We start from the raw sequence: 62,935 nt of genomic DNA, 5'->3' as shown, positions 1-62,935 counted from the left end.
GGGGGGGGGGGCGGAAGCTGAGCTGACAAGCCCTCAGGCACTTGGCTGGCGTCTGAAGGGAGGCACAGATGGGAGCCGCCCCTGCCCGGCTGGCTGTGGGAGGTGGAGGGCCTGTTGGCTGGGGCTCTCCTGCTCTGGCTTCTCCCGGAGGAATGAAGACTCGGGGCTGGGGCTCAGGGTTCTGGCCTCAGTGCCTCCCTTCTCCCAGCGGGCCTCCCCACCTGACCCCTCTCCTCCCAGGGACCCCTTCCTGCCGGCCCTGCCCGTGGGGAGGCTGAGAGGCAGATCCAGCTCTCCTGCCCTTGTTAATGGAGAGATCCGGGCTGCAGACCTGCCTGACAGGCTGTGGGTGTGTGCGCAATGGGTGTGGGCTGGCCCTGGGGACCCTGCAGGCTGCCTTCCCCTCCCCCGGCCTCCCCAGGCCTTCTCTGTGCCCCTCAGACTGGCGCCTCCATCAGTGAGGCTGCAGGGACTTGGGGCGCCCCGCGTGGGCACCCACGTGTCCACTCGTGCCCCTGCCAGCACACATGGACACACGCGCCTCCTGCAGAATGTACAGGCTCCCAGCAGCCTCCCGTGACACATACACACACATACAGGCTTCCTGCACTGTGCACGCCTGGGGTCTGTCTATGCCCACATGCACAGGATACACGGATGTGTTTGTACATGGATGTACACATTTCCACACGTATGTGCCTCCCACAAAGAACATGCTACAGCCACGCACCCCACATACACGAGCCTGTTTGGGAGCCCCTCACATATATGCATTTCTAATGTTCTGTGGGAGCGACACGCAGGAACTGGGCGTTGAGGGCATCTGAAAAGGCTGCGGCCTCCTGAAGGAAAAGATGGCGTGGAGATGGAGGTGAGGACCCGCCCGTGCAAAGGCAGGGGGAGGAGAGATGGAGCCTTTGGGGTACAGAACAGAGAGGAGGCCAGTCTGGCTGGGCTGCTGCGGGCAGTGAGGCTTCTAGAGGAGGGTGGGAGGGGCTGGAAAGGGCCTGGAGGGCTGCCCAGCATTTCTATTTGATTGGAGGCTCCATCGGGCGCCACCACCAGGGCGGCAGAGTTGGAGTGGAACATGGTTTGGTCCCCACTTAAGGGAAAGCCCTTTGCCAGCTGGGAGAGCCAGAGAAGAGAGTGGGGAGAGCTCTGGGGCGGGGGAACACGGGAGGCCATCGGTTAGCCCGGCGAGAGGTGCCGAGGGGTTTTCACTGGGCTGCTGGCTGGGTGCCACGCTGGGGGGGAAGGGGGTGGTCAGCCACGGCCACTGGTGGGGTACGTGGAAGGGGCTCGGCGCCTGGGAAGACGCTCCTGCCCCGCCAGACGCTGGGAGGCTCCAGAGAGGGCTGGCTCTGGTGGCCGGGAAGGTTCTCTTTTGGGCTGGCCGAGGCGTGTCCCAGACGTCCAGACTGAAATGGGGAGGAAGGGCTGAGGCTCAGGGGAGAGCCAGGGGCTGCTGCAGCCATGGGGAGACCCCTCTGGGGAGGAGATCATGAAATCCCAGGGAGCCTAGGGCCAAGGGTTGCTGGGGGCAGGCGATGGGCGAACCCGGAGGAGAAGGAGGAGGGAAGGCAATGAAGAGGGATGCAGGGACGGGATGCAGGCACAGGAGGGGCCCTGAAACCCAGAACGGAGAGAGCATCCTGGGAGGGGGCAGTCCGCAGTGTCAGCCACAGCAGAGATGCCCAAGAGGAGTGAGGCTAAGAAAAGATCATCAGAGGGGCCACTGGGGGGCTCAGGGGACCGAGGGCGGGTCTACACCCAGGGAGGTCCTGAGTTAAATTCAGACACTTCCTGGCTGCGTGACCCTGGGCAAGTCACTTAACCGCCATTGCCTAGCCCTTACCACGCCAGAAGGTAAGGGGGAGCTCGCTGGTCATTTGGGGAGGCGTTTCCATAGAGTGTGGAGGTCGGAAGCCAGACGCAAAGCCCACTTTTCCAAGTTTGGTTGAGAAAGGGGGGGAGACATGGGGCGCCAGCTTGGCAGCACAGCGGGGTCGAGAGGAGGCTTTGGAAGGTTGGGGGTCTGAGACAGCAGAGAAGGAGGCTAAAGATCGGAGAGAAGGGAGCAGGGCCCGATGGACGTCCCCAGTTCTGCTCAGTGGCAGAAGAGTCGCCACGGTTGGGCCTCAGAGGGTGTCCTGGGCACAGCCGGGCGCTGGCCTCTCGCCCTTCTGGGGTACGGAGTGCCTGAGAACTGAGGGGGCGCAGCCCGGGGCTGCAGGCTTTCCCGGGGATGGACACAGGGCAGGGGAGCCGGCCTGCTGCTCTCCGGTTCTCGGTCCTGGCCACACGCTCCGTTCTCCGGCCAGTTGGGAGCCCCAGCCTGGACCCCCGGCTCTGGGGCCGGGCGGTGAGGCTCCTGGATGTCTGACGCATGCCGCGTGTGCTCGCGTGGCTCGTAGTTTACACGGCGCTTGGCCGATATTATCGTATTTACCCTCAAAACAACCCCATGCAGGAGGGAGGCGCTGCTGTGAACCTCCTTTTACAGATGAGAAAACGGAGGCGGGCGGCGGGTAAGTGACTTGTTCAGAGTCCCACTGCAGGTCGAGTGTGAGGCCAGACTTGACCTCGACGTCCTTCCCTCAGGCCGGGCGTCCCGCAGCCCTGTGTGTCTGTCTGCGTGGGGCGGCGCCCTTGGCTGGAGCTCAGCCGCCCCGTTTCCTTCTGGCCCCCGCAGGACAGGCGCCGGCTCTCGGCCCCTTCTCGACCTCCTCGTCGCCCAGCCCTTGGCGCCCGGCCGCTCCCCCAGCATGGCGTGGGGGCTTCCCAGTGCCGCCAGCCTGGCCCGTCTCTGCCAGAAGCTCAACCGCCTGAAGCCCCTGGAAGATGCCATGATGGAGACGTCCCTGAGGCGCTGCCTGTCCACCCTGGACTTGGCGCTGCTGGGCATCGGGGGCATGGTGGGCTCGGGCCTCTACGTGCTCACGGGCACGGTGGCCAAGGAGATGGCGGGCCCGGCGGTGCTCGTGTCCTTCGCTGTGGCCGCCGTGGCCTCGCTGCTGGCCGCCCTGTGCTACGCGGAGTTCGGGGCCCGGGTTCCGCGCACGGGCTCGGCCTACATGTTCACGTACGTGTCCATGGGCGAGCTCTGGGCCTTCCTCATCGGCTGGAACGTCCTCCTGGAGTACATGATCGGGGGCGCCGCCGTGGCCCGCGCCTGGAGCGGCTACCTGGATTCCATCTTCAGTCACCACATCCGGAACTTCACGGAGACCCACGTGGGCGTGTGGCGGGTGCCCTTCCTCGCCCGCTACCCGGACTTCCTGGCGGCGGGCATCCTGCTGATCGCGGCCGCCTTTGTTTCCTGCGGGGCCCGCGTCTCCTCCTGGCTCAACCACATCTTCTCTGCCCTCAGCCTGGGTGTCATCGTCTTCATCGTCGTCCTGGGCTTCGTCCTGGCGCAGCCCAAGAACTGGGGCGCCCAGGAGGGCGGCTTCGCCCCCTTCGGCTTCTCGGGCATCCTGGCGGGCACGGCCACCTGCTTCTACGCCTTCGTGGGCTTCGACGTCATCGCTGCCTCCAGCGAAGAGGCCAGGAACCCCAAGCGGGCAGTGCCCGTGGCCATCGCCATCTCCCTGAGCCTGGTGGCCGGGGCCTACATCCTGGTGTCCATGGTCCTGACCCTCATGGTGCCCTGGTACAGCCTGGACCCGGAGTCGGCGCTGGCCGATGCTTTCTACCGGCGTGGCTACGGCTGGGCCGGCTTCATTGTGGCTGCGGGATCCATCTGCGGTGAGTGCGGGAGGCAGGAGGGAGGCAGCTGGGGGCCCGGGGTGGGGGGGGCTGCCTCTGGCCCTGGGTGCCCGGGGGGGGGGCCGCCAGCCTGGCCGTGGTTTTTCAGGGAGGTTCCCTTCACCCCGCGCTCCTCCTCTGGGGCCAGCCGACCAACATGTCCGGGCCTGGCCGTGTTGGGGCCTTCTAGGGCGGTCTGGTGACAGGACCAAGTCAGGGACTAGCCGTGCCACAATGACCGCCCAATAGAGGACCTGAGAGGGAAACGGTCAAGCCCCAAAGGGGGCCACCACAGGCGCAGTGGATCGGAGTCAGGAAGGCCTGAGTTCAAATCCTACCTCAGACACTGGCTCGCTGTGAGACCCTGGGCAAAACACGGAGCCTCTCTGGGCCTCTGTTGCCTCATCTGTCAAATGGGATAATAACAGCACCCACCTCCCACGGCCTCATCAAAGCCTGTCACGGGATGGTGGAGTTCGGGGTGTCAGAGAACTCCTCGTCCGACCCCCTGATTTGGCAGGTGGGGATGCCAAATCCAGGCAGGTTAAGGGGGGCTCTCCTGGGGTACCCACCTAACTGCAGATCCAGACAGCCAGCTGGGGGAGCCAGAGTCAGACAATCAACTAGCTGGGTGGGTGGCCCTGGGCAAGCTGCTGACCCGTCAGCCTCAGTTTCCTCCTCTCTAAAATGGGTTCTTGTGAAGACTGAATGAGCAAACATGGCAATAAATGTTGATGTTAGATGTTATTGTTTGCCTTAGGTCTGCTCTGACCTGGGCCATGAGGGGTTGGGGGGGGAACAGATGCAGATGGACCCCCTCCGCCCTCCCAGACACCCCGAGATGATCAGCTGGGCCCACCCCTGAGCTCCCCTCCTTTCCCCGGCCCCTGCTCTGAGCTGACCCGGCTCCTGGGCCTCTCCCACAGCCATGAACACCGTCCTGCTCAGTAATCTCTTCTCCCTGCCGAGAATCGTCTACGCCATGGCTACCGACGGACTCTTCTTCCAGGCGTTTGCCCACGTGCACCCCAAGACCCAGGTGCCGGTCGTGGCCATCGTGGTGTTTGGAGGCCTCATGGCGCTGCTGGCCTTGGTCTTAGACCTGGAGGCCCTGGTCCAGTTCCTGTCCATTGGGACGCTGCTGGCCTACACTTTTGTGGCAGCCAGTATCATCGTCCTGCGCTTCCAGAGAGCCCCGGCCCCCAGCTCGCCGCCGGCCCCAGCCAGTCCAGAACCACCCTCCAAGGAGTATGAGTCCTTCTGTGACCGGCTGCAGCTGGTGGGGGCCACCCAGGCCGAGGCCCCCGAGCCGGGCCAGCTCAAGCTGGCCTGGCGGCCTTACCTGCCCTTTCTGGGCACCCGCTGCAGCCCAGGGGCTGCTGTGACCTGGGCCCTGGCGGGGCTCATGGTGTCTGCCATTGGCCTCAGCTGCGTGCTCATCTTTGGAGATTCCCCCCTGCATCTGCCCCGCTGGTGCACCGCCTTCCTGCTGGTTCTCTGCAGCCTGGCCTTCCTGTTCAGCCTGTTCCTCCTCAGTGCCCATCAGCAGCAGCCAAGCCAGGACACTTTCCAGGTAACTCTCCACCCCCTCCTCTCCTCCGTCCCCAGCCCCAGCCGCCCTCCCTCCTAATTTCCCTTCTTCCCAGAGTCAGAGAAGAGCAGAATTTAAAGGAACCCCCTGAAGAGCAACAAAGCTACAAACACAAAAGTCGCTCAGTTAAATGTTTATTTATTAAGGATGCAAAGAAAGGCAAGAGAGAGTCCTTCCCCCAAGGGGCTGCCATTCTAGCAGGGGAGCCAAGGGTAAATGCTAAAGGGGAAGGCCTGCCGCTGAAGGTTGTAAGATCTTCATGGATGGAGAGCTCACTACCTTAGGAGATACCCCATTAGCCTTTTCAGTGGTTTGGATGGTTAGACAATGTTTTTCTTTCCCTTTTGCTCCCTTCTCCTCTCTTCCTCCAGGCCAGGCCATCCCAAGAGGGTCTGTGAGAGATCTCTGGGGCCCTTTTTTGCCTCCTGGCCCTGGAGGGGTCTCAGCTTGGTGGCTCCGGTTTCTCTTGGTGCACTACTAAGCAAAGTTGCTTTCTGAGCCCGAGGATGACTCTTCTCACCCTGGTCAAGGCTCAAGGGGTCATTTTGAGACTAGGGAGGAGAGAGGGAATGAGGAGCCAGCGAAGGCAAAGGGGAGAGGCCTTGCTCAAGCCGATATTCATCCTGCTACTCCAGCATCCACACGTGAACTGCTGTAGCCTGGGGAGGGGTCGGAGTGGGTCACCCCCCCTTCCTGCTCAGGTCCCCACTCCCACCCCCTCCCCCACTCCTGAGCTTTGCCTTCCCCTGTCCTCTAGATCCCTTGGGTGCCCCTGACTCCGGCCCTCAGCATCCTTCTGAACATCTGTCTCATGCTGAAGCTGAGTTATATGACCTGGCTGCGCTTTGCCATCTGGTTGCTAGTAGGTGAGTGCCCAGTGAGCTCCGGCCCAATGGGGTATCCTCAGGGCTGGGGACTGCACACTCCTGCCCCTCAATGCAACAGCCCTCCATGGTGTACCTGCAGAGACAAGAGGGAAGGGGCTCTCCCTCCAGGGACTTCCAGACCACATTCTGTCCTTGCCCTGGAGGGGTCTTATGTCTTTCCCATCTGGCTGGGGGTTCACTTTGGGGTCTCAGGATGGGGTGCGGGAAGGAGTAGAGACTTGTTGTTCAGTCATGTCCAATTCCCCCATTTGGAATTTTCTAGGCAGAGATCCCAGAGCGATTGGCCATTTTCTTCTCCAGCTTAATTTTATAGATGAGGAAACTGAGGCAAATGGAGTTTGGGGTTTTCTTGGCAGACATCCTGGAGCAGTTGGCCATTTCCTTCTCCAGTTTGTTTTACAGATGAGGAAACTGAGGCAAACAGGGTGAAGCGACTTGCCCAGGATCACGCAGTTAGTGTCCAAGGCTAGATTTGAACACAGGGCCGAGTGCTCTATCTTCTGAGGCTTTGAGCTGCCCAGAGTAGAGCGTAGAAGCCCTCCGTAATCCTTCCAGGTTTCCGTGGTGTGGCCTGGCCCATGGCCTCCTGCCCCAGCCTCCCTCGCAGAAGCACAGACCCTCCATTAGAGGGAGGGCCTCAGTGGTCGAGCCCTGGGGATCTGACCAGGTTGTTTGTGTCCTGAGATATTTTGGGGGGTTTTCTCTAAACCGTCACCTTTTGCCTCCGAATCCGTCCAAGGCAGAAGAGTGGGAAGGGCCAAGCGATGAACAAGGGTTAAGTGACTTGCCCAGGGTCACACAGCTGGGAAGTGTCTATCAAAACATTTTTAAAAACAAGTTCTTAACCCCATTAGAACCCCTCTTTCCCCTGAGTGCCTGACCGGGAGCACCCGAAGTAGTGGGAAGTTGACCTGGGGGCAGCCCCGTGCCCTCTGGGGGCAGTGGCATCATCTCCTTCCATGAAGCTGGAGCATCCCTCCCTGCCACCCTGTCTCCTCGGGGAGGGTTCTGGCCGCCAGGACACAGCAGAGCAGATGGGTACCTCTGTCCCAGGACAGGCTGGCAGATGGGGGCCCAGAAAACCTTTCTAACCATTCAAATGGGCTTCTTCCAAAGGGAGTGAGTTCCCCGTCTGTCCCTAGAGGTGTCCAGTCTCAAGATCTCTTTATCATCTCTGATAATCTGATAAGGACAGTTTAGTTGATAAGGAAATAACTGACACTGAACATCTTTTAGCTCATGCTTCCAGCTCTGTCTCCAGGAGCATGGAGTTTATTAAATAGATTTCAAAACTCATTTCACACAAAAGAACCCCCCCCAAAAACTTTGCAGATGTGCAGAAGTTACAAATTATGTCATATCAAAATACAAAAGGTCTCATTGGTTTCAGAACAGACTAAGGCCAAGGCTGATTTTTGACTGGGTTCTTATCAGAAAGCCAAGTTGGGGAATATTTTTCTGAGGGTTGAATTGCCCCTGCTAAGGTTTTGGCCTTGGCTATACCAGGCAGCTGCATTCCTGGCCAAAGGGGGAGAGTGTTAACCTTTTAAATGCTGGCCCGCTAGGAACCTAAAGCTCTTCAATAAGGCCATAATACTTTTCAACAAGAAATCACAAGGATCAAAAAAGGGGTCAAAAGAGGAGTCTCAGATTTTTATCTATTCTCTTATTGGCTTCCCACAGTCCAGGAAGAGGCTTGTTTAGGGAGAGGATTCTGAATCACACGGTGTTTGGACCAGAAGCCTCTCACATCCCTGCTGGCTCAGAGTTTTGGGGTTCCGTGTCCCCCTAAGGCTTCCATCCCTCTGGGTACTCCTGGGTCTCCCCCAGGTTAGGGGGCCTAACCTGCTTCTTTCCCTGCAGGGCTTGGGGTCTACTTTGGCTATGGAATCAGACACAGTAAGGAGAACATCCAGGACCCTCCGGGGTCGGGCAGCACCCGCTACGTGGTGTTTCCCAGTGGGAGCCTGGAGGAGACGGTGGAGACGGTGCAGCCCCCGGGCCAGGCCCCCCAGGGGCCTCCCACGAGCACAGACAGCCCGGGGAGCAGCGGCTAACACCCTGAGACTCGGTTCAGAACAGCCCTCACTGCCAGGGGTGGGCAGGCCCAGCCCCTTTCCCCCGTCCTCACAGCTGCCTCCCAGAATCCTCGGAGCCTCCCCACAAAGAGCCGCTCTGGGGTGGGGACGGGGGCAGAGGGCTCACAAGCAGTTCTCCACTCGCCTTGGCTGGGCCATGAGCCCTCTAGACAGGTGACACAGCAGCATGTGGGCCCAGTGAATAACACGAATGACAGAACCCACAAGCCCCTGCGGCAGCTTCCCGTGTCTTTGGTCACCACAGAGGGGACAAGGTGGCCCCCAAAGGGCAGGGATGAAGCCCCCGAGGGGGGAGCTGGCAGCTCCTGGGCCTACCCTGTCTGTGGGGACCAGCCACGACGTCGTTCTCACTGGTGGCTCCCTCCGCCTGGCCCAGGCCCAGTTCCTTGGCGGCCCCTCGAGCGGCACCGGCCATCAATGAACCTTTATTAAAGGGCCTCCTTTGGGCCAGGCTCTGGGGATCCAGAGGAAGCAAAGCCCCAGGCCCTGCCCTGGAGGGCCTCCCACTTATTGGGGGGGGGTTTACAGGCGAATAACTGGGGGTGTGCATGATGTCCCCAGAGCAGAAGCAAGCTAAGCTCAGAGCATATGTGTGTGTGTGTGTGTGTGTGTGTGTGTGTGTGTGTGTGCTCGCGCGCGTGTGTGAGGGGGAGCAGGAAGGCCTCTACAGAAGGTAGGAGAAGAGCTGAGTTCCAGTCCCGCTCCACACTGTTTTACACATCGGTTTCTTCCTCTGTAAAATGGGATCATGATCCCCCCCCAGCTCCTTCTCAGGGCTGTCCATCCCGGTTCTCGTGTTTCATTCCCCAGCTCTAAATGCGGCCGTGTGTGCTCCTTCTTAAAACCTGTCACCCTGGTTGGTGGGGTGGAGGGACTCGGCCAGTCACCCAGCGAGGAAGTATCTGAGGCCACATTGGAACTCGGGACCTCCCATCTCCGGCCGACTCTATCCTCGGAGCCCCCAGCTGCCTCCCGTTAGACATTGAACAAGATGCCTTGCAGACGCCAAACACACCCACTCCTCCTACTGCCCATTCCCAGGGAGAAGACCATTGCTTCCCTCGAACTCAGGCCCGGACCCAGGCAGGGGCGCAGCTCATCACCTGCTTCCGAGCCGCTGCAGTCTCTACCCACACTGGCCCATCTGCTGCCTCACCTCCCCCCCCATCACCCTTTTGGCCTCTAAAGTTCCCATCACCCAGCGCTTGCCTGGCTTCCCTGAAAGGCGGCTCTCCCTGCTGCCACTCTCATAGAACACACACACACACACACACACACACACACACACACACACACACACACACAGCTCCTTGTCTCCCGCCCCCCAGACTGTGAGCTCCCCCCCAGCAGGGCCTTTGCCTTTCTCTGTGCTCCCCGGGCTCGGCCTGCTGCCTGGCGTGGAGGACGTGTTTAATAAATGGTCACTGACGACCGACTGAGGGAGAAGCCAGAATCCCTTGGGGGGGCGAGGGGGAGGAGGGACCTCAAGGCCCCCCCCACGCGGGCCTTCGCCCTCTGCAGCTCCCAAGGGGGCCCCCAGGGATGGGGTGAATGACACTTTGCTCCAGCCCCCGCCTCTTCCCAATGCTGGCTTTTGACCCCAGGTGGGGAGGAGGGGAAGGGCAGAGCTGGGGGGGAGGGGAGGGCCCTGAAGTTCCTCACTATAAGTGTGTCACCAGTCCTGGAAAGGGGACTAACCTTTGTGACAAACCAGGGTTTGGCCACAGACCCAGATTCGTCCCTGCAGGGGAAAGGGCGCTGGAATCAGAAGAGCCAGGTGCGACCTGCACCTCCCCGGGCCTCAGTTTCCCCATCTACAAATTGGAGGTGGGGAGGGTCTAAGATGATCTCAAAGCGTGGTCTGGAGACTCTTCCGGGGGTCCCCAGAGGTCCCCGCTATTTCCATCTAATATGAAGCTATTTTCATTTTTAATGGGGTAAACATCGTCAGATGCATCGAGCGAGGGGATTGGCTGCTGGGCTGTGCCTATGAAGAGAGCTGGGTTCAGAGCCTGAACTCCTGGGTTTGAATCCCAGTATTGCTACGTTCTGCCCCGGACCTGGGACAGGTGTGACTCAGTTTCCCCGTCCCAACAAGGAAATCGCAAGAGATGGGCTCTAACGTCCAGGTCCCTAAGATCCGATTTCGTAGGACCCTAATATTTTTACAAAGGGGAATCTACAGCCCACAACGAGCAAGTGACCTCTCCCAAGGCGCATGCTCCGTGACAAGTTGCTTATGGGGGAGGCAGCGCTGGACTACATTTCCCGGCATACCTAACATCCCGGTTGGCTCGCCGGAAGTTCCTGAAGGCTGGCCGGAAGTTCCGTTGGGCATCCCGGAAGCGGCGCTGCGCGGGCAGTCCGTACGGAGCTACGAAGAGGTGGTGCCGGAGGAGGCGGGGAGGGACCCTGGGCTCGGGGCAGACCCCTGCCCCGTCCCCGCCGCCACCATGGGGAAGCGGCAGCACCAGAAGGATAAGATGTGAGGGCATGCTCAGCATCTCTGAGTGCCCCGCGGGGCTCGGAGGTCTCCAGAGGAGGCGGGGACGGTCCTTAGAGATACCTAGGCGGGCAGCGTGGGCGGGCAGGCTTCTCTTGGGGTCAGGGGTCAGAGGTCAAAGCTCTTGGCTTTCTCCGGGACTCAGACCTAGAGGACCGGACCCTTAGGACTCCTCTCGACCCCGCTCGGGCCCCATTCCAGGTTTCAGGCTCCTCAGCTGGAACGTAGAGACTGCTCTAGACCCGAGATTCCCGGCCGTAGATTGGGGGAGGGGGTCTGTGATCTCGGAGAGGGAAAGAGCTTTGGCTGAAATGTAGCATTTCCTAGCGGGGTCTCCAGCAGCCCAGAGGGGCCGGGATCCTAGAAGGGATGAGCGGGACTCTTTAGACCTTAGGATGCCTCAGGGCACCCGGCCTGTGGAGTCCCTTCTTTTAGCCCCAGCCCAGGCCCCCCTGCCCCACCCTAATGCCATGCTCCAGCCCTTCCTGTCGGGGTCTTTTTCTGGCCACAGCTGTTTCCAGTGGTCTCCCCCCGGAATGCGCCTCCTGTAGGCCACGACTGAAACCCCGCCCTTCCCCCTCCCACCCCTTTAGCTGTCATCCTAACCAGACCAGAGAGAGGAAGAGACTTGACCCGGGTTTTAGGTCAGGGCCAGATGTGGAACTGAGACCATTGGATCCTCTACTTAGAACTGCCTGACTAGGGGCTTCAGTCTGGGAACATGCCTCCCTGGGGCCCAAGAGAATCAGGGCAAACCAAGGTGTGGGGAGGGGATTGGGGTGGCTTAGCCAAGGCATGGGGCTGATCCATGCCTTCTGTTGTAGGTACATAACCTGCGCTGAGTACACGCACTTCTATGGTGGCAAGAAGCCTGGTGAGTATCCAGGGTACTCCCTTCTTTCCTGGCACTTGAGTTTCAAGGAGGCTTGGCTCAGAAGCCTTCCCTGGAGTCATGGGGAGATGAGCTCCTCAGGCTCTGTATTCCTGGTGATGCCCAGGTGGAGGCCAGGCTCTAGGGAGAGTGGGGTGGGGGGTGCCCAAAGGTAAGACTTCCACTATATTGAGTCTCCCCCCATCACTTGTCAGTCATCAGTCACCGGGCCTTTACTAAGTGCTCACTATGGACCAGATGCTCCTTAAGCCCTGGGATTACATGTACAAGGGGCAAAGAGGGCATGATGGAGAAGTCCTGGTGGGAAATGCAGAGATAGCTGGCCTGGCTGCCCCCCTTCAATAGAGATGGTCTCTACTTAGTCCTCCAGATAGGGGCAGAGGGCACTTCCAAGGGGGGAAGCTCCAGGGCTGAAAATCAGGTCCTTACCACCTGTCACCCGGCCTTCCCACCTTCACACAGTTATCAAAATGATTTTCGCTCAGATATGATCATGGCAGTCCCGCCTCACTAGACCACAGTGGCTCCCTATTGCCTTTTTGAAAGCCCATTTCAACCTGGTCCTCACCTACCTTGCCTGCTTCACACATCATTTCCTTAGCTCTGCTGACCAACCAGACTGACCCGTTTGCTATTTAGGCCACTAGATGCCTCGTCTCCCACCTCTGTGCCTTTCAGATCCAGTCTTAGCTGCTCATGCCTGCCTGCCCATTCTGTCTTTATTCTGTTGGTGCTTATGCATAGACACTTTGTCTCCTCTGAGAAAATGTACATTCCTTAAGGCAGGATCTATTCTATTTTTGCCTTCTTACTACTGGAGCCTGGCAGCCAGTGATTAATAGTTGCTTGTTTTTTTGTATGTTTGTTTTTTAAACCCTCACCTTCCATCTTGGAGTCAATACTGTGTATTGGCTCCAAGGCAGAAGAGTGGTAAGGGCTAGGCAATGGGGGTCAAGTGACTTGCCCAGGGTCACACAGCTGGGAAGTTTCTGAGGCCAGATTTGAACTTAGGACCTCCCATCTCTAGGCCTGGCTCTCAATCCACTGAGCTACCCAGCTGTCCCCAATAATTGCTTGTTGATCACTGAGATCCAAAGGTTAAGTCGCTGACTCAGACTCCTGTAGGGAGTAAATAACCATTGGAGGATTTGAAGCTTGGGCTCCTGGCTTCCAGGCCTGGGTTCCCCTATGGGTCTTTACTGACCCATCCTTTATCTAGAGAGCTGCCAAGATGAGGCCTTGTGCAGACAGGCATACTTTCATTTTGTCTGTTTCTTCAGTGCCTAGTAAACGCAGTAGGTGCTTAATTTATTCTCGCTGAAGGCTAAAATATAAGGATGGCTCCTAGATGAAGGTTGGCAGGAAACTAAGGCCATTTGGGCCAACCTCCTTGTTTTACAGAAAGAGGAAACGGGCCCAGTAAGTGGCAAACAGCAGAGCCAGGATTCCAATGGAGACTGATTCCCCATCCTGCTATCTTGTGTGGCCAGATCCTTGTCATTGATATAGTGTTCAGGTGGAGTTTAGAACTGCCCCATAGATGTTGGGGAGACATCATCCTGGCTGTTTGGACAGGCTGAGGCCTGAGGTTGGATCTGGGTCCAGGATTCTATGAAAGTCAAGTTCCAGTGGGCTGAGGACTGGGAGGTCTCACTGAATGGGAGATGGATCTCTGTTTCTGTTTTTCTGTCTCTTTCCCCTCTCTCCCTCCCTCCTTCCCTCTTTCTCTTTCCCTCCCTCTTTCACTCATACTTGCATTCATTTTCCTCTCCGATTGGGGATGGTAGAATTTTCAGGAGGTGCCCTGGTAGGAGGGGTGGAAGATATCAGGTGAGCTTTTGCTTCCAGAATTCCTTTCTCCCCCAGAGCAACACCTGACACAGTCTCCCCTTTGATTTCCCATAGATCTCCCACAAGCAAATTTTCGTCGTTTACCTTTTGATCACTGCAGGTAAGATCTTTGGGCCCATACTGACTGCTGAATGCATCCATCTGAGCTGCTTTCCATTCTGGTTCTCTCCACTTAAGAACATGGTCCAAATGACTGGGTCAGTGACATTCATTCAGCATCAGTGTTCCTGGCCCTTAGGGGTTCTGTAGGGAGCTTAGAGACTGCAGGAGGAAGTCAGTTATACAGCGAATAAATATATGAAAAGGCATTTATTTATAAGATGCTCACTCTGGGCTGGACACTACTAATGCCAGGGACACAAATGTAAAAATGTGGCAGTCACTGTCCTTAAGGAGCTCAAATCTTAATGGAAGAGACTAGGGGGCCAAGGAAGGGAGAGAGAGAGGGCCACCCACTACCTCTGGCAGCAGTGGTGCTAGGGATCTCATTACACTCCTGGAACAAGATGTATAAGGAGTGGTGGTAGGAAGATCATTATGAAAGAGACAGCCCGGGGCCATATTGTGGAGGGCCTTGAATGCCAAGCTGAGGATTCAGTGGGCTGGCACTGAAGGGTCCTGAATAGAGGACTCAGGTAATGAGAGCCAGCCACTAGGAAGGTCTCATCATGTTTGAAGGATATGAAGTGGAAAGAGAATTGAGGCAGAGAGAGAGTAGCAGAGGAAAGATGCCTTGAAGGCCTGATAGAGAGACTGCAAAGGAGATTGGGAAGGGTCAGAGAGGCCACCCACTCCTCTGTTGCAGATGAGGAAACTGAGGGCTTGGGAAGGTACTTGTCTTATCAAGGTTACACAGGCAGTAAGCATCAGAGGCGAGTCCTGTGATTCCAGAGCTCAAGCTCTTCACACTGTACTGAGCTAGCCACTTACTCAACTACTGATTGGATGGACAGGGTGAAGTAGAAGGAGATTGAAAACTGGACTCAAATTGCAAGCCTGGGGGCTGCCTTAGGCATCTAGTGGGCTGTTGACTGGCATTGTGTTATGGGCATTAAGCAGGCTGCTGGCTATTAGGAGGGGTCACAGTGTGGGCCTCTGGCTCATTGCCTTGACTGACTGAAATGTGTTTCTGTGTCCCAGTCTATCACTGCAGCCATTTGAGTACCCGGTGTGCACCCTTGATGGAGTCGTCTTTGACTTACTGTAAGTGTTTTCCCTTTTTGAGAACTTTTTTGAAGCTAGTGATAATGGCTTGGTCATGCATTGCTGACCCCCACCCCAGGACCTTTGGCCTCTGGGATGGTAGCAGCCACAACTTGGCTTAGGTTCCAGGGGGCTTCGGGCACCTTAGCCCTAATAGGCGTGGGATGCACTGCCCAGGCACCTTTGTTCCAGTTGCCTTTTATTTTATTTTAACATAAACCTAACATACTCCTTGCCAAACGTAGATGAGCTGGTGCTAAATCATACTGGGAGACTCAGCGGTTTACATTTTAACTAAGCAATAAGGGGATGGCAGTGGTACCAGCTCCCTCACCTCACTCTGGACAGTTGGAATTGGGTTTTGGAATGAGGATCAGATGAGCCCAGGTACCAAGTGCCCTACGACAGGAATAGCAATGGTTCTGACTATTCTCATTATTGCTACTGCCCTCCCCTGGCCCTTCTGTATTTGGGGCCCTGAGCACTAGGCACCATCCTGCTGGCACAGCCCTGGTGCTTAATGAGTGTTTGTTGACTGGCAACACCAGACTTCCCATTTTACAGTTGACGAAGTAGAGGCCCAGAGAGGTTCAGCTGATGTAGACAGTGTTCTCCATCCTGAGATCCTCTTAGAGGTTGGGAGCATCAGGGCTCCCTTCTAAGGAGGGCTTCTGCAGTGACAGGCCCAGGGAATGATTTCAAGGAAAGAATTATTCATGGATATCCAAACCAAAGTAAAGGCCTTTTTAGGATATTGGACTCCAGGAGAAGCCAGCCCATGGGCCTGTGGAGAAAGATTATAGGCCTGCCCTTGGAGACAGTGCTGAGGGTGAGAGCCCCTGGTCACAAAGAGAGTTCTAATGGCCTCGCTTTCTGAGAACTAGCTGGAGAATGTTTGGGGAATGGACGTTCCCACTCTGAGGGAACCCAATAGTTACCACACTGAAGCCTCTTCTTTTCTCTTGTCCCTTTAGGAATATTGTGCCTTGGATAAAGAAGTATGGGACCAATCCTAGCACTGGAGAGGTAGGTGGGCACCAGGAGGTAGGCACAACTTGGCCATCCTGTACTAATGGTGCCAGCGTGTGATGCCACTGGCATGGAACCTCCTAGCAAGGAAACCCTCCCCACCATGGTCGACTGGAGTCGAGCTTACATGTGGGTCTCAGAGAGGGTCAGGGGCACTGTGGGGTCTGGTGGGTGGCCCCAGGCCGTGCACCAGTAAGTTGCAGAGAGTTTCTTGCCTGTACACTAAACTGTCTCTGCTCCTAGTGTTGCCAGGTTAGAACAGATCTTCAGGGATTTGAGGCCTTTTCACTTTTCTTAGGTGAAGAGAGGTTTCAATGGAGGAAAAAGAGTATGAACTCTGTACCTTCTCTCCTGGGTGTTAACTAGAGAAAAGCCTTGGGGGCTCCTCAGCTTCTCCTAGATGAGAACTGATGTCCTGGCCTTGAGGCCACTTTCAAGATGAATGTAGACAGTGAGCATTGACTTCTCTGCCTCATGCCAGCTGCAGTGCCAACTGTGTTTGATTCACCTCACTAGCCAGCCGTTCTCTGGGTTCCATCATTCCTTTCCTAGCTGGGCCCAGAGGCTAGAGGCTGCTGGAGCTTCTAATTGGTGGCCTCAGAAGATACTGTATGCACCTGGGGTGGGGCAGGATGTTCTAGAAGGGGACTTGAATCTCATAGATGATTTCCATGTATGGGCTACTTTAAGATTTACAAGATATTCTCCCCATCACCACCCTGGGAAGTTGAGTGGGCAAGTATTATACCCATTTTACCCATGAGAGAGCTGAGACCCAAGGGACCTGCCTAAGGTCACACAGCTAGTGAAGGTTGGGGCCAGGATTCACAGTGACTTTGGTGAACCTACACATTCCCATGTGGCAGCAGAGTGAGGGACCAGCACAATCCAAGCCACTCTCCACAGGTAAGGAAGGCAGAACAAGCAGGAGACCAGTGCCCTTCCACGTGACCTGAGGTGATGAAGTGGCAGAGCCCCCAGAGCAGGAGACAGCTCCCTAAGGAAAGAATGAACCAAATGGAAATGGAGGCTAACCCTCTCCCCCCCCAAAAAAAAACCTGAAGAAAAAAACTTCAAAGAATAGGATTAGCCAAATAGAAAAGGAAACACAAAAACCTAAGAAAGAGAATAACTCTCTAAAAATTAGAATTAAAATAGAAGGTAATGGATAAAGAAGGCACCAGGAAACAATAGGAGAAAAGAATGAAAAATAGAAGAAAATCTAAAATACCTCACTGAAAAACAATTGACCTAGAAAGAAAATAGATCCAGAAGATTGTTATGAATAAAAATCAATCTTAGAAATTTTATACTAAATTTATAAGTATTTATTAGTAAGAGAAAGAGAGAAATAAGATTTCCAGACTTTCTAACTTTAACGTATTATCAGCTTCCACGTGACCTGCTTGCCAGAGATAAGCCAGTGCTAGTACTGCTCAGAGAATGGGGGAGGGGGAGAGAAAGACAGACCCAGAGAGAGCAAGGGCTTCAGGTACTTCAAGCTTCCCTCTAAGCACTTCCCCTTGATCCTTTAGGATCCTTCCATTGGCCACCAGCCTCCATATGTCGCATCTCCCTGACCTCTGTGATCTGACCTGCCATGCTGGCAGACCCAGACTTGTTGACTCTGATTCCTGTGGTTATTTAATGCAGTGAGTCTTCTGGGATTGACTGGGTTGGAGGTCCCCTAGGTATTTAATTCACACAAGAGATAATTTAAGAATCATCAGAAAACTGGAAAGCCATGATCAGAAGAACCTGGACACCATAGTACAAGAAATTATTACCTGAAATTGCCCTGATATCCTCAAACAAGAGGGAAAAATAGAAATTGAGAGAATCCACCAATCACTTCCTGAAAGAGAATCCAAAATGAAATACTATGGGACTCTCATAGCCAAATTCCAGAACTCCTGGGCAAAGGAAAAAGTATTACAGGTAACCAGAAAGAAACAGTTCAAATATTATTGAGCCACAGTCAGGAATACACAGGACCAAGCAGCTTCAACATTAAAGTACCAGAAGGCATGGAATATAATATTCTGAGAAGCAAAAGATTTAGGACTCCAACCAAAGATTATATGCCCAGCAAAACTGAGCATAATCCTCCAGGGGAAAAAAATTGATGTTTTAACAAAATAGAGGAATTTAGGTCTTTCCCAACCAAAGAACCAGACCTAAAAAGAAAATTCAATGAGGAAATTTGACACTCAAGAGAAGCATAAAAAGGTAAACTGAAAATTTAGGGGGTTCATTAAGGCTGAATTAAGTGTGTTTATAGCTGGGAAGGTGATAATTGAAATATTTGAGATATCTCTAATAGTTAGAGTATGCAAGATGCCTAAAGTACTTGGGATTCTTAAGGACTTTACCACTATTAGAGCGACGAAAAGGAGGTATACATAGGAAGAAGGAAGGAAGCTGAATAGGATGGTCTGATACTTAAAAAATCAAGGGACAGGAAAAGGGAACACATTGGGAGAAGAGAAAAGGTGAGATAGAAGAAGATAAACTCTTATGAAGAGGCAGGTAAGTCACTACAGTGGAGAAAAAAAAAAGTGGTGGCAGGCTGTGCTTGAACCTTACTCTCATCACAATTAGCTCAAAGTAAGAACATTCACAGTTAGCTATAGAAATCTACCTTAACATATAGGGAAGTAATAGGGTAGGGGGAATAAGGGAGGGGGTTGGGGATGGACAAAAAGGATGAAATGAAGGGGGGGTGGTCTAAAACAAAACATCTGAACAAAGAATGGCTAAAAAAAGAGGGAGAGAAAACCAAATGGGAAAAATAAGATGGAGGGAAACAAACAATGAATATTCATAACCGTGAATGAGTTGAACTTACCCATAAAATGGAAAAGGATAGCAGAGTGGATTAAAAACCATGATTCCACAATATGCTGTCTAAGAAACACATTTAAGGCAGGCAAACAGTAAAAGTAAGGGTTTGGAGCATTTACTACGCTTCGACTAAAGTAAAAAGAAAAAAAGTCTCAATTATGATCTCAGAGCAAAAGTTAAAATTGATCCAGTCAAAAGAGATAAGGATATTATGTCTTGATAAAAAGGCACCATAGACAATGAAACAATATAATACTAAATATATATGCACCAAATGGTGTACCATCCAGATTCCTAAAAGAAAAATTATGAGTTAAAAGAGGAAATACATAGTAAAACATTAATAAACACTGAATTGGAAATCTTGAAAATCAGGGGAGAGATTAATAAGCTTGGAATTAAAATCATTGAACTAAATAAGACGAAGCTGGTTTTATGAAAAGACAAATAAATTAACTATGGGTTAACTTGATTCCAAAAAAAAAAGAAAGCCAAATTACCAGTATCTAAAATGAAAAAGATGAAATCACAATTCATGATGAAATTAAAGCAGTTGTTGAGAGTTAATTTAGCCAACCATATGCCAACAGATCTGACAATCTTAGACAATAGATGATTATTTACAAAAATATAAACTACTCAGATTAACAAAAGAGAAAGTAGAATACTTAACTCCATCACAGAAAAGGAAATTGAATAAACTATTAAAGAACTCCCTAAGAAAAAGGCCCCAGGTCAGCATGGATTCACAAATGAATTCTACCAAACATCCAAAGAACAAGTAACTCCAATACTATGTAAACTATTTGGAAAAATATGAAGAGAAAGAATTCTTCCAAACTTTTTATGAAATAAATATGGTATTGATACCTAAACCAGGAAGAGTTAAAACAGAAAGACAACTGTAAACCAGCCTCCCTAATGAACATTGATTCAAAAATCTTAAAAACACTAACATTATATCACAAGGATCATATCACATGATCAAGTAGGCTTTCTACCAGGAATGGTGAGATAGTTCAATATCAAGAAAACCAGCATAAAGTCAATAATTAAACCAACAAACCATATGATTATTTCCTCAATAGATGCATAAAAAGCTTCTAACAAAATATAACACCCATTCCTTGTTTTAAAAAAATTGGAATAAATGGAGCTTTCTTTAAAGTGATAAATGGCATCTAACACCACCAGTAAGCATTATAACAGGATGTAAAACCCTTCCCACTAGGATCGGGAGTGAAGCAAAGATGATCGCTATCACTGCTACTATTTAATATACTAGAAATGCTGTAACAGTAAGTGCAAAAAAAGAAATTGAAAGAATTAGAATAGATAATGAGACAACATAAGTTCTCACTCTTCGCATATATGAGGGTATACCTAGAGAATCAGGCAAAAAACTAGTAGAAATTATTAACAACTTCATTTATTTATTTATTTTTAAGGCCTTACCTTCCATCTTGGAGTCAATACTGTGTATTGGCTCCAAGGCAGAAGAGTGGTAAGGGTAGGCAATGGGGGTCAAGTGACTTGCCCAGGGTCACACAGCTGGGAAGTGTCTGAGGCCAGATTTGAACCTAGGACCTCCTGTTCCTAGGCCTGGCTCTCAATCCACTGAGCTACCCAGCTGCCCCCTATTAACAACTTTAGTGAAGTTGCAGGATACAAAATTAATCCACAGGATGACTCAGGCATAGAGGTATTGGTGAATCCTAAGAACCCTCAGAAATCTCAGCCTAATCCACACCTGATCAACCAAGGGATGGTTAGCCCCTGCTTGAAGACCTCCATTGACAGGGAGCTCACCACCTCCTGATCCAGACTGTTCTAACTTGGGATGACCCTGATGATGAGGAAACTTTCCTATTGACACTTTGCTCCTGGTTTTGTTCCCCTGGGCCAAGCAAAACAGCACCAATCCCACCTCTCTGTGATAGCCCTTCGGTGTCCACTCCAACATAGCCAACTCCTCTCTTCTCCAGATTAAACCTGTCTAGTTCCTTCAGTCTTCATTTTCAGATGGACTTGAGACTCTTCACTCCTGGTTGCCCTCCTCCAGGTGCCATCTAGCTTGTTCCTCATCAGCCTGGAGCCAAGAGCTTCAGGGCCTCCCTGGCCCTGGATTTTGCCATCAGTTCTTCATCCTGCTTGCCACTCCTCACTGGAGATCCTAAGGCCTTCTTAAGTCCTTATTCCTCCCAAGTTGGTCAGTTATACCTGGGGTAGGCTCCTGAGTCTTTGTGACTCCTCTAGGCAAGCCATAGGGTTATAGTCCATCAGGGCTGGCAGGGACCTTAGAGGTCATTGAGTCAGCTCCTCAATGCCCAGACCAGGTAGGCGATGCCACCTAAGTAGTCATTAATGGGCAAGAGTCAAAGTCAGACTGACCCTCAATCCACATTCTTTCCCACTATACTCCAGTGCCTTCTCTAGGCCTCAGTGTCTCTGTCCGTAAAATGAGGGAAGTAGATGGGATGCTCTCTAAGGCCCCTTCCAGCCCAGACATTGTGATACTCAGAATCCCACATGTGAAGAAGACAGTGGGCACTGCCTTGACGGCGCTGGATCTGAACTTTACAATGGGAAGGGTGGTCTTGGCACAGAATGTGAATTGCCATTTCTTCCCACACCAGACTGCCCCTCTTTGGGGCACCTGCCCCTCGTGAGAGGCTTGGCTGATGATGGTGCTGGGTCTTCAAGTGCCCCAGACCCCCATCTGCCTGCTCCCTGCCACTTTCATTCTTGATGTTTCTGGAGAAGAAGCTGTTGGTGAAAATTAATCACAGGAGTTGGCTTCAATTACTAAGTAGAAACCTCAGGGGAAATTATTTCATTCAAAAACCATCTATGTTTCTTCAGCTTCTTGGGAAATGAATACATTCAGAACCGAAATGGTCTGCTGGGTAGAGGGAACTTTGGTGCTAGCAGTGGCCCTAGATGTGGCTTTGAGTCTAAGCTTTGCCACCACCATGATGTCAGGCCTGTTTGTTCCTGGAAGATGAGGCCTTTGTAGCACTAATGCAAAATCCTTGAAGATGGCTTTGCCTAGTTTCTGCCTCTTTGATAGACGAGATGACTGAGGCACAGAGAGGAGATGGCAGGCCCTCAATCAGGGGCAGAATTGAGATTAGAGCCCCTACCTCCACAGGAGAAGAGCTTTGGGGCTGAGGGGCCCCTGGGAGCTGCCAAGTCTAGCTCCCTCTTTTGGAGAGAAGAGGGAACAGGCCTGGCGAGACTGAGAGCCACCAAGTGTCTGATCCCGTCTTCATGGCCATTCTCCTGCCTCTGTGATGCCCTGGTGCCCTTCCTGGAGCCTGTGACACCACCAGTGGAATCCATGAAGAAAGAAATGGGACCTGCTCATTGGTGACCCTCTGAAGGGATGACCCTCCAGGCTCATGCCTCTCCCTGCGGCTTGAATTACATGTTGCCACTTTGGGGCCTCCCCAATGTGGATGGGCCTCTCCGTGGTGCAGGTCACAGTTGACCCATGCCTTCTCATCTGTGCCATCCCTTGGCCTTTCTGCGGAGGGTTCTCCCAGGCAGTGGAGGCTTTGTCTGGGCCTTCCTTACATGTGTATCCTCCATGACCTCTCAGTCATCTTCTCCATTCCCGCCCCTTATGATTGGCTCACACTGTTGCCCTTGTGCCCACTTGTCTGAATGTTTGGTGACAGCTCATGGGGACATGCAGCAAGCAGTCCGTCCCCCCCCCCCCCCCCGCCCCGGTTCCATTCTCTGCAAGGAATGGCCTGTGCGTGTGCTGTGAGGAGGAGCGTGTGCTGGTGGGAAGAGGGAGCTTGGCCTCTTTGGGGCCGGGAAGTCCTTGGTGGGATCTCATCAAGGTCTTGGTGGCACCAGGAATTCTGGTCTTCTCAGGAGCCATGATGGTCAGTGCTGGGCTGGATGGGCATTGGGGCTCTCCTGGCTTGACCACTGCTCCCTGTAAGGGGTAAAGGGGTGTTTGATTGGGTGAATATTAAAAGGTTTGGTTGCCAAGGAATTGAATAATTATCAATCCCCAATTAAGGAATAACCTCAAGTCAAATTGATTTGTATGGAAGTTTATTTACAAATGAGAAGAGGAAGAAGAAATAAGGAAATGAGAGAGGATAAGATAGGATAAATAATCTAACACACTAGGTAATTTGCTCTGATCCCCTATCTTAACCCAGACAGATCTAATTAGCCCTCAACCAAGAGAGGTTCAGCCTTGATCCCAAGGCGAGAGCCAGAAGGCCTTGGAATTCCAGGAAGATTTAGTCTACACTTACCACGTGTAATTCTAAGAGAAAGATTTAAGAACAGTCTCACCAAGGTCTCGGGGTCCCAGGTCCAGAACCAGAAGAGCTCCTTCAGATTCAAGACACAAACCAGAAGAAGAGCTGAACGCACTGAACTCTCTTTTAAAGGGGCTTCTTTTGCGTCACTTCCTGTGCCTTCCTCCTTGTTTACGTGTCCATTCACAACCGACGCTTTTCTTAGGACTGCCCAGGAGGCAGTCAGTCAATTCTGATTTGTCACTCTAGCACATGCGGGTCACAGACCTCCCAACTTGTGAGTTAAGAGGAGTTGTTTACACTTTTGGTGATTAGATTTGAGAATGGGCAAGGTAGATATAATCTCATTATCACATCCCCACCAAGTCACTCTTAGACTTTGAATTAGTCCACTACCGTTTACTAAGCACCTGCTGTGTGCCAAGCCCCAGGGGACAAGGAAGCCCTGGAAGAGCGCAGAGTTCAGTGAAGACGCCGAAGTGGGCATGGAGGGCAGGCCTGGCGGCCACAGGAAAACAGACAATGTTAGAGCTAGACTTTGTAGGAATTGGGGGACTCCAGAGGCTGGGAGGGTGGTGGGGGCGGGCAGCTAGGGGGAGTCTCAGGCTCCATTGCTGGGTGAGCACTTTAGGGCTTCCCCTCCTGAACCCAATCCTCATCCTTGTCACAGTTGGGCAAACACGTCCACAGTAGCTGGAGTCAGAGGCAGCCTTGGCACATGGGAGTCCAGCACCCTGCTAGGACAGCACGGCATCCAGGCACAGGCTGGGGAGGGAGAGGCTGTGGCAGGGACCAATGTCTGCAGGGCCTGGCTTTCCCTGAGTAGGCCTGAGATCAGATCCCACTCGTGACCCTGGGCAAGTCCTTCACCCTCAGTCTCTCCATCTGTAAAATGGGGATCGTGGCAGCACCTGCCCCTCAGGATTGGTGTGAGGAGCAGACGAGACGGGCATTGTGCGGAGGGTGGGCTGGGAGTGCTGGGGCAGAAGGGGGAGGAGGCTCTCATCCTGAGGATCCCCTCAATCACTAGAGACTGAGCATGTATAGCTGGGAGGAAGGGGAGAGGCCTGCCAGGTGGGGGGCACTGCCTTGGGAAAGACTTGGACGTGGGAGGTGGCATTTCACCGTCCTGTACCTGAAAGTATTTGTAGGACTCGGGTCAACGAATGGCCTCCCGGCTGCTCTCCTGAGGCGGGATGTTTCCCCCTTTTAAAATTTGAATTTGATGCAAGTCGGTCACTTCCTTCATGCGGAATACCTTCGCTTTGCCTTTCAGAAGCTGGATGCCAAGTCTCTGATCAAGCTGAACTTCGCAAAGAATAACGAAGGTGCACCATCCGCTTTGTAGAGTTGGGGGGAGGGGGGGACAGGAAGAAGGGATCGATGTAGGCCAGAACGGGGTGAATGGTGTGTGCAAAGGCTCTGAGGTGGACGGGCTGGGAAGGCCCTCCAGCCCAGGAGGCTCTGCACAGCTCCGGCCCGTCCGCTCTAAGACTGGGCAGTGGGGGTGAAGTGATTTATCCAGGGTCACCCAGCAAGGAGGGGGCCAAGGCCGGAATGGAACTCAGGACCTCCTACCTCCTGGCCCGGGGCTCCAGCCACCGTGTTCCCCACGGCCCAGTCGCTGTTCTGGGCAGAGCCACCCCTGGCAAGGAGGCTGTAGGACTAACGCCGCCTCATCCCCAGGGAAGTACCACTGCCCGGTGCTCTTCACCGTCTTCACCAACAACTCGCACATTGTGGCCATCCGCTCCACTGGCAACGTGTATGCCTATGAGGTGGGTGCTGCCACTTCCCTGCCTCAGGCTCCTCTGCAAGGAAATGGGGCGCTCTGAGAATCATTGGGGGATTCCTCACTGGAGGCGTGGTGGGGCTGGGAGGAGCCCCTGAGCATTCTGGGACCTGGGACACCCCTTCCCCCCCAAAGCCCCTGGTTACCTCTAAGCCTTGGGGAAAAGGAACCTCAGCCATCCCCCTTGGGACCATTTTCCAGATGGGGAGACTGAGGCCCCGCTCATTCTGGGAGATCAGTTGTGGAGGTCTCTAGCTGCCCTCCAGGGCTCCCCAACATGTCTGCCCCTCCTGGAGCATTCTTCAGAGATGTCTGGGCATATGGTGTGTGTCCATGCAGGGCAGGGGAGTGACTGGCCCAGGGTCACACAGCTGGGGGTGGCTGGATTGGAACCTAGGACCTCCCTTCTGTTCCTGGCACTCTGCTGAGGCCCGGCCCCCCAGTATCCCTCTTCTCCCAGCTCAGGGGGTGTAGCCCGTTCACAAGCGGATGCTAGTCAGGGGAATCAAGGCGGACTTCCTGGAGGGGCTGCTGGGAGGTACTGGGCTGGATGGGCTCAGAGCCGGCCCTGATCTGCAGCCTCATCCCAGGCGGTGGAGCAGCTGAACATCAAAACCAAGAACTACAAGGACCTGCTGACAGACGAGGCCTTCTCCCGCCAGGACATCGTGACTCTCCAGGTAGGAGGCGCCACCAGGGCTAGATTGGAACCCGGAACCTTCCTGTCCTCTTCTTGCTGTGCTCTGACTTGCAGGCCCCAAGGAGGGGACTCGAACCCGGGCCCTGCCCTCTGACCATCTCTGGGCTTTGGTTAGTGAGGAGAGCTGAGGCCAGAGTTCTCTCTAAACTCCTCTACTGCCCTTGGGCCCAGCACTTCCATCCAGGCTCCTCATCCTCTCTGGCAGTCAGGAACACAAGCATCTGCCCAGTTGGGCCTGCATGGGGGTCTCTGATGCCATTCAGCCGAGGCCGCGGGAGGGGAGGCCCCTGGACGCAGGGTCAATGGCGCAGGCTTCTAGGCTCCTCTGGGAGACACTCACACTTGGGGTGGAGGGGAGGCCTTTTGGGACTGGACGTCCCCTGGTTCTTGGGCAGCTGGGTGTGGGGAGCGCCAGAGAGGCAGAAGCCCAGGTCTGAGCCCCCTGGGGCCTGTGCTGCAATGGCAGGTAGTGCCAGAGTGGGCACAAAGTGTGTGTGTGTGTGGTGCTATCCCAGGCAGGTGAGGGTCACACGGGAGGACAGGAAACAGCCTGGCCTTTCTCTTGGGTCAGGCTCTGCCTGGGAGTGACTCCATTCTTGGGGTGTTCATGGGGGTGGGGCAGGGTCCTCCCTTTTTGGCTCATTAGACCATGGGAAGGGACGGTTGGGATGACCTGTTCTGGTCCCTGGCCCAGGTCAGGTTGGAGGCTGTAGGGGGAGGCCTGAGAGCGAGGAGTCCAGCCATGGGATGTTTGGCTGGTTCTTTGTCCGCACTCCAATGGTCTCCCAGAGGATGTCCCGGAGGCCAGGGACTGTTTCATCTTTGTAGCCCCAGCAGCTGGCATCCAGGGCGAGTGGAGAAGCGCTGTTTGTTGACTGACTCATAACAAGAGCAAGTGCTGGGTTTGGGTTCAAGACCATGCCTCATTGCCCATTTTTTGACTTCCTGAAGGCCTTCGTGATCTCAGTGGGAAGGTGGTTCCTCCTTCTAGGGTTCAAGTTCCTGATCCCTGAAAGCAGGGGACTGTCCAGGCAGAGCTGTGGGCCTGCTAGCATTTAGGTCCCAGAGGCCCAGGGAGCATCAGGGCTAGCAGGGAGAAGTCAGTCCTTGCTTAGCAGATGAGGACCCCGGGGTCTAATGTTCCCTGATAAAAAGGGAAAAATTAGGGTTTTATTGACTAAATATTAAAAGTTTTGGTCGTCATTGAATTGATTTAATTCCTAATAAAAAACCTAAAGTCAAAATGACTTTTATGGTAGTTTATTTACAAATGAGAAGAGAGAGTGAAAGTAAGAAAATCAGAGAGAGGATAAGGTAAGATAACCTAATACACTAAGTAATTTGCTCTGGCCCCTGGCTCAACCCAGGCAAGGCTAATTAGTCCTCAGCCAGAGAAAGCTCAGCCTTGGGCCGAGGGCTGGGGATGAAGGAAGCAAAAGCTTCAGTCACGAAGCCTCTTTTGAAAGGAGAGTTCCTTCAGAGAAATCCAGGAAGGGTCAATCTTTACACTCACCACATGATAGTACAAAGGGAGAGATTTAAGAATAGTCTCACCAAGGTCTAGCAAGCAGCATCTCCAACTCCAGATCTAGCTCCAGGAGATGAACAAGAACTGAACTTACAGGAAGTTGTCACTCCCTTTTAAAGGCGCTTCTTTTGTGTTACTTCCTGTGCCTTCCTCTTAGTTTACGTGTCCAATCACAACAAATGCTTTGCTTAGGACTGCCCAGGGGGCAGTCAGTCAATTCTGATTCTACACCCACTCTTGCACAGACCTCCCCCACTCAAGTGTAAGTGGGGTGTTTACATTTTTGGTGATTAGACTAAAAATGGGCAGGGTAGGTTTAATCTCATCATCATACTGAAGAAGAACCTTGGAGCTTCCCTTTGAGGAAACTGAGGCCCAGATGCACCCAGGTCCCTTTCCCGGATCATGCAGGACATTGTGTGTTTCTGTCTTGTTTCTGCTGCAGGATCCCACGAACCTGGACAAGTTTAATGTGGCCAATTTCTATCATGTCAAGAACAACCTGAGAGTCCTGGACCCAGGTAGGCCCAAGGCCCGTGTTGCACCCTTTTCTTTGGGACTTTCCAGGTTTCCTATCAGCCCCGGGAAGCCTGGAGTATTGGTGTCCTTCATGCCACCCGATGGATGATGCCAAGGCTTAGAGGGATGAAGCCGAGGTCATCAGGCTTGGACGTGAGAGCCCTGGCCTCCCCGCTCCATCTAGCAGCCTTTCCATTATCCATGTTGCCTTGTTGGGGCCCAGCGACGGAGCTTCCTGTCTCTGGAGGCTTCCAGATGGAGCCTGAGAGATGGGTGAGAACCTAGAATGTGATGTTAGTTCTGGGTGGCCCCTGAGCCCCCCAGGTGAGAAGGCCTGTACAATGGAGGTCCCCAAGTGGTAGGACTGAGAGGGCTCATTTTGTGCCACCCATCCTTGGCCCAGGTGGAAACCAAGAGGCCCCACCGGCACCCGTCACCCAGGGATGTTCTGGTCTTTTGTAGATGAAGAGAAAGCCAGGCAGGACCCGAATTACTATCTGAAAAACACCAACGCTGAGACCCGAGAGACCCTGCAGGAACTTTACAAAGACTTCAAGGGTGACGAGATCCTGGCCGCCACCATGAGAGCTCCAGAGAAGAAGAAGGTGGACAAGTTGAATGCGGTAAGGCAGAGCCCGGGGCTGTCTGGCGGGAAGAGCATCCTCTCGTGATCAGAGGAGAAGCCGAGGCCTGGGTGGGCATGGGGTCCCCCGGTGGGTTCATGGCACAACTGGGCCTGGTTCTGCTCACTGCTGGGCTTGCTAAACCAAGTGATTGATTACCTGCCTTCTGCTACTTTTGGTCATTTTGAATATTTTCTATCACCCACAATGTCAGTTAAACTGAACACTGACGACTGCCTGCACTTTCCCAAAGGCCTTCTGTCCATGTGGGCCTTTCAGTTCTTCTCCCACCCCGGGGTTCTAGCCAACTGGCTTTGCTGGGGCAGAGTGAATGTGGCTCTGGCCTGGCCCAGCCTCCCCCTCTGGGCCTGCTTTTTTCACACAGTGTTATTTCAGGAAACCTTCGTTGTCGTCCTCCTCTCTTGTCATTTTTATGATGGTGAGATGGGCACGATTTTGTTTCTGGTTTACTGAATGATGCATAATGTAGCTGAGAGGTTCTGTATGCCTTCACTTTTTGTTCTCCTTTTGAGAGCCCCGATGCTGCATCCCTGGGGCAGACGGGCAGATCATTCTCTGGCCTTGGACTTTGTTAGCTTAGTGGGTGGGAGCCCCAAGAGCTGCCTTAGGTAGGAAGGAGATATTCACCCACTGGTGGTTTTTCCTTTTTTCTGACCTGGTCGTGTGTCCGCTGACCTCTCTCCATTGCAGAAGATTTCTCCCTTGTCTCTCTGGGTCCTCTCCTGAAGGTGTCTGAATCATTTTTATTGAATACTTTGGGTTTTAGAGCTGGGGGGGCCCTTCGAGGCCATCTCGTCTCACCAGTGCTTGCCACAAATAACGAAGTCCTGCTCTTAGTTCCCATTTACTTTGCTTGTATTTAGTTTCATCAGTTTTTTAAAATGTTCACCCAGACCGTCTGCCTTGTCCTCAAGGAGTATCCTCTCTTTGGAACCGTCTGGCTCCCTCCACATAGCTTGGCATTCCTTGTGGCACGCACGTGGAGTGGCTGTGGGCAGGGTGCCCGTGCCCCCGTGCATTTTAGGTGAGCATTCCTGCCTTTCCTCAGTGGGCTGTGACGAGCAGCTCCAGTGGCAGAGTCAGCCCGGCCCGTCTTAGAAATACAGAAGAGGAGTCACCCCGTGACAGCAGCAAGAGCGAGTTCTTTCTTTCAGTCGGAGAGGCTTAGCGAGAGGGGACGGCCAGCTTCTCCAGGGGCACGTGGCTGCCCCAGGCCAGGAGTTTGGAGGGTGCCCGTGTCTACCAGCACCTGTTCCGAGGCCAGTGCCTGGCTCGTCACAGCCGCTTGTCAGCTGTTCTTTTGGATTCTTTCCTGACCCTGCCTTGTTTTCTCTTCTGTCCAGGCTCATTATTCCACTGGGAAGGTCAGTGCATCCTTCACTTCCACGGCCATGGTGCCTGAGACAACCCATGAAGCGGGTGAGTGAGTGCCCTGTGAACGTGGTGGGGCTCAGCCGTGCTGAGACACCCTTGGAGCGGGGGGGGCCCAGCGCAACCGAGGGTCATAATGAGGGTGGCCGAGGCCCCTCTGCCCTTCTCTGTAGGGGTCCGTTGTGCTGGAGACCAGCCAGAAGATGAGCAGCCCGGTGCCTGGCGCGTGGTGGCTGCCCATCAAGGGGCTTGGGGTTAGCTGAGCCCTTGGTCCCCCGACTCAGATCCAGTGATTTGTTTCTTTGGGGGCCCTAATTGTTCAAGCAGAATGGGAGCCCCTGACCCTGACACGCCCATTCTTTTGCCTCTGGGGCAAGGACAGTGGCCTTCCTCATGCTCCTTTGGGGGCTCTTCGGTCCCACCTTTGCCTGGCCACAGCTCAAGCTCCACCCAGGGTTGCTTCTTGCTCTCTTGGCTCCCCAGGGGCAGTGGGCACCTCCGAAGTCCTTCACCCATTGCCTGCCTGATGTTCTTCCTGGCCCTGCATCCCCAGGCTCACACTCGGGCACACAGATCTGGACACATGTATGCCATGCGCACACATGCATGTAGACACACGTGCACACACACTTCTCTGGGCTGTGTTGGGTCTCCCTGGCTCATTGCTGCCCCTGGGAAACCAAGGCAAGGGAGGCCAGCTTGGTTTCTGAACGCTTCCCGTGTCATGATAATCTTGCTGGCAGGGGCCCCCGATGCAGCCAGGGCTATCTGAAAGTGGCATGAATGGCCCTGGGGGCCCCCCCTGATACCCCCTCGGGGACATGATCCCAAAGCCCCGCTGCGCTCTGCAGTCACGGACACTGGGGTGATCCTGACTTCTCTTAATGGAAGCATGTTGTGACCCCCATGGCTCTGCTGGGTCATGTGGTCACACTCGTGTGCTAGTTCTAAGGACTTGGCAGAGGCCCTGGAGGGAGGGAGCCCAGACCGTTAGCCTGGGGGGACATGACCAAACCGCCCAGGGAGGAAGTTACAGGCAGGAGACAGATTTGGGCCCTGCACAGCGAGAGCTGCCCCGGGGTCTGGGGGAGAGCGGCGTCTCCATCCTGGGACTCGGCGGTCTGCTCTGAGGTGCCCAGAGGTCTCACTGACGATTCCTAATTGGCCTTTTCCTCGCGGCAGCCGCCATCGATGATGATGTTGTCAGGTATCGCTTTGTGAAGAAGAAGGGCTACGTCCGGCTGCACACCAACAAGGGGGACCTCAACCTGGAGTTGCACTGTGACATGGTAGGTGTGCCAGAAGCAAGCTTTGCCCGGCTGCCTTGGCCAGCCTCGGTCCCCGTGCCACGAAGCACATTTGATTCATTTAATTCCTTTTTTTAAGCCCTTACCTTCTGTCTTAGAATCAAGGCTGAGTATCGGTTCTAAGGCAGAGGAACAATAAGGGCTATGTAATGGGAGTTAAGTGACTTGTTCAGGGTCTCACAGCTAGGAAGTGTCTGAGGCTACAGGACCTCTTGTCTCTAGGCCTGGTTCTTATCTACTGAACCACCTAGATGCCCTTCAATTGTTTAATTTTTTTCCTCAATAAATAAAAACCTATTTTCTCTCCCTGCCCCAATCTTTGAAAATAAAAACTCTTCAAACCAGTACATGAAGCCAAGCAGCACAAACTCCTGCACTGGCCACTTCCACAAATGTTCGTCTCATCCTGTACCCTCCATCAGGAAGTGCTGACGGGCTTCATCATGGCCCCTCTGGAATCTCAGTTGGTCATGGCAATATGTGGGAGCCAGAACTTGGGCCTCTCGTCTCTCCATTTCCTCCTTGAATCCCGCCTCGATGTGTCCCGTAGCTCGGGGAGAGCTTTCTTCCCCATCCGATCGCAGGGCACTCGCCTTCCATCTTCAGACTTCTGTTTTCAGGCAGGGTCTTGGCCCCTCATTAAATGGTAAACTCCAGGCGAGCTTTAGGAGAACCGCTTCTGCCTTCATGTTGGCCATCGGGCTGCTCAGTGTGGCCTTGTTCATGTGGCCCAAAGGCTTCTGGGTAAAGTGAAGAGGCGATCTGTGCCCCCTGCCTTCAGCCCTTCAGCAGAGCGCCCTCCCAGCAAGGAGGGGGATGGGGCCACCATCTGCTGGTGATGTAATGCTGCCACATACAGATGGATGGTGGAGGCGCTTCTGCTATTTCTGTCTTGGCTCTCCTTGCAAAAGGGTGGCAAGACCCTCCCCTTGCCCTCAGACTCCCTCGCCCATCGCTCCAGAGCAGCGGGGACGATGAATGGTGGTGCTGCCCCCCCCCTCCCCGAGAAGAGACTGATTCTCCTCAGAGTGCTGAGCTAACATGACTGGAGGGCTGGAAACGAGTCGCAGTATTGTAGATCCAGGAAGGATCCTAGAACGCAAGGCCTCAAAGCTGGGAGGAATGTTCGCACTAGGACGCTGATGCGGGGATGTGTCTTCCCATGGAGGATGTCAAGACTTAGGGAGGCCTCGGAACACAGAACGTGGAACGTTTGCGTTAAGATGGTGGAAAGTGGAACGGCAGAGCTGGAGGGGCCTTAGAGCTTGGAGCTCAGAGGATCCTCACCATGGAGGATGTCACAGCTTGGAGAGACCTTAGAATATCCGCTGGAAGAGCAGCCAAGGCTTTAAAACGATGTGAAATGTGCAGAAAGAGCTGGATAGACTTTGGGACAGGCGATGTTGGGGCTGAGAGCTCTAGAACGTGGGGTTCAGAATGGGGGGAGCTCTAGAGCATGGGATGTCTGGGAGAGTCTTTAGAGCCTCCACTCTAGCATCTTAAAGATGGCGGGGTGTGATCTAGGCTTTCTGTCTGAAAGAAGGAGAAGTCCGTTCCCAAGACTTGGTTTGATTTTGATTGCTGACAAAGTACCAGAACACATTCCTAAGAGGATGCCTGGGCCCGTCTAGAGAGAACCTCATCTAGAAGACCCCGTCCAAGAAGCTGGTCAGAAAGAGGAAGTGTCTCCTCTGCTGGGTCCCGAGACCAGGGGTCACAGAATGGCCTTGTCTGTGGGCCTGCCCGGATTCTTTAGTGACTGCAGCCCCGTGTTCTTGCTGTGGGGTTCCCGGGAGTGGCTGGAGGGGTTACGCATGAAGTCGGACTCGACACCTTCCTGCCCTGACGTCCTGGGATTGATTCTTCCGCCCTGTCCCAGCTTTGTGGCCTTGGACGAGCACTTGGAAGAGGTCCGTGAGCCGGGAACTGCTGGACTCAGTTCTCTGGACGGCATGCAGCAAGTTACTGCTCTTGGAGTCAGAGAGCCCTGAATCCAAACCCTGCCTCAGACACTAAGGGTGGGACCTTGGGCCTCTTATATTACCTCTCTTCCCCTCAGTTTCCCTGTCTGTAAAATGGGGACCACAATAGCCATAGTGCCTCCCTCCCAGGATTGTTGTGAAACTCCAGTGGGGAAATGTTTTCAGATTGCCACGTACTTCCCCCCACAGGGTATGCCATGGCTAGTTCTCAAGGCTCTTGGCCCAGGTGTTGAGGGCTGGCTGGGCAAGAGCCTCTCTCTTCATAGGCAGCCCAGATCCAGCCCTTCCCCAGTGGTCTTCCTGTGAAGCAGCAGTAGAGCCTGGGAGGGAAGGAGGGAGCTGGGTTTACTTGGCAACCACGTACCTGCCTCAGTGCCTGTGGCTGCCATGGGAACAGGCCTGGAGGGTGGCCTTTCCTGTCAGCTGGCACTGGTCCAGGCCCTCAGCTCTGTTTCACCAGATGGCAGACGAGGGAGTTGCCAACAATCGGGTGGCACCAGGCCAAAGCTAGGAAGGAGGCATGTTGGTGGCTAACTGGGCCCAGGGCAGGCCTGGAGATCCCAGGATGTGGAATGTACGGCCTGGGAAGGTAGAATGAATAGTCAGAACGGACTTATGGGGAAACTGAGGCCTGAAGGGGGCTTGGAGTCAGCCCCGGAATCTAGACTCTTCCCCTTAGACTTCATCGCTCTGACCCCAGCCTTTGTCTATTTTTCTGTTATTGTTATTCTGTTATTGGTGCCTTCTGGCTTTCCATCTGGCATGAGATCCCTTGGGACAAGGACAAAGAATGAAGCTGTGACCCAGCCTGGACCCCTTTCTCCACAGTGGGGCGATCTCATGTCTGAGCCCAGGCCCGTGGAGTCTATGGTTGTTCCCTGGTTCTGCCATCCTGCTTCGGGTTGGTTCTCTTGGATCTTCCTGTGTGTCTCTAACTTGTTCCTCCTCTTTTTCTGCTCGATCTTGTTTGGTCTCACTCCCTCTCCAGTGCCCTGAAGAAGCACGTGCTGCTTCCCAGTAGTCTTCCTCGACTGTGTCTCAAGCAGAGGAGACCATGAAGAGTGTGTGGCTCTGAGCCCACCTCCATGCCTTTGCTCTGGCAGTCCTGCTTGCCTAGAATGTTTTTTTCCTTGGCTTCTTGGCCTTCTTCAGCATGGGCTCCCTCCTGCCACCAGTGCTGGCCTAATGCCCTTGTGCTTTTCTTGTACCTACTTCCTTGAGGCCAGGGACTGGTTTTTCTGCTTCTGCCTCCCTGAGGCTTTAGCACAGGGCCTGGCACACAGCAGGGGCTCGAGCAGCGTTTATTATGTTCAGGTGTTTCTCTGATTGACTGTAACATCCTAAGGGCAGGCAAAGGTGTTAGAGCCCTGCAGGAGCACAGAGACCACACAGTGGGGGTTTAGTCACTCTGGCTTGGGGCTTGGAGGGTCCCCTTTGCTCATGTGATTCCCAGTGGAATTCGAGGTGGTTCAAAGCATCCCCACGCTCTGCCGGCAGCAGCGCCAGGTGCCTGGCCACTAAGGAAGGGTGTTGTATTGAACAGGCATCCCAAAGGGCTGAGCAGGCCCAGCTGCAGATTGTCCTCAATGCACAGTAGCAGGGGGCAGAACATGGGCCCAGATCTCCTAATGGTGCGCCCCCAAACACCAGAAAGAAAGAGAAAACTTTCTGGGTCTAGGAGGGCCCTTTCCTGGTTAACAGCCAATCACATTAAAAAAAAATATTTATTTTTTTCTGTGGTTAACATGATTCATGTTGTCTCCTTCCCTTCTTTCCTCCCCACTCCTGGAGCTGACAAGCAATTCCCCTGGGTTATACGTGTGTATGTGTATAAAATCACTCAAACCCATTTCCATATTCATTTTTATAATAGAACAATGTTTTAAAACCAAAGCCCCAAATCATATATTCATGTAAACAAATGATAAATCAAACACTTTTCTACTGCATTTCTACTCCCACAGTTTTTTTCCCATAAGACCCTCAGCGTTGTCCTGGATCACTGCATTGTTATTAGTAGCAAAGTCCATTACATTTGATGGTTCACAGTATATGTGTAAAATGTTCTCCTGGTTCTGCTCCTTTCACTCCACATCGGTTCTTGAAGGTCATCCCAGTTCACATGGGATTCCTCCAGTTCATTATTCCTTTCAGCATGATAGTATTCCATGACCAGCAGATACACAACTTGTTCAGCCATTCCCCAACTGAGGGACACCCCCTCTCTTTTCAATTTGTTGCCAACACAAAAAGCACAGCTATAAATATTTTTCTACAAACAGAACCTTTCCCATTTTAAAAATCTCTGGGATACAAACCTAGTAGCTGGATCAAAGGGCAGGCAGTTTTCTAAAGCCCTTTGGACATAATTCCAAATTGCCTTCCAGAATGGTTGGATCAGTCCACAATTCCACCAGCAATGCATTCGTGTCCCAGTTTTGCCCCATCCCCTCCAGCATTTATTACTTTACTGTTATATCGGCCACTCTGCTAGGTGTGAAGTGGTGCCTCAGAGTTGTTTTGATGAGCATTTTCATATTATTATTAGAGTTGATTTCTTCATTTGAAAACTGCCTATTTATATCCCTTGACCATTTGTCACTTGGAGAATGATTTCATTTCTTATAAATTTGACTGACTTCTTTGTAGATTTGAGAATTTAGACCTTGTCAGAGAAATTTGTTACAGGATTTTTTCCCAGTCTGTTGCTTTCCTTCTAATTTTGGTTGCATTGGTTTTGTTTGTACAAAAGCTTTTAAATTTGATATAATCAAAATGATTTATTTTACATGTTGTAATGTTCTCTAGCTCTTGCTTGGTCGTAAGTTCTTCCCTTCCCCACAGATCTGACAGGGAGACATTCCCCTAGTTTACTTAGAATATCACTCTTTACGTTTGTCATTTACCCATTTTGACCTTATCTTGGGCTATACGGTGTGAGATATTGGTGTATCTCTAGCTTCTGCCATACGGTTTTCCATTCTCCCAGCAGTTTTTTGTTAAATAGCGAGTTCTTGTCCCCAAAGCTGGGATCTTTGGGTTTATTAAACACAAGTCCGTCCCATTGCCAAACATTTTAAAAGCCAAAAGGGGCAGCCAGGTGGCCCAGTGGATAAGCACTTCTTTGCTCTGTGGGACCCTGGGCAAGTCACTCAGCCCTGTTCACCAGCCCTCGCACTTCAGTCTTAGAATTATACTGAGACAAAAGGAAGGGTTGGGGAGACCCAGAAGAAAAGCCTCAAGGCCCAGGCCCAGCCGTCTCAGGGTTTTCTTGTGACGGGCTTTAGAACTAAGAATCCTGATAATTCATCATTTTTGATGCGTTCAGAAGTGTAGCTGAGGCCTTGGGTTGTTTTGGGGTGGGGGGGCAGGAGAGGTCAAGGGACATGCCCAAGGTCACACAGCTAGTATGGGGGGGAAGGATTTGAACTCGTGCTTCTTGACTCTGGATCCAGCCCTGCATCCAGGAGCTCAGAGGGAGGGGCTTACCCGATGTCACACAGAACTCAAGTCTCTAGACAGCCCTTGGATTTCCCTGAGCTGGGCCTCAGTTTCCTTTTCTGTACCCTGGGGGTGACTGTCCCTGTCCCTCCCTTGCGGGATGGCGGGGGGTGGGGATTGGCCTCGGAGTCCCAGAGGACTGGGAGTGAGTCGCTCCGACTCCCCCCGCTCACCCTGGCATGTCTGGGCTCTCTGCAGACTCCCAAAACCTGCGAGAACTTCATCAAGCTCTGCAAGAAGAATTATTACAACGGCACCATCTTCCACAGGTCCATCCGCAACTTCGTGGTCAGTAGTGCTGAGCCGGCGGCCGGAGGGCGGGGGACCCTGGGGCTGCCCCCAACGCCCAGAGGGAGGGGGCGGTGTGAGGGCCCTGCTGGCCGGGGACGCCTCACTTCCTTCATCTGCCAAGTGGACTCGCTGGCCTCCAGGCCGGAGTTAGGGCAGAGCAGGGCCCCGGAGGGGGGGCTCGACGCCTCCGTGTGCTGATCGCCCATCCTTAGGGCTGCCCCCCTCCTTCCCTCGGGACTGCAGGCCCCTTTCCCGGCCTCTGCTCATCCGCCGACGTTCTCTTCCCTCCTCCCTTGTGTCTAGATCCAGGGCGGGGACCCGACGGGCACAGGCACAGGTAGGCATCTCGCGCCCTCGGCGTTGCTGGTTTTCGTCCTTCCCTTCTGTCTTAGGATTGAGGCCGAGTGCGGGTTCTGGGGTGGGAGCCCATGGGCGGTGGGGCCAAGTGACTTGTCCAGGGTCACACAGCTGGGATGTCTCTGGGTGGGTGCTCCATGCCCCGAGCCACCTGGCTGCCCCTGTCAGGCCATTCCTTCAAGGGCTCAGGCCAGGAAAGCGGGGAATCGGCTCATAGTGGGGGGCAGAGAGAGATCCCCGTCGCCCGGGCCGCCTCCCTGCCAACGGCTGAGCCTGGTGGTGGGAAGACCTGAGTTCAGATCCTGCTCAGACACCGGCCACTACTTAGCCACCGTTTGTCTCTGTTTCCCATCTGCAAAATGGGGGTGATGAGCGCACCTGCCTCCCGGGGGGGCCCACGGTCACCGGCCGCTCAGTGACCGCCCCTCTGCGTGCCTCAGTTTCCTCCTCCACACGTGAGGCCAGCAGAGCCCCTCCCCGGGTGGGGTTGTGGTGAGGCCCCGGCAGAGCCGGTCTGGGAAGCGCTTCGCCCGGGCTCGGCCTCACAGCTGCTGCCACTCCGAGGCTCGTGGCCGGAACCGGCTCTCAGGCCGTCGTCGCTCGCCGCCCGGCCTCGCCTGCCGCACCGTCCGTCCCCACGTGCCGGGGTGGCCGCAGAGCCCAGCCCTTCCTCGTCTTTCAGGGGGCGAGTCCTACTGGGGGAGGCCCTTCCGGGACGAGTTCCGGCCCAACCTGTCGCACACCGGACGGGGGATCCTGAGCATGGCCAACTCGGGGCCCAACTGCAACAAGTCCCAATTGTGAGTCACGGCCTGAGGCCGGCCCCGGGGGGGGGGCTGCCGAGCCTCGGGGGGGCTGGGCTCCCCCTTCTCAGCGGGCACAAGCTCTGCCCGCCCAGCTCTAGGGCGGGGGCGGCCCGTCGCGGGGGGCCTTCCGCATCCGGGAGCAAGTTTTTCCCCTTCGTGGCTGCTCCCCCATTCCTGGGCGAGTCCCGTCCCTGTTCCGTCTCGCAGGCCTTTGGCTACTTGAGGGCCTCCTTCGGGCCCCCTTCAGGGCCTTTCCTGAGCCGAGGGGCCGGCACGGCGCCGAGAGACACACTCTGGTGTGGCTCAGGGCCGGGCGGGGGGAGGACGTGTCCGAAGCTTTTGGAAACCGTGGAGGGGCTGTAAAACGTGGGGCTCCGAGACCCCAGCCCAGGAGCAGGAGCCACAGCCGGCACGCCAGGCCCGGCTTCTGCTCCGGCCCAGTCTGGCCTTGTTTGTGAAGTCACAAAGCCTGTCTGTGAGGGCCCTGGTGGGGCCCCCTGGACTTGGGACCCCAAAGTTGGCAGCTGCCCCCTTCTCCCGCCTCTGCTCTGTCAGAAAAGTGGCGATTGAACTCGGCATTAGCTAAACGCCCAGGACTAGGAATGGCGTTGCACCGAGGCCTCCCTCAGCCCACTCCTTGAACACCCCCAGAGACGGGGAGCTCACCCCTTCCAGGATGACCTCATTCCTAGACAGACTCTTTTCCTGTCCCTGGAATGGTCCCCATGTCTGCCAGCTCTCCACATCTGTGGGCTACGCCATTCCCCTGCAGAAGCCCCGGAGAAAATGGGGAACGCCAACATGGCCGCTCTAAGTGCTCACCGTGGGGTCTCGCGTGATGGGACCAGGTGAAGGAACAAAGATGGCAGCGTGGGGCCTGCTGGGTTTGGCCTTTGTGTGAGGCCGGCGGCCACCCCCTTGGGGCGCTTCTGGATTGAGGGTCCAGAGAGCTCGGGCCGAGCCCCGTTCCCTGCCTCGGGCGCCTCCGCGGTGGCGCAGCCTCGCCGGGGAATGAGGAAGCTTCAGACCAGCCCCATCTCGGGGCTCCGGGCTTCGGGGTTCCCTTCGCTCTTTTCCTCCCTGCTCGGAGCTGCCTCGTTTTCTCTTACATTCCTCCTCGGGGGGGTCCCGGAGGATTCTCTGAGGGCTTCCTTTGGTGTTTCCTTCTGGGGGAGTCGAGGAAAGCCACGGTGGGGCGGTGGCAGAGGCCCGGAGCCGCCCCTCAAGATGGGCTTCTTGGGGGGGGGGCAGCCAGGCGCGAGCTCGAGGGCCCCGGAGGCTTGGCGGCCTCCACAGGCTGGGGAGCCGGCCGGGAGAATGTGGGATCCTGGCGTGGCGCCCCGTCATGCGCAGCCACCAGAGGGCCCAGCTAGGCCTCGGCCCCCCTCCTCGCCGGCTGCCCTGGGCCCCCCTCATGGCCTCCCTCCTTCTCTCCCGCCAGCTTCATTACGTTTCGCTCTTGTGCGTATCTGGACAAGAAACACACCATCTTTGGGAGGTAAGAGAAGCTCGGGGGGGGGCATCAGTTCCCTCAGGATGCTTCTCCGTCACACCCCAGTGCCTGGCCGGTGGGGACCCCCCGTACCCCCATCTCATCTCCTCTCCCTCAGAGTTGTTGGCGGCTTTGACACCCTCACGGCCTTGGAGAACGTGGAGAGTGACCCCAAAACCGACCGGCCCAAGGTAACGGCAGCAGGAAGGGCCCTTTTTTTGGAGTCAGAAGTCGGGGGGGGGTTGGGCTGGGGGGTTCCCTTTTGGCTCAGGCACAGCAGCGTCTCGGGGCCTCTGGCCCCCCGTTACAGACGCTTCTGGACTCGACTCACCCGCCCTTGGGGCAGGGGGGCCCCCAGAGGGAGGGGCAGCGAGGCGGCTTCTGAACCCAGAGGGGAGCCGTGGCACATGGGAAGGGGATGAGGTCGGGGAGAGCCACGTGAGCAGGAGGCGCCCCAAGCAGATCCGGGGCCCCCCGATCTCCCCTCTTCGTTCAGCAGCCTGGGGGGTTCGGGGGGCAGAGACCCCTCCCCCCCGCCTCGGCCTCAGCTCCAGCCACCGGCCACGCCGGCCGTTCTCTTCCAGGAGGAGATCCGCATCGAATCGGCCACCGTCTTCGTGGACCCGTACGAGGAGGCCGACGCTCAGGTCGCGGAAGAGCGCGAGAGGACGCGGCTGGAGGAGGAGGCCCCCAAGGCCAAGGCCCGGCCGGCCCAGCCCGCCGCCGAGAGCTCGGGCCCGCGGGCCTACCGGCAGGGAGTGGGCAAATACATCTCCCCCGAGGCCACGTGAGTGCCGCCGGGGGGCCTTCTCGGGGGGCCTCGGGCCCGGCCCGGCCTCGGCAGCTCCATGTCTCTCCTGTCCCATCCCAGGAAACGAGCTCTGGAGGACGAGCCCTCGACCAGCGCCGCCGTCGCCGTCAAGAAGAAGCCGAGCCGGGGCTTCGGGGACTTCAGCTCCTGGTGACGGCCTCGGCTGGGCATCCGAGGCTGCTGCTGGCTGCGCCGGTCTTGGCCCCGGGGGGGGGAGGGGATGCACCGGGGGGCCCTGGGGGGGGGACGCCGGGATGGGGGGGGAGAAATAAAAAGGATCCCTCGGCTCCGTGTCCCTGCCTGGTCTTTGCCAAGCTGCCGAGGGGGGCTCCCAGGCGCCATCTCGCACCTTCCTGGCTCCATCCTCCGACTTCCCACCAGGTGGGCGCCCTCACTGCTAGTTAGGCCACAGCTTCGTCTGGTCTCAGAGATCACCCCACACACACCGCGGGGAGAACCAAATGGTGGGGGGGACCTGGGTTCAAATTTGACTTGATACCTCCTAGCTGTGTGACCCTGGGCAAGTCACTTAAATCCCAATTGGTTTGGGCGGGGAAAGAAAAAAACCTCAAAGAGATGAAGTTGGAGTTGTGGCTTCTTAAAAAGATCAAAGCGTCCTAGTGGACCACAAACACCAACCCCAGTTACTCCAGAGGGGCAGCTGGGTAGCTTTGCAGATGGAGAGTCGGGCCTAGAGCTGGGAGGTCCCGAGTTCAAATCTGGCCCCAGACACTTCCCAGCTGTGTGACCCTGGTTGAGTCACTTGACCCCCAGTGCCCACCCTTACCAATCTTCTGCCTGAAGGTAAGTAGGTTTAAAAAAATAAAGTGAAACACGGCAGTCAAGTCCTTGCTAGGGCTGGACAACAGAGGAGCCAGGATTGGGGGGGCTCTAGCAGTGGGGGAGCGGGGGGCAAGCTTGGTTTAGACGAGCCCACCTACGGCAGCAGAGTGGCCCAGAACGGTACAGACCCAAACCAAGGACTCCACGTGTGGTTTCCAAAAGGTTTATTTTGCTACCTGCAATAGATCCGCTCAGGCGTAACCCCAAACAAAGGGTGCTCGGAACCCCCAAACTGTACAGCTGGCTGGAGCGGGAGAATCAGAGAAAGCTTTTCTTTAAAAACAACACAAAAACAGTTCCATAACGTGACAACCCAAAGTTACAGCAGTGAAGAAATGCGAGCCTCGAGGCCTCGGAGCCTCTGGGAAGCTTCTGGAAAGAAATGGCGGCCTGTGACCGCCGACGCGGCGTCCGGCTGCTTCTTCCCTGCAGCCCTGGCGATGCCGGCCAGCGGGACAGACAGACGGGCGACCAGGGCACCACGCTGGGACGTTGCACCAAACCGGGCCCGAGTTCCACTTCCGATTGGTTCCGATAGTCTGAGGTGAAAGGAAGAACTTCCTTTTTCTGGCTACTAGAATACCGTCTAAGAGCGCAAACGGCCTCGTTCGGAAGCCAGGAGATGGCGCCCGGCGTCCTCCGCGGACACGCCACGACGGCGCCGCTCTCGAAGGCCTGATCGAGAGGCCCTTCCTTGGCCGTGGCTCCGGGTTAGGCACCTCTCCCAGCCCGGCTCCGCTGGGTCCAAGGAGACAGCCAGAGCCTTGCAAAGGGCAAACGCCGCGTCTCGATTCTCAACGTCGCGGTTGTGCCCCGGAGTGAAGAGTGTGTGCGTGTGTGCGTGTCACAGAGAAGACGGACGATACAAGTCACAAAAGTGCTCATGTGGGAGGGGAAGTAACTCACCCAGAACATATATAAAAACTTTAAATACAATCTTAATATATGTACAAAAATGGGTTAGAACAACAACACATAGTAAAACTCTTCAAGTAAAGTTAAAATCGGTTATTTTGGAAAGGCGGCTCAGGACCGGCCTGGCCGCTCTCTGCTCGAAGCCCCTGTGTGTCTGCCTTGCTGGGCTGCCTCTCCGGGACGGGGTCTTCTCCGGGGCCGTCGCCGAGCCTCCACGGGAGGAAACGTGGCTCCGCGAGCGTCACATCTCCCCGCTGCGGCCAGTGGATTTCTCGGCTTGTAGGAGGTTCTTGAGGCAGCTGCGCGGGTCGAGTCCGGGTGATAAAGCCCAGAAGGGCTTCGTGTGTTCTGAAGTGCATTTACTGCCAGAGGCGGCCGCCCTGGGCCCGATGCACCGAGAGCGTCGCAGGCCGTCGGAACCTCTCCAAGGCATCTGGGCCGGGCCCAAAGGGTTGGCCTATCTGACGACCTCGGGAGGTCGGGCTTGGCACGGATTGGTGAAACGGGAGAGGACAGCCTGGGAACACGTCTTGCCGGCACTTACTCACAGCTGGGAATTCTTTGCCCCGACTCCTCCCGACGAGTTCTTCTAGGAACCGAGTGGAATTCGAGGCGCCCTCCCCTGCCCCCTCCCGGCACTGTGACGGGCGGCCCGAAGCTCGCCGAGGGACTACACGAGGCTCCCTTCTTTGCTGGCGTCCAGTTAGATCCGAGGCTGAAGAGCACCGTGAGTCGTGGGGCTGGGAAGGGCTGCCACAGGTTTCCCTGGGATGGGAGGGCAGCGGCGGCGGCCGAGAGGACGATCTGGGACGTCTGCCGACGTGGGGCCGACAGCGGTGCTTTGGCTTCAATGTCCCAGTGGGCGGCCCGAGGACAGAAACATGGAGGCCGAGAGAGGAGTCTTTCCTTGGAGAATTTCACCAATCAACTGTGAAGTTGTGGTCCTGTTTACATCAATCCAATTCAAAGCAACTAGGGTGAGAAGGAGAAGGAACAGGAGGAGGACCAGGAGGAGGAAAAGGGGTGGATTTCATATTAAATTTATTAGAAAAATGCTTGGGGAATGATTTATCCAGCAAACCAAACACCCTTTTTATTTAAAATTCTTAAACTATCTTGCAATTTAAACTTTTTTGGAAGAAAATGAAAATGAACAATTCTCAAGTACTAATAAGGGGTTTCCCATCTAGTCTGGCCCCTTTCCTATTTAAAAATAATCATCTTTGTTCAAGTACATCAAAAGTAAAATATTAATCCAGAATGTTTTTTTGTTTTGTTTTGTTTTGTGTTTTTTCCCCCTTTGCTTTTTCCAGTGCATTAAACTCTGCCACAAGGGGGAGCTAGCCAAGGGAAGAAGTTCGAGAAGTGGCTGTTCCCCTTAACGCATCAGCATTGCTCCCTGGTTTCACTGGCAGCTACTGGCACGGAGGTGCCCTCTCTGGTTCAGTGGGAGGCTGCTTGGAACAATTCTCAGAGTGAGGCAGATACTCCCATTAAATACATTTGCTTGTTAACAGCCTATATAAGAGACAACTAACATTCTCTGGGTTGTGGGGGGAGGGGAATGAACAAAAAAACGAGACAAAAGGAAAAGTGGCATCCAAGGCTGGCCACTGAAAGAAAGCAATGCGAGGGCTGCGCCCCTCTCCGGGTGGCAGATGCCAGTCTCCATCCTGACCCCCTGCACCGCCCCAGCATAGGGGTAGTAGTCCCAGTGCCCTGGCCGCTTTCTGCTACTCTGGACCAGGTGTGTGTTAGGGACAAACTTGAACAGCACAAGCTCACAGTAAAAAGACAGTGACTAGGAGAAGGAATCACCACTGAGTTCATTTGACCAGAGAAGTTCAAAATAGTCCAATGGAAAACATCAGCTAACAACAACTGGCCCCTCTTTGTACAGGCACGCAGGGTGGGTAGAGCAGGACCTCAAGAGCCGTCCCGAGGCCCACAGTGAGCTTGAGCCCATCCGAGGTCCAGAGACTTGGTGGCCTTGTCTGCCTGGCAGACCCCAGGCCCAGGCTCTGGCTGCTGCCTGCCCTCTGCATCACTCCCATCCATTGTCCTTGATCATGTGGGCTAACTCGATGATGAACTTCCCTTCTTTATACTTCTGACTGCTCTCAAATGCATGTTCCTGTAGGGGAGAAAAGAAGACAGTGATGGAGTGAGGCCACAAGTGGCCAACATTTCCAGTCATGCTTCACTCGTCTGGCAAGTCAGGGGCACAGTAACACCAGGACTCGTCATGGCTCAACTGAGCCCTGAAAAAAGGCCTTGAGACTAAACTCTACATTTTACAGAGGAAGGAACTGAGGCTCAGAGATGTAGTGAGGTAGAAGGGGAGCTCTGGTTCAAATTCCAGTTTTTCACTAACTTGTTCTGGGCCTTGGTTTCCCCATCTATCAACTGACAAAGATGAAAATTGGCTAATCTCCAACTGCAAAGTTATTCATAGCAGAATTTAACAATATATTTTTTGTTTTGATTTTTACAAGAAAGTCACTTGAAGCATAAAGATTCACAGTCAAAGGCCAAGAAGCTCAGTGGATAGAGAGCCAGGAAGTCCTGGTTTCAAACTTGGCCTTAGATACTTCCTAGCTGTGTGACCCCCTGGGCAAGTCACAGGCCTAGTCCCATGTTGGTGAACCTATGGTACGTGTGCCAGAGGGGGCTCCTCCATGTGTGCCCCCTCTGCCCAGCAGCCTGATTTCCGTCTGGGGTAAGGGGGCGGCTCACATGCAGTGTGAGAGTGCAGTTTGGGCACTCGGGCTCTAAAAGGTTTGCCATCACTGGCCAGCCCTTATCACTCTCTTTCTGCTTGGAACCAATACTTAGTATTATTGATTCTAAGGTGGAAGGTAAGGGTTATTTAAAAAAAAAAAAAAGCAAAGGCTAGAGTTTATTTTTCTTAAGGTAATAAAAATTTTCAATTGGCAAGAAACGAGATGATTTCAGAGAACATTAGTACGATTTGTACGGCCTGAGGCAGAGGAAAGGGGCATATTGGAACTTTGACGTCGTAAAGACAGCTTTGAAGAACTGAGATCCAGAGAATTGGTGGTGGAACGAATCCCCTCCACGCTTTCAGGGGTGACGGACTTAAGATACCCAAACAGGCCACATGAATTCAGACGCGGCCACTGGGAGGACTTGACTGCTTCGTTACAAAGATGCTTCCTTTTTTTAATTTAAGGTGGGGGAATGGACGCTAGCAATAGAGCCACTAAAAAGAGAAGGAAAAAAGCCACTGGAGCTGTTCTTAAAGCACAAAATCTCTCAACCCGGACCTGTCTTAGAATCAATACTGTGTTTTGGTTTCAAGAAGAGTGGGAGGGGCTAGGCCAGCGTTGGTGCCCCCCTCACTGCCCTGTTACCCCAGAGAGCCGAGGGAGGAAGCGCTGGGGCGGGGCATGCACAAAATGTCCTCGGGCACTATGAAAAGGGGGAAGGGCGCAGGCCTTGAGTGCCAGCTCCACACACACGCACACACACGCGCACGCGTGTGCCTAGATGTCCCGACTCCGGGCCTGGCTCTCCCCACTGAGCCCCAGCTTCCTGCCTCCTCATTCTCTGGTCCGAAGACGCCTCAGAACAGCGTGCTGGGGAACCCCAGCCCCCCTCCTAAAAGCATCCTCCGGGAGGCAGTTACTTACATATTTCCAACCCAGGGTGGTTTTACAGTTTTCACAATAGATATCTGCTACGGCGTGTAAGCCAGTGAGAAGGACTCTCTCCTCTGCTGGGCCGCAGCCCACATTTACCCTGCAGGAAGAGGGACAAGCTCGTGAGCATCCGCCACACAACTCCAGGGGGATTGCACATGGCGCCAGGGAAGGCCCTGTGCTCTCTGCAGAGGGTAGGCTGGAGGTGTGCCCCCACCCCCCACCCCCCGTGGCATCGGGCTTTTCTCACTACAATTCTACACTGGGGATGAGGTGGGTGCCGAGGTGTCCTCCCAAGGGGCCTCTGGGCACCCAGCGACCAAGAACAAGGGCTGCGGGTCTCCTGTGCAGGCCATTTCAGTCCCCCTGAAGGACTCTCCAGGAGATCCCGACCCGCTCAGCTGGGCCTCGGGGGGGCCTCTTCTGTCCCTCAGAAGCTTTTCCTCTTCCCTCTTGGCTCTGGACCAGCTTAGAGGAGGCCCGTCACTGCCTTCTCAAGAGCTTGGGGCACATTGGGGGCTCCATGGGGGAGAGCTGGGGGTCCCCCAGCAAAACACACTGAATGCCGACGGTGGCCAACCAAAGCAGGTCAACACTGGCAGCGCCGCCACCACTTCCTGCTGCATTCTGGGCCCGGAGGCCACGGCACGGCAGCCATGATTCTTTGCACCGACTACATGCCGAGCAGCGCCAAGCACATTGGGGCTGTGATCTCATCTGATCCCACCACCTGGGGAGGTGCAGCCTATCCTTGTCTCCACTTTACAGAGGAGGAAACTGAGGCAGACCACCATGAGAATGAGGAGATGAAATCAGGTGGGAATTCTGATCTCGACAGGGAAGGTGGTGCCAGCGCTGGGCCTGAAGTCAGCATCCGCCACTCGCCGTGCGACCTGCCTGCCTCTGTTTCCCCAACTTCAAAATAAGTACAAGGAAATGGCCAACAGCTCCAGGAGGTGGCAAGAAGACCCCAAACGGTGCCCTGAAGAAGGCCAGAAAACAGCTTGGCTGTCCCGGGGGCACCCCCGCCTGGCATTCTCCCTTGGGGGAGCCCCGAGGCAGGGGGCCCCCTGAACCCCAGGCCTCACTTGGGGATCACACGAGATGACGCCGTTACCGCTCCTGAGGGAGGGGAAATGGGCGCCGTCACCCATGGCCACCATTCGGGGTTGCGTTTCCCGGCTTCATAAAACTTCAGCCCTGCAGGCTGACGCTTTGGGGAGCGGAAGCCCCCCGACAGGGGAGGGCAGCTCGTCCTGGGCCTCTCGTCACCGGCGGGCATCGCCGCAGCAGAGGGCTCCTTCGTCCCGGCTCCTCGTGCTCTGCGGGGCGGCGCTTTCGGGACAGCCAAGAAACTCTAGAAAAACGTTTGGGCGCGTGCGGGGCCCCCCACGGGATCGTCGGCTCCAAGGGCGCAGGGGGGCTGCGTGGCCTCGGCCTCCACGTGGCGTTCCTAGAACCCAGAGCCCTGGGGAGCCACCAAGGCCGGGCTTAGTCCGATTCAATGACTCTGCGGGGCTGAACACAAGCTCATGTTCCAGGGGACAGCAAGGTCTGGAGTCTGGAAGATCTGGGTTCAAATCCAGCCAGAGACGCTTCTGTGCCGGGTGACCCTAGGCCAGTCCCTTACAGCCCGTCTGCCTAGCTCTTGCCTGTGAGTCTTGCATTCGCGTCCTGGGCGCCCCCCCCGCCCCCCCAGGCCGCTGCCACCTACCTCATGGCTCTGCTTCTCTGCCTGCTGCTGGCCCCAAGGCGCCCCCGGCTCTGGCAGGTCCCAGCGGCTGGGCAGGCTCTGAAGAGGGGCCAGGCCGCCCCGGGGCCGAGGGCTGGACAGAGGGGGGTGGGGGCCCTCCAAGCATTCCCGCTCCCCGATACTTACACAGAGTTAAAGAGGTAGGCCCGTCCCTGGCTTCCCTGAAAGGACTGCAAAGAAAAAGCCAATAGGATGGTTTAGAGAAGGGCCGGCTGCGAGCCGAGCTGGGGGGCGGGCGGGGAGGGGGCAGCAGCTGGAGAGCCCCCCCTTCCCCCCTTCCCCCACCCCCAGCTCGGCCGTCGGCGCTGCGTCTCGGTCTGAATTTCAGGATTCCAGCGTGGGCAGCAGAGCCAGACGAGTAGCCGGAAGGTTCAAGACTCCGCTGAGCCTACTGGCCGGCCCAGCCTGGCCCGGCTCTTCCTGCCCGTGTCTCGGGGCCCTTTTAAACCCTTTCTGGGTGAGCCCCGGCCCGGGGTCTGGCCGTCAGGCGGCAGCGGAGCTCCCTGGAGGGCGACGGGCCGCCCCATGGGCCGCCTCCCTGCCCCGCTCTAAGAAGGGGTGCCGCCTACCCCCGCGAGCCCCAACGTCCCCACCTCGGCCCCCCACCCCACGGGACCTCTCGTAGTCCGAGTCAGAACCGTCTCCTCCCGGAACGAGGCAGGGCCTGCCCTTGGCCGTGTTTGGAAGCTGCCTCTGGCCTTGCCGCTTGTGAGTGATGAGCTCCCCAAGCACCCTGGGAGACGCGTGTTTGGATTATCCCGCTTTACAAACAAGGAAACTGAGGCAATAAGTAACTTACCCACTTAACCAGGTCAGGGAGTTATTAGTAGCCAAAGGCTGGATTTGCACTCGGATCTTCTGCTGCTGTGCCCACCCACCAAGGTAGCCCTTTGGAAGTGACACATTCCACACGGCAGGCCTCTCCCCGCCCCCCTCGGGCTCCACTTTTCCGTGTGACCTTGGGCAGATCCCTTCCCTCTCTGGACTGGTTTCCTCCCTCCACCTGCTCAGACACTGAGGCTATCTTTCGCCGCCCACGGCCCCCTCACGCGGCCTTCCGTGGACTGGAGAGGCTCCGGGAAACAAGGCCGAAGGGGGTCCCGCTAGGCCCTGGCCAAGGGGAACTGCCCTGCTTTGGAGAACAAAGAGGGGGCCGTGCAGGGAACAACGACTCGCCGCCTCCCGGAGGGTCCGGCTCAGCTCGTGCTCAGACAGTTAGTGCCGAGGCAGACAGACAGACCACCAGACAGCTTTGAGAGCGAGACGCCGAGTTTATCGTGCCCGTTTGGGGAGAAAGCGAGCCGCACGCAGCCCAGCTGATGTCTGGGAAGGAGAGAGCGTGCCGAGATGCCCGACAGCAGAACAAAGAGCCGGAGAGGCCGCACGGGCAGGAACGAGCTTCGGAAGCACCTACAAACAGGCTCTTGTTCCTTTCTGGTTTGGCGCCTCTGGACAGCCCGTCGGCGTCCCTCTTTGCCCCGGAGATTCTCGCTTTCTGGAAAGCCGTCCCCTTTCCTCTCGTTGTTTAAAGCGTAGTTAGCGTTCAAAGCCGCCTTAAATTGCTCCTCTTCCATGAAGTCCACCATGACTTTTCCTTCCTTTCTTTTCAAGTTACATTTTTTTTCCAAGCAGCAAAAATTCCACCTTCTTCCTTACTCCCTCAGCCCAAGTGTTAGTCAAGAGATTCCTGCCGTCGCTCTCGGGGCTCTGACCGGAGACGGAACAAGCACGCTTCATCACGGGAACTCTGCTGGCCCACATGCCGATATAACTGGTTCTCCTGGTTCTGTTCGCTGTGTCCAGTCCATACGCGTCTTCCAGGCTTCTCGGAAGCCGTCCCCCTCACGTCATAGTGCAGTAGTTTTCTACCACATTCATGCACCATAATCTGTCCTGCTCGTCTCCAAATGGCGAGCATCCCTGCTAGAAAGACTGTCCGTTTGTCTTTTTGCTCCCCCAACCTTCCCTCCCTCGTGTTTTCTAAGCCTCAAAATTCCCTTTTACATTTTTTCTCCCGAAGCTCTCAATTCTTCTCCATCCCCCTCGCCCCGCTTTAAGCTCTAAAAACCCCCAAACGTCTTTTTTCTTGCTTCAGGAATTCTAGTGTGTTCGAGCTGTGCTCCGGGAAGCTTTTTCTTCTCCTTTTGTGTCTCGTCACCCTTTTTGCTCCTCCTTCCACCCTCTTTTTGCGCTTTGGCCCCGAGGTTCAGGCCAGGCTCTGGGCGCCGGGGACACGTCTGGGTCGCTTTGCTGCCGCCGCCTTCTTTGGGCTGTGCAGGGATCTCGGGGTTAGCTCAGGCTGGGGCCGTGCAAGCTTTCTTGCTTCCCAAGAATCACGATCCGAGGTAAAACCTGCCTCTTCTGCAGGCTCCTGACCTGGGTCTGTGCCTGAGCAACACGCCTGTGGCCAGAAAGGTGTGCCGGATCGGGGGTCCCAGGCCCTCGGGCACTCCGGGCTTCTCGGTGGTCCATTTGCCACGTCACCAAGTCAGGCTTCCCTCTCCCTTCAGGCAGACTCCAGCATAAAGGCTGGGTTTGGGACAGAAAGTAATGTTGGGATCAAGGATGGAACTGGAGTTGGAGCTTGAAGAGGAGAAACGGTTTCGGCTTCATTAGTGCTGTAGGGAGATCACCGGGTGGAGTTCCCCTGGCCCCGAGACTCGTTTTCCCCATCTGCTGAAGGGGAACACAAAGGCCGCCATCCTTCCCCTTCCACCAAGCTTCTTGGAGACAGAAGCAGTTCCGGCCTGTGGAAATGGACCATCGCAGCTGACGAGGCTCCCGGTGTGTTTGGGGGACATCAGAACTGCTGTCTGCCTGTTCCTGGAGTGAAGTTTTGCGGCTCTGAAAGCTAACAAAGCCGTGCCCCGGGGAGGAGCCTGAGCTCCAACGGTCTTCTCTGGACACCCCTTGGATGGTGCCCCTCCAGCTCACAAGTCCTTCGGTGACTCCCTACGCATTTAACTGGCCTGGCTCAGTCCTAGTTCCTACCATTTCCTGCCCTGCTGCCTCCCACACCTTCCCTACACTCGGATCAGCCTCCCTTCTCTTTCCTCTGAAGCCTCGTCCGGTCCAGGCTTTGCCGTCTCTTTCCCCCGAGAGTCTGTGATTCTCCGTGAATTCTCCATCATGGAAGCTCCATGATGGCCAACATGGGAAATGAGGAGGCGCCGTTACAGAAGGGAGTCCTAGACGCCGGAGGACTGCAGCAAAGCCTCGAGAAACCTTCGCCATCCTATTCTGGCGGAAGAGAGGCAGATGAGATGATTCAAAGCCGGCCGCTGCTCCTGGGTCCATGCCAGTGAGCAGGGAGGTCTTCAGCGGAGTGCCCCGGGGATCCGAGCTGGGTGCCAGGCTATTTAACACTTGATCAATGACCTGGACAAGGTCCTCTTCAAATGTGCAGATGGCCCTAAGCTGAGAGGGGCGAGAGCTAACCCAGCAGACGAGAGAATGGAGCCAAACTTGCTCGGAGAGAACATCAGGTTGAATCTTGTGATACGAAAAGACAGCAGGCATTCTGAAGAAGATCAGGGATTCTGAGCGGACTAAAAGCTCACACCGAGTCCCCCGCAAAGCCAGTGCCATTCTGGGCGACATGCTGGGGAGCAGGCAGGATGCGAGGGCCCTACTGCACACCCTCATCAGAGAAGCATCATTTCTATGGTGCCTCCTGTGGGCCCGGCACTCTGATAAGTGCTTTTTACAAACCGGATCTCCTCCAAATCTGTGTCAAATTCTGGGTGCCAGAGAATCACTGAGGAAAGTATTCAGAGGAGGCAACTGGGCTGCCCCAAGAGTTCATGGCTTTGGTGAATTGGTTAAAGGAACTGGGGGACATGACGACAAATCTTACCGAGAAGGAGGCTTGTTCCGTCTGAGCCCCGGGGCCAAAGCAGGAAACGTGGGGGGAAGACGCCTTGCAAAAAGGCCATTTTGGGCGACAAAGCAGAGCAAGCTGCCTCGGGGTCTGGGAGGCGAGGAGGCCCAGCCACTTGGTGGGTGCGGTGAGCTGAAGGAGATGCCGCTTGGCTCGGCTTCTTCCTGCTCTCCAGTTCTGGGACGAACCTTCCACCTCCAAGCCACCAGCTTCCCGTTCTGTCTCACCAGAATTCTTGCCTTTCTGCCTCAGAACAACTTGCTGCTGCTGCTGCTGGCTCCTTGCTTTCAGCCTGCAAACACACACACGCCGCCACACCTTCGCAAGCCCCAGACCCCTCTGGTGACACCACCTGCTCCAAATAAATCTGCTGCCACCTCCAAGCATCGAGAGCGGTCCGGGGAGCCGCCACTGTGGTGGGACCCTCGGCGCTCCCGGGGATCGAACTCAGAAAAATGGCCACGACCCTCCTGAACAAATCCCAGTATCCTTTGACACCCTGCACTGCCCACGACCCTCGCACTTCCAAGACAGAGCTCTGGCCTTCTCGTTCTTCTTCCATGGTTTTCTCGTGTGCTTTCACGGCCCTCGACAGGCTTTGTCCTGGAAGCCCTGCACTGCCAAACATCCAGGATCTCTGGGTCAGAGGGAGCCTTTTTCCTTTGCTACAAACCAGAACCTTGTTATAGCTTCAAAAATGTATTCCTCAATTGTTGTGTCCAGAACGATTCATTCGCTGGTGGTGAATCATGCCAAGATGAGGCCTTCCTACTTTAGCCGATTCTTGGAGATCGGCCATGCAGCCTGTCACCAGGCCCAGCCCGGGAGGCTTTCCAGCTTGTGAAACCAGCTGGTATACCTGGAATCACCTTTGAAAGCAAAGATGGTCAAGAAAATATTGATCCATTTCTGATTTTTACCAGGAGCGAGTCACTAGAGCACATCTAACTGCACCAAAGTCTTCTCCTTCCAGGTCCAACTCGGGGCCTGCCTTCTTCTCTCTCTAGGAAGCTCTGACATACACAATCTCCTCCTCCCCCCTAAAGAGTGCAAGTTATTTCTCCCTCCCTGGATGTCTGTAAGACTTGGCTTATACCCCTTCTATGAATCCCGAGATTAAGACATGTCTAAACTACTTGAGAATACACTCCGTCCGCACTGCATTTCCATCCAAAGCTGCCTTTCGCCTACAAGATAGTTCGTGCAGTTCAACTGAACAATTATTCCCTCGCTCCGGCCCTTGCTGCTTGCTCCTTGGCCTTTTTTTTTTTTTCTCTCCTAATCTTACTTTGAATGGAAATTGTGGGCATCTGAGCATGGCATTTAGACTCGGCTGCCCCCTGGAGAGCCTTTGTGTGTCATTTCCTCATCCTCATCTGTAGAGTGAAGATAACTGAGCCACAGAATGGCTGGAAGCACCTTGTCCTGTTGATCCTCCTCCATGCTCTCTTCTTCGAGTTTCTGGGATACTCCTCGGCTCTCCTCCTCCCTCAGGCTTCATTTGCTCTGGCTGCCCCCCTCAGGACGCAGCTCCAAGTCCCTTCTGCAGGAGGCCCATGTCACGGTTCCCTTTCAGATTATGCCCGTCTATATGAACCTCCTCCCGGGTCATCGACCCCAGAAGAATGGGCAAGGATTGGCTTCTCTTTGGAGCCTTAGTTTCTCTGAGCTTAGCCTCATGTCTTCTAAGTATTCGTTAATCTTCCCAGACTGCCATTTTCCTTGCCTTTCTCCCACCTGGCGAGTTATTTCTCTCTTCCTTCTCAAATGTTTCCCCTGAAGAGGGGATCTCCAAGGCAGGCCACCCCGCCCTGGCCAGGACAAAGACAAAGCTGCTCACGGCACCTCCCTGGGTCTCTCGCTGTTTTTAAGTGGATGCCATCGCATCTCCAAAATCACTTTTCCTTCTAGGCTAGGTATCTGTCCTGCTCCCAAATCCAAGCCTCGGGCCATTTCCCAAGTTTCCATTTCATAACCTGTTCATCTCCCTCCAAGCCTGCACTGTCCCAGGAAGCCACATGCATCAGTTCCTTCCGATGGGTCCCTCCCACCTCCAGGAGCCCAGGAAGATCCACGGCCCCCATCAGGCACTAATGGAGTCAGTTTCTTTTCTCAAAACCAAAACAAAACCCTTTTGTCTTCTGATTTAGTATCAAGAGCGGCAAGGGCTAGACAATGGGGGTTAAGTGACTTGCCCAGGGTCACACAGCTAGGAGGTATCTGAGGTCATATTGGAACCCAAACCCCCCATCACTGAGCCACCCAGCTGCCCCCAATCCTTTCTCTTCAATGGCTCTCTCACAGAAGTCTTAAAGGATGGACCTCAGAAACCAAGGAGGTGAGGAGCCCAAATTGTAAGTCTGTCCTGCCAGCCCGCCTAAATGACCCCCCGTCCTGCTCTAATCATTGGGACATCTTTCCTTTCAGCCACTTCCCTCTGACTCCCCCCCAATTCTGGCTTCTAGGCCAAGTGGAGCACATCTCGTATCTCTTCTGTGACTGCATGTACTTCACACACTTGAGGCAATCGTGGCCCAAATAAGGCCCCCTTCTTTCTGGGAGGTCTTCATTTCCCCCTCTGTAAAAGGAGGGGGCTGAGGCTTCCCGAGGACTGTTGCCGCTGGGCCGAAGCGTGCTCCCCACCTCCTGCCAGAGAGCCGCTCAGTCCTCCTCTGGGAGGCCTTAATGGAGACTCCCGGGTTATGGCCAGGAAAGGCCATTTGCAACCTAGTTCTGAGCACTGTACGCCTTGGGAAGTGGAAGAGAAGGTGGCAGCCCCAGGGCTCTTGGGTGGCAGCCTGGCATGCCCTGGCTGTGGCCTGAGACCTCGGGGGCAGCTTCAGCTCAAATGTAAGCCTGGGCAAGACGCCGACCCCCTGGACCCAGCACATTGATGGCCCCTCATGGGGGCCGGCCATAACGTGCCGCTGCCCGAGGGAGTGGCTGGAATGAGTGGGCGAGCCGGGATCACAAGATCCCCAAGTCCTCTTTACGTCCAGCTCCAAAAACGTCCGCCACAGAATCACCGTCCGGCGGTTCCCGGAGCGCTTCTCCTGCTGCGCTGACGCCAAATCTTAAAACAGAACAAGAAACGGGAGACCCAGAAAGCGGGCGGCAGCCAGAGAGCAAAGCAAACTGAGCCCCCGGGGGGGGGGGGGGGAGGGCGCCACCGACTTCACTGTGTGACCGTAACAGTTAAAGTTCACATTTGGCCACGACGTCCACAGCCAGGGACTTGGGCGACTTTTCCTCCAATTCATTTTTTCTATTATTCTTGGATAACAAAGGCCACGCCTATACGGTGCTGCCCACTCCAGGGCTGAAATGACTAAGCTGGCATCATGCACTCGGCCAAAGGGGTGAACCTCCACAGTGACAAGCTAAGGAAACCCCGTCTTGTTCCTGGAAGGGAAGAGCTGCGCCACGGAGCTCACCACCAGCAGCCACAGAAAGCAGCGGCCCTGTTAGAGGGCTCTGGGTGCCCCGTGACTGCTCAGTGAGGAAGCGGCCAAAGTCCAAAGGAAGGTCGGGCTCCCGAGACCCAGAGAATCTCCGAGGCCGGCTGCTCTGACCGAACTCTGCTCAGCGCTCCTGGTGAGGCACCGCTCCTTGCTAGCGAGTGTCTCGTTTTGATAAAACCCACATCTGCTTCTCCCCAGCTTCCCCCTCTGCTCCCCGTTGTGGCCTCGAGGCCGGAGCAGCCACAGGTGGCCTCCCTCTCTTTGTCCCTCTCGGCACGTTGAACCAGTTCCCCAGGTATGGTCTGCTGCCCGGGGCAGAAGAAGAGACTTCTTAAGGGGCAGAAATAATGAGCAAAGGAGAGAGAGTGCCAAAGGATCAGACGCCTTCCCTGAATGTGGAAACACAAACTAATGTCAAATACGAGGAGGGTTGGAGAAGAGCCTCCTGGAATGATTCTATATTCAGCTATGATCACGGAGGGGCAAGCACGGGCCTCCTGGGAGGCCAGAGCTGCCCACTCACAGGATTCCTCAGCCATCCAGCAGATGAACTCGACACGGATCCCCCCCGCCTCAAGATGGCTGTGGCGAGCCCTGGATCGGTCCTACCCTCACCCGAGCGCCAAGGTACCCACTGAACAAACTCTCTTCCATTTCTTGAGAACAGATAAGATGTACATGCAACTCTCCTGCCTTCCAAGGTCCAAGGAGCAGCCAGGCTGGGGTTGGTCCTTTAACCACAGGCTGTCTGGCGGGAGGGATAAAAGCCTGCCAAGAGGCATGACTCGACCTCTAGAGGCGATCCGTCAGCCTGGGCTTGGAGCTGGGGTCCTGGCAAGGACTCCCATTAATCCGCCAGCTACATTCCCGAGAAACCATTCCATAGGAGCCAGTGACTCCTGGGGGAATTGGGAACAAGCTAGCTGCCTACCCTGCTGCAGACATGAACAAGAACCCTTTCTAGACCTGAAGAGAGGAGAAATGATAGGGAGGACCATGGACTCGGAGGCCTCAACACCCAAGAAGACAGCACAGTTCAGAAAGGGACCCTGCCATGGCCACAACTCTGGAATATGAGGGAAGACCAGACCTGATGGGACTGAGGCTGAAGCAGGCTGTCCACCTCGAAGCATGAGAGGAGCTTCAGAACAAGATCCAGTTCCTGCCATGGTTCATGCATTGACCTGTTTTGTTCGACTACTCTCAAGTGTTGTAATTTCTATTGCGAGGAAGGTCTCTATTTGCATCAGGGAGGTGATGGGTAACAATGATGTGCTGTTTGTGATAAGAATGTAATAATAGTGTTGCAAACTACAGAAAAGAGGCATCAATGAAACATTTTAGACATAGCCAGGCAAGGCAATTTTGTTCCTCTCACATGTGATTTAATATAACTTTATTATGTAGGAGAAGTTTATAGTTTTGGATACAATCCTCTTTGGTTTTTCTATGTATATTGAAATGTTGGTATTTAAGATTATAAAAACCAAAATGCCTTGTTTAAAACATGGGGAATAGATTTAATAGTCGAGACAGGAGAAGATATGAGGCAAGAGACATGTCCATGTGAAAATGAATGAATCAGAGAGTGGAGATATGGCAGAGAAAGCTTGCACCAAAGGCAGGTCTGTGCTACAAATCAACCTGGCCAGCTGGAGAGAATGGATGATGCTCTCCAGACAGGCCAGGTGGATATAAATGGGGTTCCTGTAACTTTTTCTAAACTTAGGATTCTATAGTTTTTCTCTATTAGACTGACTGACTCAAGGCTCCTTCAGGTCAGAGATACCTTCTTAGGCATCTTTTTATCCCCACAAATCAAGCAATATCCCGTATAGTCGCGCTCCACCCTCTCGCGCTTCCTCAGTGCAGGTGGGTCAGTTTGCTTTGCTTTTAGGCTGCCGCCCGCTTACCGAGTCTCCAGTTTCTTGTTCTGTTTGTTGAATGCATTTTGTGGTGTTTTGCATTTGTGTCTATGTGCGAATGTAATTTCGTTTTATCCTAACAACTCTGCCAGGTAAACATATTATGATCTCCCCTTTAGTGGCAGACCTATGTCGCTGGTAGAGCCAAGAAGACAACAGGATCCTGTGACACCCAGCATGAGGTCACTGTGGAAGAAAACATCCCTCAAAAAGGCAGCCACCAAAAGTGATGCTTGAAGGAACAAGCTGTTGTTAAGCAACAGTACTTTTCAGATGATGGCGGTCCACAAACAGGCCACTGAAGAAAATTCCGGTTTTGTTTCTTCACCTGCAAGTCAGAGCTCGTATTACTGGGCCTGGAGCCGGCCTCAGGCATTTAGGAGCTGTATGACCCTGGGCAAGGCTGTTTGCCTCAGTTTCTTCATTTGCAAAATGGGGATAAGAGTAATGGGACCTACTTCCCAGGTTGTTAATGTCGAATGAGAGAATATTTGTACAGTGCTTTGCTTTTTAAGGCCCTCTGTAAAGGCTAGTTGTTGTTATCCTCGCCGGGCAGGGCCCTGGAGCCTAATGTTGAGCTCTTTATCTAACCAGTCATAAGTATAAAAGGCTCTTTGGCGACAGGGACAGGTAAGAATAGTGTTACAGGAACAAAGAAAATAATACTGCAGAGTCCGTGTCGGACTGGCTGTTCCTCATCTTCTTCCTTTCCCTACTCTACGTTCCTGTTTTATGAAAGTCAGAGGCTCGGGTGAGCTCTGTTCGCTCAGTGTCTCGGGCTACACCAGGTCAGCGCTGGACGGTGGAAGGCGGGCAGGGAAACAGATGGCTAAGTAAGTACCTGAGGAGCAAAGCCAGTGTTTGCAGGTTTATTTTTAGGATCTGCATCAGAGGCCTATTATTGGCTACATCACCTTGCTTTGGCTTACCCTAGTTAAGAGACAGGAAAATTCCCCCCAACTTTGTGGCATGTGGAAAGAAGGGGCAGAGGGTCCGGGTGGCTCCCCGTCGCTCATTCTCTGTCAAACAGGGCGTGAGGAAAGCAAGGGAACAGGAAGTGGGCCCTTTGCCCCCCTCTCTGACCCCAGGCCCGTCTTCTATAGAAGGCAGCTCTTGTGACTGCTGTGAAGATGAGAGGCCAGCGTGGGGCACAGGGAAAAGGCCAGGCCTTGGACCTGAGGAGAGCCTGGACGTTCCTGTCCTAATTCACTCTCCCTGGACAGCTCCTTCCCCATTTCCTCAGCTGTAAAATGACTGGGGGAGGGGGGAAATGAGATGATCTCTTGGGTCCTGTCCAGCTCCAATATTTTATAATTCTCTATGGAAATATCCCGAGCTGGGGCAGCTAGGTAGCACAGGAGATGGAGTGCTAGGTCTGGGGTCAGGAGGACCTGGATTCTGATCTGGCCTCAGACACTTCCTAGCTGGGTGGTCCCATTGCCTAGCCCTCACCGCTCTTCTGTCCAAGAGTTGCTAGTTGAGCAGAAGGTGAGGGTAGGGAGGAAGGGTAAAGAGCTTTCAGAAGATAGCACCAGAGGAAACCAGGAGACTATATAAAGAGACATAAACCAGATGCCTTCCTATGCTCTCAGCCTGGAGAATCTAGAAAAGGACGAAGAGTCTAGGAAGGAGCACGGGCTGGAAAGTGGAAGAGCCGAGTGCAAATTCCAGTTTCGGCCTCTCACTAACTAACCTGTTCTTGGAGGTGCGGCGCCCTCCTCTGTAATGTGGAGATGGGAACGTTTTCAGAGGGCTTGGGGTGCTCCGAGGACCAAAGGAGGCAGCACACAATGGCGCTTGGGGCCGTCTTCCCGATTCCCCTTGATGCCAAGTACGTTAGGAGGGCCGGGCCTTTGGAGGCCACCCAGTGGGTGCAGGTGAGGGAAAAGTTCCCAGGACAGACCTTGAGATGGGCGGGGAGTCTGCTGCCCGCACATGTGCTAGGTTCAATCTGGAGGGAATCCTTGCCAGGCCGAGGGCTGGTCTGGGGCCACAAATGTTAAAGGCAGTCTAGGGAGGCCCCCGAGCAATGAAACCAGAATTCCTCAAAGAATTCTATCCGGGTTAGGGCCAGAAGAGGAAAAGACAGAAGGAGGTAAGGGACACGGGAAGTGGCATCACTGGAACGAACCACATATACTAGAGCCGAGGCTCAAGTTCAAATTCCGCCTCTGACCCCATCCTCTGGCTGCCTACCTCCCAGGGCAAACAGGGGGAACCTCCCCTTTCCCCCTCTTCCAGGAGCCCCCGAGGGTCAGGCCTTGTGCCTCGAGGCGTGTCAGGGTGCTTTCTCTGGGGCTCCAGGGGTACCTGGGTTAGTCACTGGTAGTGTTGGCACACGGCACTCGTTAGCCCCCAAAGGCTCTCGTAACCCACTAGACCCACGCCAGAGACTTGCCTTAGAGATCAGCTCGTCATGGTTGGCCAGATGGGCTCTGCAGTGAATGCAGCTATAAGTGCGGTGACAGTGGGGCAGGTAAGCCTGGAAAGTTTTGGACTTTGTCATCTTAACCATCTCTGCCGGAGGCCCGTCGCTCAGCTCGGGGCTGGCAGGCCCAGAATGACAACTTTGCTGGACTCGCTGACAAAAGAAACACTGGAATAAGCAAGCAAAAGCCGTTGTTGTTGGGAAGGGCGTGTGGCCCTCTCCACACCGACGTCACGAGAGAAACTGTCACCACCTGCCAAAGAAAACAAAGCCCCGAGTTATAAGGAGGCCAGGCCACTCGTGCGCCCAACAAACACTTATTCTTCCTCCGGGACGCAGCGGCCATCTGCCGAGCCCCCGCCTGGGGGAGGCCCTCAGCCTCACCATAACAGAACCTCAAAACCTCCATCGCGGACTTGCGAAGCCGCTCTCCAAGCCCCGGCTGGTCAGGCCTCAGCCGGCTGCCTTTGCCCCGTTACGAGGCAGGCTTCAGGGCACGAGCGCCTTAGAAACCCCTCAGGGGGCTGCCGGGACGGGACGGGCCTCCACACTTCACTAAGCTCCTCACTTAACTTGGGTTCGAGGGCACCAGGCCTCCTGGCCCAGCTACGTATGTGCCAAGCTCGGGGGTGGAGGCTGGGGGAGAGGCTACACCCACAAATAAGGGGAAGGTTTCTGAGGAATGCACAAGAACTTGGGAAGACGGGGTGGCCCAGAAGCCGAAGGCCACGTTCTCCAATCGCGAGGCATCTTCAAGCAAGACTAAACAACCCCTTGTCTGCCAGGTGGTTCTGTTAGGCCTGGGCTGGTCTCAAATGCCGAGATTCTGCGCGGGAACAATCGTTGCCCTCTTACCTTGGTCCTGTCTGCCCTGACGTCGGGGCTCCCCAGCCGACCCGGGGCACCCACCCCAGGTGGGGGATCTTTAGCAGGCAAGTCTTTTGGTGCCAGGCACAGTCCTAGAACTAGGGCCCTGGGTGGAGCCACAACCAAAGCACACCGGAGTTCTGACTCTGGCCCTCACTCACTCAGCCATATGACTCCAGTGGGCCTCAGTTTACTCATCTGTAAAAAGAAGTAAAGCCCCAGATTCAGAGCTAAAGGGGCTTTCAGAGACCTAGTTCAAGGCCTGACTTTTATAGCTGGACCCAGGACTCGGGTGAAATGATTTGCCCAGAGATCTAGTTGGAAGAAATCACCTAAACTACTTCTGCATACTACGAATTTAGGAAAACACTGCGCCAAGCGCATTCATTCCATCTGCTTCCCAGGAAAACACGGATGAAGACGTGATTGCTTTTAATATAGCCACAGAAACTGCATTCCCAGATCCCAGGCAGGCTCCTTTAACAGCCGGCCGCCATTCCTTCTTTTAAAGACAACAATCTTCCGAAGCGCTCCACGCGCTGGCACCGTTGGGGAACGGCATTCTCTGGAAGGGAGCTGCCCGCTTTCCTCCTCATGGACACTCTCCAGGCCTCCCCTCAGAAGAGCCACAAGGCTGAGGGGAAGGGAGAGGCCCTGCGGAATTAGCCCAGAGGAAATCTGGGGGAGGAGGCGGAGCCACCGAGAATTCAGCTACGGGGGGGCTCCATCGCCTCCTTTCTTACCCCCTGGGAGGGCGGTGGCCCTCCCCTAGAGAATCGGGCATTCAGGAAGGTCCCGAGGGGGACCGAGACACGGCACTGCATGGCACACTGAGGGGGAAAAGGAGGCCCAAGCCAAGGGGTCCTGGAGAGGAACCCCAAGAAGACAAGAGCTCACGAAGCGCACAAGCCACAGCGACAAAAGTGGACACCAGAGAGGAGCACCCCGACTGCCTAAGAGCAGCACAAGTCACCAGGAACCCCAAGACCTCTGAGGCAACCGTCCCAGGGCTCATCTCCCCTATCAGAAAAGAAATTCTGCTCAGACACACACGGCCACATGCCGCCCTGGCGTTGTTCTGGGTCACTGCAGAGACCTGGGCGCATTCTCTGAATGTGGAGCCGGCTGGGGAGCTGCTGTAACAGGTGGCTCTGGCTCTGTTCTCTGCTAATGCACCCCAGAGCCGCCTGAGGCTTGCCCAGGATCACCCTCAGAGGTATGATTTGAACCCAGGTCTTCCCTCTGTGTAGAATGTCTAATGGCATTAAAATAAAAAAGAGGGAATGTGGAGAAATCAGGAAAGAGGAAAAGAAAGTGGACAGCAAGGACTGCGTGTTGATCTTCAAGCACCCTGATGTCATTGGCAATCTCAACCCCATTTATGTCTGACTTCGTTATCTGCAGAAAACATCCCCAGCCGGAGAACAGAGAGGCCAGGCACACACACAGCAGGACCCAGCCTGCGCTGAAAGCCCGGCCAGGCAGGGCTGGCAGCGGTTCCATCCCCACCCCCAGCACAGTTCTCGGGAAGACGGGGCACCCCTGCCAGAAGCCCAAAGGGCTGGAGAGGGATCCGAGGAAGGAAGCCAAGGCTGCGTGTGCCGCAGTAGTAATAAAACGCCCCGAAGCTCTCGGCCGGCTCCCCCCACTGTGGGCCTCTCCTCAGGGATCCCTCTCTAAGCAGATGAAGGCAGCGGCTTGTTCCTTTTAGAAAGGCGGCCCGAGCCTGGCTCCGTTTGGGCCGACAGTGCTTGGCGCAGGCTGGTTCTGCTCTAACCTCGTCACAAAAGGAATCCAGTTGGCTTCGCCCCGAGGCAGAGGCCTCAGACACACGGCCCTTCACCTCTGCACGCCTCCGTTTCCTCAACTGTAGGACGGAGATAAAAGCATCTCCCACTCGGGGAAGGGGCGAGGATCAGAGTTCATATCGGAAAGCGTTTGGCAAGCTCTCAACGACTCTCTGGGTCCTGATAAAGCCCTTGGCAGGTCGTCTCCCCCCTTGTACCCTTCCTGACTCCCCAGAGATTAGCACGGTGCCCAGCACACAGCAGGTGCTCAATAAATGCTTGCTGCCAGCCCCCTTTTCTAGAAGTCCCCTAACCTCTTTAATGACACCTTCTAGGTGGCCCCCCAACCCGAACCCAGAACTCTGGCCTACAACATGCAGAATACCACAGATGGGAGGGGCCCGGATCGGGAAGGCCCCAAATGGCAGGCTAAATAATGGCCAAAAGTTTGGCAAAAGGATGAACATTAACCGCCCCTCCTCCAGGGCCCAAGCCTGGTGCCTCCAGGTAAAGGGTTCGACACCTCGGCGACCCTCGCACAGGGCATGTCGGCACGCAGTTACCACGCGGGTACACGCTGCCTTGAGTTCAAAGATGGCGGGCAACCCAGCGCAGAGTGCGCCTCTACCCCAGCCGTCATGCCCATCCCTCGTACTTCTACAAGAAAACAAAAGCCTGTCCCCAGGCCAGAGAACCCAACCCGGAGAAAAAGGGCCAACTTCGGAGTCGAAGGATCCAGGTTCCAATTGTGCAGCTGCCTGGGTGATGGAGGACAAATCACAGCCGCCTTCCTCTGTGCTCCACTCGACTCCGAGGACCCCATTTCGAGTCACTGCTCTTTGGGGCTGTCATTTAGGAACTCCAACCTGGTCTGTGCTCTTTCAGACTCTCCCGCCCCACACTCTGGGGTGCTCTTTAAGGTGTCCCCACTATCTTCACAGGCTCATAGATGGCTGAAGGAAGTTTCCTCTAGTCATGGATCTGTTAAGTGGCAGAGCTGGGCCTGGGCCTCAGTCCTGACGTGCTGCAGGGGCCCCACAATACAGTCTGTGTTTTCAAAGGGACTCGTGTAGACCCCGAGCCTTGGAGCAATGGGAGGAAATCTTATTCAAAAGGAACAGAACAAGAAAGGGAGAACAGAATTGTGGGTTAAAAACATATTACTCAAGGAGTAGCAGGATGGCTCAGTGGATAGCCAGGCCAAGAGGCAGGAGGTCCTGGGTTCAAACACAGCCTCAGACACTTCAGGGAACTCTGAAAATGTGACTCAATGAAAAATGCCACATAGACGAGATGGAAGCAAGGACCAGGAGCCAAGAAGCGTGACCTCATTAAGAACTGTGTCAGGGCCACCAGTGCACAGAACGGGCAGGAGGGCAACGAG

The 62,935-nt window shown here is 54.9% G+C and overlaps 3 protein-coding genes across 3 annotated transcripts; 2 read left to right on the top strand and 1 right to left on the bottom strand.

Moving 5' to 3' along the window:
- Positions 1-2,741: 2,741 nt before the first annotated feature.
- On the top strand, positions 2,742-8,282 carry SLC7A4 (solute carrier family 7 member 4). Its single transcript, XM_044658913.1, has 4 exons — positions 2,742-3,747; positions 4,674-5,320; positions 6,096-6,204; positions 8,089-8,282. The coding sequence occupies exons 1-4, from the start codon at positions 2,766-2,768 to the stop codon at positions 8,280-8,282; spliced, it is 1,932 nt and encodes a 643-aa protein (XP_044514848.1). The 5' UTR covers positions 2,742-2,765.
- Positions 8,283-10,676: 2,394 nt separating this feature from the next.
- On the top strand, positions 10,677-40,272 carry PPIL2 (peptidylprolyl isomerase like 2). The gene is made up of 19 exons (XM_044674747.1): positions 10,677-10,809; positions 11,652-11,701; positions 13,625-13,670; positions 14,711-14,773; positions 15,748-15,799; positions 24,206-24,257; positions 24,616-24,707; positions 25,312-25,401; positions 27,395-27,470; positions 27,931-28,091; positions 29,456-29,531; positions 30,666-30,772; positions 36,472-36,561; positions 36,868-36,901; positions 37,604-37,721; positions 39,169-39,225; positions 39,338-39,410; positions 39,804-40,006; positions 40,091-40,272. The coding sequence occupies exons 1-19, from the start codon at positions 10,778-10,780 to the stop codon at positions 40,182-40,184; spliced, it is 1,566 nt and encodes a 521-aa protein (XP_044530682.1). The 5' UTR covers positions 10,677-10,777; the 3' UTR covers positions 40,185-40,272.
- Positions 40,273-41,020: 748 nt separating this feature from the next.
- Positions 41,021-59,050, bottom strand: YPEL1 (yippee like 1). The gene is made up of 4 exons (XM_044674735.1): positions 58,868-59,050; positions 47,330-47,373; positions 45,442-45,550; positions 41,021-43,922 (listed from the first exon to the last, which is right to left on the bottom strand). The coding sequence occupies exons 1-4, from the start codon at positions 58,982-58,984 to the stop codon at positions 43,833-43,835; spliced, it is 360 nt and encodes a 119-aa protein (XP_044530670.1). The 5' UTR covers positions 58,985-59,050; the 3' UTR covers positions 41,021-43,832.
- Between the last annotated feature and the right edge of the window lie 3,885 nt (positions 59,051-62,935).

The sequence above is a fragment of the Gracilinanus agilis genome, chromosome 1 (genome assembly GCF_016433145.1).
Source record: "Gracilinanus agilis isolate LMUSP501 chromosome 1, AgileGrace, whole genome shotgun sequence".
Classification (NCBI taxonomy): Eukaryota; Metazoa; Chordata; class Mammalia; order Didelphimorphia; family Didelphidae; genus Gracilinanus; species Gracilinanus agilis.
The sequence above is the reverse complement of the archived record's forward strand: the minus strand, read 5'-3'. Positions and strand labels throughout refer to the sequence as shown.

Coding starts and splice junctions, on each gene's coding strand:
- SLC7A4 (XM_044658913.1), top strand. CDS start 2,766: ATGGCGTGGGGGCTTCCCAGTGCCGCCAGCCTGGCCCGTCTCTGCCAG. Junction 5,321..6,095: donor CAAGCCAGGACACTTTCCAG/GTAACTCTCCAC, acceptor CCTGTCCTCTAG/ATCCCTTGGGTGCCCCTGAC. Junction 6,205..8,088: donor TGCCATCTGGTTGCTAGTAG/GTGAGTGCCCAG, acceptor CTTTCCCTGCAG/GGCTTGGGGTCTACTTTGGC.
- PPIL2 (XM_044674747.1), top strand. CDS start 10,778: ATGGGGAAGCGGCAGCACCAGAAGGATAAGAT. Junction 14,774..15,747: donor GGAGTCGTCTTTGACTTACT/GTAAGTGTTTTC, acceptor TTGTCCCTTTAG/GAATATTGTGCCTTGGATAA. Junction 24,258..24,615: donor CTTCGCAAAGAATAACGAAG/GTGCACCATCCG, acceptor CCTCATCCCCAG/GGAAGTACCACTGCCCGGTG.
- YPEL1 (XM_044674735.1), bottom strand. CDS start 58,984: ATGGTTAAGATGACAAAGTCCAAAACTTTCCAGGCTTACCTGCCCCAC. Junction 45,551..47,329: donor GCCTACCTCTTTAACTCTGT/GTAAGTATCGGG, acceptor CTCTTCCTGCAG/GGTAAATGTGGGCTGCGGCC. Junction 43,923..45,441: donor CCACCCTGGGTTGGAAATAT/GTAAGTAACTGC, acceptor TCTCCCCTACAG/GAACATGCATTTGAGAGCAG.